We start from the raw sequence: 71,013 nt of genomic DNA, 5'->3' as shown, positions 1-71,013 counted from the left end.
TTTTTCTAAAAAGCCAACAATAGCTTTTAGAATATGTGTTGAGCTTTTTGAGCTCAAAAAGCTACAAAAGGCTTATAAAATCGAGCTTTCTAGCATTTCATATAAACTCAGCTTTTTTGAGCTTCTAGCTTTCGAAAGCTGCACGAGAAATACGCTGTTTATTTGAGATTCTGACTTTTCAAGCTGAGAAGCTACTAGAACCTCAAATAAACAGGGCAGATTTGTTGTCTAGATGTCATTATTGATCTTAGGATGCCTGCAAGATGACGTGCTCAAAGACACCGACAAGGTGGTGGCGCCAAGCTCCGTGTTGCTCGTAGTCTCCTTGTCACATCCAATAAGATTACCTCCTTTGCCGCCCCCTCGCTGACGACCTCCGCGCTAGGGTGTCTGCAAGATGGTGTGGTAAAAGCCATTGACAAGGTGGTGGTGGCCGCGCCAACAATATACCAAGGTGTAGCTAATAGCAACGCACATGCATATTCCTAGTAAAGAATAAAAAACATATTTTACAAAATTACATCTTAGGACAACAAATTTACTCGTATCATTAATCTGAAATATCCAATAAATTCAATGCACATAATGTAGTATGCGACAAATTCAAAATGGCTGGCTTAAGGCAACCTAAAAAATGTCATTTATTTACTAGTAGAGTGACTATATGGACGACCAACTGCAGATTTTCGAAGGTGAGATGGTGAAGAGTTCACACGATCCTGCTTGATACTAATCACTGTTCTCAAACTCGTGTGCAAGGACCATACATCAATTCATAGAGGTTGATAGGGAACCTCTCTTTCAAATGAGCAAAAAGGAGATGTCCTTTTTTTTTCCGAATCGGCAAGAGAGCTGAATGCATTGCCTGCAGATCTGCAGGGACGACGCTGTAAATAATAAACCCGGGGCCCTGGTGTTGAGTTTCGTTGGCAGGTGGGTGGTACTCCATCCAGCTTGAATCCTCCTCCCTCCGTGTGGTGGTTGCAGTCGTCCTGCCTACGTGCTCGGTGCTCTGCTAAATAGTATGGTAGTGGATTAGAATCCGTGCAGTAGATCGTGGATAGTGGGTGTTACAGCGGACGTTAAGCTCAAATAGTGGAATTTAAAAAATAGCCACAATTTTAAAGCATATATGAATATTAACGCCAAATTTACTTTACAAAATATTAAATTTTAAGGTAGCCATTACATAAAAATATTAAATTTTAAGGTAGTCATTAAAATAAGAATCACAAATAAATAGATATAATTAATATTTATGGATATATATTAACATTAAATTCTCATATCAATAAATAAAAAAATCATTTTTCATCCCACAATTCTTTGTCATTGCCTAAATAGTTCTTTTAAATATTATTATTATTTGATTCATATTGATACGCCGCTTGAATCATAAATATAACGAATAGCGGTCTAATATATTAACAATAAAAACCGCAATAGTAGATAATAATGGACAATAACGATCGTTAAATCCTTATCTCAAGTGCGGTAGCAGTAGGGTGCCGTCGCTCCCCGCCCGCACGCACGCGGACTGGGTGTCTCCACGCCTCTCGCGCTCGCGCTCGCGGTCAGCCGTCACGCGGTCCGGCCGGCGGTCAGCCGTCTGAAACCTTCTTTCCCTTGACCCTCCCCACTCCGGCCGTGTCCGGCGTGGCGGTCGCCATCAAGGAAAACGAGGGCGGACGGAAGGGGACGAAACCGAGTGAGTGATGGTGCGGACCACCGCCCTCCGTCCACCGAAAAAAAAAAAACACACGAGGGCCTCGCGACTCCACCCACTACCTCTCCTCCAGACCACTTCGGCACAGCTATATGAGCTCCGCCCCCACCCGCGGATCCCCACGCCTCGCATCCCCTCCGGCTCTCCCCATCACAAATCCCGCCCTCTCCCTCAACCCGGACTTGTCTTCTTCCTCCTACCGATTTCTTCGTGTTGCGAAATTTCGCCAGCTTTCGTGTTGGCGCGGCCCGACGCCAGGGGACTCCATCCTCTTATCCCCCACACGCATCCCCCGCCACACGTTCCGCGCCTCCACCACCTCGAATCATCTCCACTCGTCTCCTCTGGATTTTTCCGCCCGGATTTTTCCCTTCTTGGTTGCGCACTGGGTGGTACTCCGAGAGTCCCCAACGAGGGAGTGGTGAGACGAGAGAGATTCTGGTGTGCCTCAAGTGCCCCAAATCCTATACCTAAAACTCTTTTCCAGTATCATCGATTTTTTTTGCGGGGTGAATTCGTTGGGAGTATCGGCCAATTCCGAGCCCTCGCGGCGGATTGCTCGGGGAACGGCCGCGTTCTCGAGGGTTCCGCGGCGAAAGATTGGATCTTTAATTTAATTTCCCGAGGATTTTCGCGGCGGCGGATTCCACAGGCTGCCGGGCGGAGATGTCGGCGCTCGTCGATCTGCTGATGGGGATCTTCCGCCAGCAGACCCTCGGCGGCGCCGCCCTGGAGCTTGCCGCGCTGGCGGCTCCGCTCTGGGTCGCCGCGCTCGTCGGCCTGCTCGTCGGATGGGCGTGGCGCCCGAGGTGGGCGGGGGTCGTCGTCGGCGACAACGCCGCCCAGCAGGCGGCGCAGCTTCCCGCTCTGCCTCCCCCGCCGGCGCGCGCCACCGCAGGGGCCTCTCGCCTCGAGGCAGCCGCGGTTGTACCAAGGTGAGGCGTCCGCTCATTCGTTGGATGCGCTCGTGCTTTCAATTGTGCCCTGAATTCTCTGTAATAAAGGATGTGCTGTGCTGATGCCTGCAGAAACGCGGTGGCTCATGTGGCGCCGGAGGAAGAGCAACTGGCAGTGAACACCGGTGACTTGATGCACCTCTGGCGGCTCGTCGAGGAGAAGGATGGTGGCCCGTCGTGGATTCACATGATGGACCACACTCTGCCGACCATGAGATACCAGGCTTGGCGGAGAGACCCACCGGTATGTAGCAGTCTTTCTTCAAACATTTTAGCTAGAGCTCATGTGAGGCTTGAATAAGTTTAGAATTGAAGAATTTTGGATGTAGAAAGATTGAATTTTACTTAGAAAAGTTATATGGCAAATTTTTCTTATGATCAGCTCTACTTGAAATAGATATGGATGGGTTCTGCTTCTACTACTGTATTAGGTGTATGTGAGATGCTAGAACTTACAATTGATATGGTTTGCTTCATTGTTCCAGAATGGTCCACCGCAGTACCGCAGTAGCACTATCTTTGAGGATGCCTCGCCAGAGGTTGTGAGGGATTTCTTCTGGGACGACGAGTTCCGGATTAAGAACAGCTGGGATGACATGCTTCTTCAGCACGAGACACTGGAGGAGTGCAAAAAGACTGGAACCATGGTTGTCCGCTGGGTCAGGAAGGTGAGTTATTTACATAATATCTCCAGTGCTAATTATTAAGATTAAAACTGTGGCAAGTTGCTTAAAGAGAATGGTTCTCCTGTGCAGTTCCCATTCTTCTGCAGTGACAGGGAATACATCATCGGTCGCAGGATATGGGCATCTGGAAAGACGTTTTACTGTGTGACCAAGGTATGGTACAAAATAGCTTAATCTGCTAAATATACTTGTATAAATAAATTTATGTTGCCTATGATTGTGTTTACGCCCATATCCAACATTCAGCAATCCTTGTACTCAGTAATAACTTTGAGCTGGAACTACATGAAGAGTGACCATTTAGTGTAGCGATTCTTTCTATAGTTGAGTATAATGTGTTACGACATCACTTATATGCTGTCGGAAGCTTATGTACCTGAGCCATCAGGTCATTTGCAGTAGGGCGAACCAAACCGCTTTGAGCCTTGGTATCTAGGTTATCCTTTGTTCCCAAACCATTCCACACCAGTGGTTGAGATGCTTGTCCCACTAGGAAAATCATTAAATTACACTTTCAGCCTTTATTTTTGAAAGAGGGGGGGGGGGGGGTTTCAGGGCTCTGTTTTTGCCCACAGATCATGGTACTATAGTTGCACATGAAAATGCCATGGTTTTATCTTTTTTGTGAATTTATACCTGAGTGCAAGCTACCCTTTTTCTGTCCTCCACCTACTGATTACTGGAAAAGTACTAGGAATTCTTTTTGGATTTTTTTTTCTACCTAGAATCTCCCGTGGGCATCTTTTGTCATCTCAATTTGCAGATTACAATTGCATGTTAAAATGTTTCTTTAAGCCTGTAACTAGGTTGAACTAGGTGATTAAACCTCTCATGTCATTTTTTCAGGGTGTGCCTCGTCCCTCTGTTCCAAGACAAAACAAACCTCGCCGCGTGGACTTGTACTACTCTAGCTGGTGCATCCGTCCAGGTACAACAGTGTTCCGTAACAGTTATTTGCAACATTTGCAGGATACCAAATAAGTCGAGCGAATTAACTCAACTTTTTTTTTTCTATCAGTTGAATCAAGAAATGGTGATGGTGCGATGACTGCATGTGAGGTGCTCTTGTTCCATCATGAAGATATGGGGATTCCGTGGGAAATCGCAAAGCTCGGCGTCCGGCAGGGGATGTGGGGCTGCGTCAAAAGGATTGAGCCTGGCCTTCGGGCATACCAAATTGCAAGAACTGCCGGAGAGCCTATTTCAAAATGCGCTGCCATGGCACATGTCACCACCAAGTTTAATGCTGATCAGCTCGACACAGAAGACAATACCATGGCCAGTTCATCCAACAACAATACAGAGGTTGAGAAGCCAAAGCACTGGGCAAACAACATACCCAAGGCTCTCATGGTAGGTGGTGCCGTCGCCCTGGCTTGCACCTTTGACCGTGGATTATTAACCAAGGCTGTCATATTCGGCACAGCAAGAAGGTTTGCAGGGCCAGGAAGGCGGTAGTGGATGAAGCTGATCACTGTAGAGCAATAATGTGCTTATCATGTAGCGAAGCTATGTGTGGAAGTGTCCTATGAAATCCTTTTTTTGTAGCAATGCATAGCGGAGGCCAGAGGACAGGACGCAAGTCATGCCTTATATAGTTGTTCAATCTAGATCTCCTCATGCTGCAGTTAGGCTAGTCTGCTGATATTAGGTCAGTTGAGAAAATAGATCATGTGCATTGCGCCAAGGAAAAGAAGATCTAGCGTGACAAAGAAGTATCTGTAAGCAGACTAGGGCATACTTCTGTTGCTGCAGTTTCAGAGGCTTAGAGCCAGCTGGTTAGGTTAGAATTATAGCATTATGAGATAGTGTGAAGAGTTGGGAAAGAAAACAGTTGTATGGTGTACTATGTACAAGGTTCAATGGTTCATTCAGAGGTGCTATAAAATACAGTGCTATCTATTTAGCAGTTGATAACGAGAATTCTCGCTTTTGTCGCTATGGCATCTTTATTGTTTTCCCCTATGGATACTGGATGTTGACCTATTGATATTTGCTGCTGAATTTTCTCCATAGAAATATGTATCCACTGTTCTGTGTCCAAATACACTGTATTTTTCTAACTTATTTCTTCAACTTAGGCAAGTTTAAATTATTGATACATTCATCATGACTTCTCCATGTCACATGACCGGAAGTATAACTGGCGTATACGAAGTGGATTGGTTCATGTGAGAATGGTAGGTGCTTGACGTGTTCTCCCCAAACAACTTTATTGCAAGGGCATTGCTAGTCCATCCTTTCTGAAGCTGACCAAAAAGCTGGCTCGAAATAGGTAATGGCCCGTTGCTTCACAGCTTGTGATGATGCCGCCTGAAATTTTGCGTCTCACAAAATGAACTTGCTTTGGAGACGGCATCTGTTCCCATGCCTTTTCAAGGGGAAAACAAAGGTAAAGATGTGACGCTGATGCTAACTGAATGCAAAAAAAGGTTAATGTTTGGCAGTGCCATGTGTGATGGGTGACCAGTGTCTGAAGGAACGCACTCTTTGGTACGGCAAGGAGACGACCTGTTCAGAGTGTTTGGCAGTGCAGGATTGACGGGCATGGTAGGTTTAGGAACAGGGGAAGCTTGGGTTGACACGGCTGCTGTTCCTACCTACTTATATATGTTGCTTCCGAGAAGGCAAACCAGGAGAGGTTACTGTCAGTATGAACTGGTCAGATAACTGAAAAGTTGCACTTTGCAAGCTAGCATCATATATTTGAATTTGACATATCAGCATTAAACGGTCATAGTATTCTCCATCCATGTTGAAGAACCTGCAGCTATTTCAAAAAGTTCATCAGAGCGGATGTCAACAAGATGCACCGTTGCCTAAAAAACAGAAAGAAAAAAAAAGAACAAGATACGAGATGCAGCGTTTACTCCCTCGAAAGTTCAGAGGGATATGCTTTTGGTTGAGAATTTTCGATATACGCAACACCATTTTTTACGATTGAGGCAATTATATTTGTAGATATTGTTTTGTCCTCACTAATCTACTATTTCAATCCTTGGCACATGAATGCATTCAGCAGACTGCTCAGCAATGGAATTTGGCAGTGTCAAGTTCAGGTATACATGGCCAAACGGGCGGCTCGACCCGGCCTAGCACGGTCCCATCCTGACCCGGCTATAGTGTCGTGCCGGGTCGGGCCGCTCGCCGTGCCGTCTTACAGGTCTAGGCCCGGCCTCTTCATACCTTATGCGGGCTGAGCCAGCACGATAGCCCAACAGGCTAGGTAGGTCGGGCCGGCCCAAGAAGGGGAAGGAGGACAGGTGGAGGCGGCGGCGCGACGCCAGTGACCGGTGATCGGTGGTGAGGGAGGGGTGAGGGAGGGAGCTAGGGAGAGGGAGGGGAAGGAGGCGGAGGTGGGGCGGCTGAAATGTCCTTGTTTGGTTTTGGTAATTGAGTGACAACCTAGGTGGACTAATATGTGTTTAAGTAAAATACACAGGTGATTAGTCCATAGGTAATTATGTGATGAAGGAGCTCATTGAATATAAGACATGACATGGAGTCATGTGACTAGGTGGAGAAGATCAAGGCAAGACTTGGCTTGATGGACCGATTGCAAGTGTGAAGGGCAAGTCAGAAGCTTTGAAGCACTAGACCGCGTGGCGGGATGCTTGAGCAAAGACTTGGCGCCGATGGACTGATGCAACGGTGAAGAGCAGGTGAGGTAAAGATCGATGAACCAATACGTCGCATGATGATATGAAGTGGATCATATCATTTGTGGTGGTGTTGGTGCATGTGTTGCATCAACATTGGAGGAGATGGAATGGAATGTGCAAGGCAAAGGTATAACCAATAGGCATTTCATTTCACCAGTCATAGGTGTATAGAGAACTTTATGACCGGGTTTAGGATAGATGGTCGTACTATCAATAGGGGCAAACTTGTTTGCATATCGGTCATCTAGTGCCACTTGAGCGATCTAACATTGCGATGTTGCTAGGATCGAGTGGCGTGGTAAGAATAAGTGAAAACCATTTGAAAAATGTTAGTGAAAGTGCTAACTCACTCACACATAAGGTGGTACACTTGTGGAGTTGGTACTTTTGTAAAGGGGTTGAAGAACCGGTCAAGAGGTGCTTAGCGGATATAAATTGATCGGATTAATTGGCTAGATAGCCGTACTATCAAGATGGATCAATTTCTTTTGCTTGACAGTTCTATAGTACCACTTTGCTCAAACAATTTCATTGCATGCATATGGACTAACATAGTTTGAGAAAGTGAAAAAGATGAGAAGAAAAAGATGTTCTAGAAGAGTGCTGACTGCATAAAGGCGGACGGTCCGCGCCTTAGAGGCGGACGGTCAGCCTAACTTAGACAGAAGCATGTTTTCGGGCTTAGGGGCTTTTGCTTAAAGGCGGACTGTCCGCAGGTGTTTGAGCAGACCGTCCGCAGTTTATAAGTTCAAACTGACCGCGCTAAAAAGTATACCGCAGACGGTCTGGCCCTATAAGGGTGGACGGTCTGCCACCTCTATAACAGTACAGTCTGACACACATTAAATGCTGAAGCAGCTGTTGGACTTGAACGGCGGACGGCCCGGCCCCTGTGAGGCGGACGGTCCACCAGTCCCCGGTTTTCACGAGTTTTGAACCCAACAGCTAGTTTGTCCCCTCCCTCTATATATAGAGGGGTGGCCGGCCCTTGGGGCTGGTTGAGCACCTTAGGGATGTGTTGCCCTTGGTTGTGCTTGACTTGGAAGCTCTCTAACTCACTTGTTCTTGCAAGAGTGTGAATCGATTGCGAGTGAGTGCGATTCTAGTGCATTGCTTTGTGAGATAACATCGAGTGGCACTAGGTGTTCGTGTTGCAAGCCGGTGGTGCTTGTTACTCCTGGAGGTTGCCACCTTCTAGATGGCTTGGTGGCTTGTGGCTCCGTCGAAGCACGCAAGAAGATTGTGCATGGCTCCGGAGAAGGCATTGTGCTTGCCCCGCGGGGATCGCGAAGAGCAACTTTAGTGAGGCGTGTCATTAAGTGCCCTCATCTTGTGTTGGTTGTGCGGCGCCCAGTGTGGGCTAGGCGGATGATGCCTATTAGCGCGTGAACCTCCAAGTGAGTGAGCCGACACAACGGGGACTAGCTTGGTGGCAACCAAGTGAACCTTGGGAGAAAAATCACCATGTCAACCTTGTCATCATCTTCTCAATGGTTTGCTCTTTACATACACAAGCTATTTACTTAGTTCATATTCTTTGTATTTATGTAGTTGCTCTAGTAACTAGTTTAGTTTTAGTAACTTGCTAGTTATCTTCTTTTCTTATGTAGCTTAGAAGTAGATCCCTTGCATAACTAGTTGGCTAGTGTAGCCTTGCTAGTTACATTGCTTAGTTTGTGTAGCTAAGTTATTTGAGCTCTCTAGTTTGGCTTGTGTAGCCTTGCTATTGAGCATTGCTAGTGAGCTTAGGCTTTGTGCGCTTTGCTTCACTAGTTTGTGTAGGAGCTCCCCAGTGTGCTTAAAGTACTAGTTGCTTAAGTTTGTATGACCTTACAACCTAGACTTGTTTAGGTGAGCTTCCTAGCCTGGCACCTTAGTAGCATAATCAATTAATTGTGTAGGTGCTTGAAATAATAGGTAGAGGGGTGCAGTCTTGGCTAGACCAAGAAGTTTAATTTCGCATTTGTTTGGGTTAGCTGGTGCGATTATTTTTAGAAAGGACTATTCACCCCCCTCTAGTCTGCCATCTCGACCCTACAGCAGTGCCAATGACCGGTGGCGGACTGGCAGTGACCGGTGGACGGTGGTGAGGGAGGGAGCCAGTGAGAGGGAGGGCCGGAGGGGAAGGGGAGAAGGCAGGGTGGAGCACCGGCGAGCTCAGGCCCAGGCCAGCGAGGGTGAGGTTGGAGCGGCCGGCGAGGATGGGGTGTTGCTGGCAGGGCTGGTGAGTGCGAAGGTGCGGCCGGCGAGCGAGGACGACGTGAAGGTGGGGAGGCGCCTATGGCCGGCGATATGGGCCAATGCGAGGGGCCACGGCTGGCGGTGGTGGACTGGTGGTGACCGGTGGTGAGGGAGGGAGCCAGAGCCAGGGAGAGGGAGGGGAAGGACCGAAGGAGGTGGACAGGCAGAGGCAAGTGGTGAACTGGCGATTGTGGTGGAGAGGGAGCGACTGAGGGAGCCAAAGAGGGGATTAGGGTTGGTGGCGCGCCAGCCGCAGGGGATGGGGAGGGGAGGTTATACGGACCTCAGTCATGCCGATCGTTACACGGGCCGTGCCATGGGCCGCCTGACGTGCCGCCTCTTCAGCCCAGGTCTGGGCTGCTACCTTGGGCGTGCCAGCATGGGCCCGTGTAACGGCGGGCCAGGCCGTGCTGGTGTCGAGCCAATACAGGTTGGGCCTCATGCTGCCCGTTTAGCCTAGCCTATTTGGCCATGTATAAGTTCAGGGTCTAGGCTTTTAAAGTGCTTTGGCTTTGAAGAAAAGTCAAAGGTGTAACCCCATACCCTTAACTTCAAAAAAAGTTGCTTTTTCCTCTATACAAATCTCATAGCCACTCCCCCCTGCTTTTACCGGCTTTGAGGGACAACACTTCCATGAAATTACCCACCATGCCATCCGTTATGTGCATACCGGTTCGATTTCTTTTTTCTCCCGTCACCTCCTCCCTCTGGCTCGATCGTCTCTCGCCTTGTTTATTTCCGCGGCGCTCTCTAGGCCGTGGCTAGGGTTTGGCCGGCGGCATCCCTTGCCGACGGTGCCCCTTGCCAGCGGCGTCGGCTGCCCCCTCTATCCTCCCTCCGCCCTCCTCCCCCATGCGCCTGCGCCTCTGTCCGCCCCTGTGCCCGTGTTCGCCTCCCTCAGTTCTCCTCCTAGGCGCACGCGTGTAGGTGCGGCTGGTGGCGACGGTACTGGCCAGCGACGCCCCTGGCTGGCGGCACCCCTGGATGGCGGCTGGACTCCGCACGCTAGCCACTGCATCTTCACTTCGCCCTCCTTCTTCCAGGAGATCTGTTAGTGACCAAATCAATTCTTCCCTTCCTGTTAGTGATTGGATTTGAGTAGTAATCATTCGATTTGTGTTGCAATTGTTCCATTTGTGTAGCAACTAGTGGTTGTTGTGCCCGAGTGTCTATGGAGATTGAGAACATCAGTATGTGATGAAGTCAGATTGGTACATAGATGTTTAGCATGCTTGATTACTAAACAAAAATAAATGACAAATTACCTGTTGCATGATTTATACTAAATTGAATGAAATATTTGTTTGTGCTTGATTCAAGAATGGTTGATAAGGCAGATTGGTGTGATGCCAATGTGAGGCATTTCATCGATATCTGCAAAGGAGAGATAGAAGCTGGGAATAGACCATTGGTGTCAGTGTTTTATACCGGCAGCCTACCAAGGGGGTACCCGAGGTAGTCGATTAGTCGGTTGGGGGATCGCCGGACCTGGAACCTGAAGGTAAAAAGCGAGAGCACAAGACACGGATTTATACAGGTTCGGGCCGCTAGAGTAGCGTAATACCCTACGTCCTGTGTGGGGGTGTTGTATATTGCACCCTGCGCTTGGGTGTTGAGCTTAGGTGAGCTGCCGAGCTAGGTAAACCTGCCCTCCTTTATATACTCCAGGGGGTAGAGTACTAGTCAGTTACAAGGAGGAGAAGTCGGCGGCGAGCCGCTCATAATCGTCAGCGAGCGCTGTGACAAAGTAGTCGTCATTGTGTCGTCGAGCAAAGTTGTCGAGGCGAGTAGTCGAAGTAGCCGTCCTCGACTAATTTTGCAGTCGAGATGAGTAGTCAAAGTAGTCGTGGGCGAGTGCCGTGGCGTAGTCGGAGAAGTCGTCGACGAGCCGCCCGTAGTAGTTGGCGAATGCCACGACGTAGTCGGAGTAGTCGTTGGTGAGCGGCGCGACGTAGCCGGTAGTAGTCACCGACGAGCCACCCAATGAAGTAGTCGGGATCGAGTTGTCGAAGTCATCATCGATGAAGCTGAAGTAGCCATACACAAGTAGATGCGGCTGGACGTCGACGTATTCGTACTCGCGTACATCTCTTGTGTTCACTAGGCAAAGATCTTGGAGTCTTCTGGTAAGCCTTCGTGTGCGCATAGCAGGATGCTTGTCCAATTGCTTCTCACGGTAGAAAACAATTTGCAAAAGTTAATCATGACAATTTGCAAAAAGTAATCATGACTCCGTTTGCATGTTGCAATCATGACTCCTTTTACATGTTGGATCGGATAGCAGCACGATCTTTCCTCGTATCGGACATGCATGTGTAACAATCTTTAATTGGACTCGATTACAGCTTCCGCATTGATCTCAATGCTTGCACTACTTGCTTCTGATTTTTTTACGCCAATCCTTCTTCCAAATTGATGGGCAGTAGCATGGCTGCCCTCAACGCTTGGCGGCTTTGACTCGGATAAGATTGCATCGCGCTATGGTAAATCAATAGCGTTGTCGTCGATTCCGTCTTGAAAACTGAAGTAGCGACACGTTAGTAGATGGTGCGTGGTGCCCTTGTGTTGATCGTTGTACAGGACAGGATCTCAGAAACTTCGACTTGGGCGGCTCGTTGAGCGCCGACTACGTAACATCAAGTAGATTGATTTTGAATATGAGGTCCTTCAAGCTCGCCCTATGATCGCGACGATCTGCCCACGGTGGGCGCCAGATGTCGGTATTTTATACCGGCAGCCTACCAAGAGGGTACCCGAGGTAGTCGATTAATCGGTTGGGGGATCGCCGGATCTGGAACCTGAAGGTAAAAAGCGAGAGCACAAGCCACGGATTTATACAGGTTCGGGCCGCCAGAGTAGCATAATACCCTATGTTTAGTGTAGGGGTGTTGTATATTGCGCCCTGCGCTTGGGTGTTGAGCTTAGGTGAGCTGCCGAGCTAGGTACCCCTGCCCTCCTTTATATACTCCAGGGGGCAGAGTACTAGTCAGTTACAAGGAGGAGTCCGTTACAAGGAGGAGTCCTAGTAGGATTACACGGGATGAGTCCTAGTAGGATTACAGGGGAATCCTAGTAGGAGCCTGACTTCTTCCTTCCTTGCGGGTATTGGGGATGTATCCCTAACAGTTGGGATTTCTCAATAGGAATGGTTGGAAAAATGTTATATCTAAGCATGAAGAAAAAACTGGTCAGAAGCTAACAAAGAAACAATTGAAGAAAGTGAGACAATATGAAAAAGGAATATACATGGTTCATGGAATGGAAGAATAGTGCAACTGGACTTGGATGGAATAAGGCAAAGCGAATTGTTGAGTGCTCTAATGAATGGTGGGATGAACACCTAGATGTAAGCACTTTGTTGTCATTATTCATTAATCATTTTTAATACTTTCATACTATGTTACTTGCTAATTAACCCTTTGTTTCATTTAATTTCAGAGGTGCAATAATCCTGAGAAAGATATCAAATGCAACCATGTGAGGTTCAGAAAACAAGGTGTGAAGCACCTTGACGATCTGCATATATTGTTTGATAAGATACATGTCAGTGGCGCTAGTGCATCCTGCCCTGGAGATGTATCCTTTGATGAGTCAAGTGATGACGATGTGAGTGAGGTAAAAAAAAACTCAAGACATTGATGATGCGAAGCTAGCTGCTTTGAAGAAATCAAAGCTATGGAAAAAAGAAACACAAGGAACAATCTAGTTCTATTGAAGAGAAGGATAAGAAGAGCCCATTCTTTCGACTGTATAAGAACACATGTTTGAAGATAGAAACTGCAGCAGATAAGGTATCCTCAAGTGTTGAAGCTTCATCAGCTCTTCCAACCAATCCAAAGTAGGTAGCATCAGATAAGATAAGACTTATTGGACCAACCATTGCAAAACCTTTGACCAGAGTCTCGGTGCAGGTAGCATCACAAAGAAATACTACTATCAAATTTGGGCAACCTAGATGTTCTTAAACCAACAAAAAGAAAGTTGAATTACACGAACATTTATGAAATTTCCAGTAAATCTGAAGGAACTGATGCAAACATAACCTCAGTATCGGGAAAAAAAAGCAATGGACAAGTAGCCAGAGCGATACTTGTAGTTTTCTCATTTTTTACGCAGGAGAGTTGCGTATCTTTGTATTAAGAAGAAAGTAATGTTAATTTTACATTGCGGCATACGCACACGGTTCAATGAATCACTAGGCAATTATACAAATAAAATGCAACCAGGGGGGCTAATGCACGCTAGAGAGCTATCTGATCGCTAGCGATCCTACTGCAGCCGGCCATCCCAAACCAGCCATGTGCTTGGCGCCAGCGCTGATCCATAGCTGGCCTTCTTCCAAGATGAAGCTCCACAACCGTGCAGCAGAATTGGCCGGTCGCCTATCCGATGTCCAGGGGCGTTGCCTGGGTTAGAGTGCGCAGCGAAATTCAGCTCGACTTACTATACCCACGAGCCGACGTCCCACTAGGTTTAGGTTTACTGGAGCCCACAACAACAAGGTCTTGGACCTAACTCAACCCAAAAGACTAGCTTGATGAGTGAGGTCTGCCCCCACCTATATGTTATGCTCGCACAACATTAATTTTTGATGTGGGACTAAACCTAACAATCTCCCCCATCACACATCGGGCCCAACTCTTCTATCACATACAACCCATGTGATCTCCCGAAGACGTTATTTCAAGCCCCGAATCCAACTCTCCAGTCCTGAGACAAAGCCACATGAAGAACTTGACCTTCAAGGGCACCAAGCTTTCCAGATTGGTCAGGCTGCAGCAAACCATGTGGCTCCCTCGAAAAACATTCTGTGGGCACTGTTGCAGGGTGAGAACACAAGAGAGATGTTTGGCGAGCAGGGCATTGGAGATCATTGCTTTGGATATTTTCATCAAGAATGGATAGAAAAGCAATAATAGACTTTGCTTTTAATTTAATCTCCTGATTCTTGTGTCCTCTTTTTCCCTTATTTGTCAGAAGCAGCGTAGCTGCGCTGCGAGTTTGTAAAACCAGAATGCTGTGTGCTCTTTTGCAGAGGCATGAACATTTCCATTTCTAAAAAAAGACGTTCGAGGAGTCCCGTCTCCAGGAAACCACATCCTCGGTTCCTATCCTGAGCTGGATCCTGTCCACAGCTTGCCAAAGCTCAAGGTACTGTAAAATGGCGGTGACTGTTAGCTGTCCGATAATATCCTGAATCCATTGCTTGTCGTGTACCGCTTCAGCTACTATCCTCCTCTTCCTTGTTCTTGGCCTAATTAGTTTGCAGAGATCAGGAGCAATCACACATGGGGACAGCGGGCCATTCCATCTATCTGTCCAGAACAGCGCCAAATTGCCGTCACCCAAATGGAAGTCAAATGACGCCTGGAACATTTGTTGAACTATCGAGTCATTGCCGAACTCGATATCCAGGTGCTTCCAAGGCCTATTTGCATCGGTGCTTGTAGTTTCCTCATGTCAACAGACTGCTCTGGATTACTACTGATTCCAAACTCAAACACAACTGTCTACACATGCAATTTGGCCCTCGGACCGAAGAAGGAAAGGAAGACAATGATTGCCTGCTGATGAGCTTAGCCCAACAACCAGAAAAGAACATTAGCAGCAGATATTATTTCCAGTTTCCTAGAATAGAGCGCCTAGAAAAGCCTAAACAAGAGAGAGAGAGAGAGAGAGAGAGAGAGAGAGAGAGAGAGAGAGATCATATAAAACGTATGGTTAAAAAAAAGAGATGGTCTTTTGTTTTCAGATTAGGCCGTCCTTAGATACTGTTTAGAGAAAAAGATCTTGTCAAAATAAATATTGATTCTCCTATGTCCTATCCCTTAACTGTGCAAAAGCATTTTTCTTGTAGTGATAATTGACCTTGTGTATAATTCTTAGTGACTAATGAGTTATTTAGAGAGAAGACATCGACAACCGTACCCTTGAGCTTGTCCATTGGTGTCATAGATTCAGGTCCATCCTTGATCCCCTACAACTCAACACCAAAATTTTGGTGTTCAGAATTTGATCGATCTCTTGATCCCCTAACTCAACACCAAAATATACAATGATGGAGGATCAAAACAACCATCCTTGGAACAACAAAGACATAACTCGAGGGTAATGAAAAGGATGACCTGATGATGACAGAAGTTGTCATCTTGGTGATGACTGATGACTAATATTTTGGAGTAAGCATGGGAAAAAATGGGCAGAGAAGTTTTGTTTCGATAAGATTAGAAGTCACATGTATTGGATTGATGATGAGGTGCTTCATTTTTTAGTTTTGATTATGGTTAATACATTTACAAACATCTTGTAAATTTCAAGCATCAAGATGGAACACACGACTTATTAGCAGCCAATAGTTTCGCTGCAGTTCTTCAATCATTGGGCGTGAACAAACAGATCGAAAACACTCGTATGGATGGATGCAATGGACAAAACTAATTAATAACAGGGGAGATTTGCAACAAAAAACACAAGAACTCGATCAAAATTTCCAGCGAATAGATTCCTCGATCCATGAACGAGGGACTAGAGTCTCGAAGCAGTTGAGCCCATCCAACTCCAGGGCGAACCGCGGTTTCAGCTGTTGGTGCTTGGTAGCAATCTTCACGGCAGCACCGCTGGTGAGCTCCATCTTCACCTGCTGCCTTTTGCTGCTGCTGGCATCTGCAGGTACCTGCACAACTGCTACTGCAGAATGACAAAGTAACAGAGAACTGTTTATACTTCAGATCAGGGTGCAGAGTTTAGGAGAACATTTCAGATCGAGGTAGTAGAAGAATAAGAAATTTAGAAAACCATGCTCTTGAAACCGTCGCTGGCCACCGGCAAAGACAATATATCTGTAGAAGCCATGAGGGCTGTGCAAGGCAGGCTAAAACTGAAGTACTGAATCACTGTTGCCTTGTAATTTCACTCTATTACCGCACAATTTTCGACATATAAACAGCATAGCAATGGCCTCTCTCTATATAGCTTCTCATTCTAGATAGTATGGAAAGAGAGGAAGTGTTGTTTCAGTGCCTAGCTTAGGATGAGGATAGGGCTATCTTCAGTATAAGAGCCCTGGTGTCATTGACTCCACGTAGTTCGGCCCTGTGAGATTTTGTAGTCTAGCAAAAAAAGCAAGGTGACAGCACTGTTGGATCTTCTTATCCTCTTGAAGGCCTTGTGCACTTTTTCCTGCTGTCATGGATTATATGTAGATGGTGATGCATGGCAAATGGCAAGCAAGTATTCAGATAAGACCAGTTTAGAATATAGGTACTCTTTGTATTTTTCATGTGACTTCTTTCGGGTACATCATTTACACATAAATTAAATATTGTTAGAGTTTCACCAGTGCAAATGTTGGAACTAACTGGAAGTAGCAGTTTTCAGTTAATGATATATGTATAATTATGCAGCAATTAGTACGACTAATTTTCTTAATATGATTTCATAGAATGCAGTTGATGAGGTGAATGGATGGTTGGAATCCTCCGGAGCTACTCCCTCCATTCCAAATTATAGGTTGTTTTAGCTTTTCTAGATACATAGATATTATTAGACATAGGGTATATCTAAGTATATATAACAAACTCTATGAATCTAAAATAGCTAAAACAAAACCGAGGATGTACTTACCATGTCTTCTGGCCCGTTGTCAGTTGATGCAGGTGAGTGACTACAATTTAGACTCTGGCCCATTGTGTCACTCAGACAGATCCGGGAAATATTCTTATAATTCGAAACGGGCCTGGGCCTAGTCGGGTCACCCGTTGCAAAAGTGTAAGGCAAAACTAAACCCAGCCCATCCCGTCCTGATTACACGTGAAGCCCAGCCCATCCCATCTTTCAAAAAGAAAAACTAAACCCAGCCCATCCTGATTACTCGTGAAGCCCAACAGACCCAACTTGGCTACCTAGCCGAACCGCCGCAGAACAGAAGAGAAGAGCATCATCTGTCTCGAACCCTAGCCGCCTCTCTCCATCCCCCTCTCGTCCGCGCGACGACGACGCAGGTATTGCTCTCTTCCTCCCCTAGGATTCCCGAGTTCCCCATCGAATCCGTCGTTGCTCGGTGGCATCCCAGCTCCAGGACTGATCCGCTTCGCGCCCCTGCTTCCGATTCGGTTTGTTTGTAAGGTTCTGTTCGGGGGATTTGTTCGTCGCCGACTCGCCGGCGGCCAAGATGAGGCCGGTGTTCGTGGGGAACCTGGACTATGACACCCGCCACTCGGAGCTCGACCACCTCTTCTACCGCTACGGCAGGATCGAGCGCATCGATATGAAGTCAGGTCTGCCTGCCATTGCTTTTCCCCCTTCCATCCGTTTGCTAACCACGATCTACTGTCGTCTTCGATTTCGGTTGGATATGAGCTCATTGTGTGCCTCGACACTTGGATTGATGTTTGAGTTTCAATAAATAGAACAAAAAAAAGAGAGAAAAATCCCTTGAAAAGAAATATAATAGATGAGGGAATGAGAATTGATGAGAATTGTCCTTCCGATAATGATGTACTACTACTGTGGCCAGTGAGTCTTGGTCAATTAATTAATCTGTTTATTTACTATTTGAAGTAATTCGTTTCTGTTACAATCTTTTTATGTTTTGATGACATATTATGTCATGATGAAATTCTGTGCTGCCAACAAATACGCTTTTAAACTGGGACTGAAATTGAAGTGAGTAGGAGTTAACCTAGAATATTTTGTGGCTTTACTATACTTGTGTAACATCTACTTCATAGAGCACAGAATTGCACATATGTCTTGCCCCTATGCGATGTAATGCAGTTGCATTGTGTGTATGGTAGGGACAGATGTTTAAATGTTTACTGTGGCGCAGGAACTACCAGGGCAAACATAGCTCCCCCGGGGCTCCTCAACTCCTGAAATTCCTTCATTCACTCACCCGGCCATCATTTCCTTCGCTTGAAACCATCCGTTCATGTGCACTGCTGTACACCGTTACTACTGCTCGAGCATGTTTAGCGGAACTCTGATTCGTGCCATCCAACAGTACCATCATGCCATGCGATGCCACGACTAGAAGTATCACCAACATGACAACGTGCTATGTGTACTGTATTTGATAAGCAAAGAGTTCCGTTTACAGCGAAGCATGTTCAATGTCTCCAGTCATAATTTCTTACTTTGGATATAAGTTGTTCAACTCCATGTTAGCTCTCATCATGAATGGAATCTACTACTCTAGTGCTCTTCATACCATCAGAATTATGCAGGTGCAGTACCTTTCTGATCCTTTTAGGTTTGGATATACTGATGCATTGAGTTTGTTGTAAAGCAGAAGTGAATGTCTTGTCTGTGATTGTTGGGACATTGGTTATTCAATTTCTACCCATCTGACTTGAATCTTTACATTTGTAGGATTTGCTTTTGTTTACTTTGAGGATGAGCGTGATGGTGATGATGCCATACGGGCTCTTGATGGTTATCCCTTTGGCCCTGGGAGACGCCGGCTTTCAGTGGAGTGGTCACGGGTAATCTCTTCTAATGTTCTTGTGAAACTGTCTAACCTGACCCCTGGTGTTCAAGCTTGGATTAGCTAATGTTTGTTCCATATCATGCAGTAGTCAGATCACTTGATGACTTACTTTTTTTTGTTATTTGTAATAGGGTGATCGAGCTGCGAGACGTGATGGCAACAAACCAGAAGCAAACACTAAGGCCACTAAGACGTTGTTTGTCATTAACTTTGACCCAATCACCACAACAGTCGGTGATATCGAAAAGCACTTTGCACCATTTGGGAATATATCAAATGTTCGGATAAGGAGGAACTTTGCTTTTGTCCAGTTTGAAACACTGGAAGAAGCCAGAAAGGCTCTTGAAGCTACTCATGCTACGTAAGCATCCTTCCCTCGAAGTTATTGTTTCTGTGCAGTGATTTTCACTTTTGCCAAGTAATCAGCGGAGCACAATTTGACTTTCACTGACTCTGTATTTGGGGAATGTTTATCTCTGCTATAAATTGTAAAGAAAGGTCTAAATATTCTATTTATTGTGCAAGACTGCAAGTTACTGAAGAATGGTGCTACTTGAAAAATTGGCATTGATTTTTCTATGTAGTTGTGTACAACTATATCATTTAACAGTAGTCATTAAATCATGTTGTTATATCTTTGATGTACCGTTTCTTTTGAAGGAAGCTTTTTCTTTGTGCTCTTTTGCACTGCTCCTATGTAATAGTGATGCTTATGAATCTACTGCTCTTTTTCACAGCACGCTTTTGGATAGAGTGATTTCTGTTGAGTATGCCTTTAGGGATGATGGTGAAAGAAGTGACAGGTATGATAGCCCTAGAAGAGCTGGTGGCTATGGTAGGTGCGGGGATAACCCATATCGCCGTTCTATTAGCCCAGTATACCGCTCACGACCTAGTCCTGACTATGGTCGCCCACCAAGTCCTGTATATGGTTCATATGGCAGGAGCAGAAGTCCTGTTCGTGATCGCTATCGGAGGTAATGTCCTTTGTTTATTTTCACTAGTGTGCATGCTTGCCCTGTTGTCCATGTCATGAATGTCCCAGGACTCCTGAAGCACTCTTCACGTGTTAGTTCTTGTGTTCTATGATGTAGCTAAGTGATAAGTCGGTGGACATAATTTTGATTTAGTATGTTTGTGTAATTCATGTTTTTCGTTACCTACTTCCTTTGTACTACCTTGGTCCTGAAAATGAGGGAGTGCATAGCCATAATCCTAAGAGAGAATTCCCTGTATAGCACTGGAAAAAAAAACTTGGTTCCCTATATGGCACTGAAAATTTTTGTCTTCCCTAATTGGCACTCAAATTTTTCTTTGGTTCCTTTCTTAGCACTTCCGTTAGATCCGTTAGCCAATTTTGTTAAAATACACTGTTGGAGATCTTTGGTGGACCAAAATACCCCTAACCCGAAACCCCACACAATTGCCCGCTCTGCTTAATCCCCGACACGCTCACCCCCGCCCATCTCGATCCCAACCCCTCTCTCGGCCATTCCCTCCTCTCTCTTGTTTCCCCTCGTTCCTTCACCCAACCCTAGATCTTCATGGGGCAGCCGATGGCGGCTACCAGCGCCTAGGGCTCAACTGCCGCGGCTGAGCGGCGCCGGCGGCGCTTCGTCAACCCGCGTGAGCTCCGTCCAACTGCGGCGGTGATCGGAGAAGTGCTGCCCCAAGGTGCAGCCATGCAGATGCTGACACTATCGCGGGAGGCGGCGCGTGGTCGCCAGTGCGGATGATGGGCGAAGCCGGGTGCTTGCGTGGCACCCGAGGCTAGCGCAACCCCGTGGGGGGCACCCTGCCGCCGGCGCGGATCTCGTTGGGGACTGGCGCGGACCGTCGTCGCGGGCATGTGGATGTCAGGGGCATGCTATCGTGGATGGGCAGAGTGCCCCTGTGCCCCTGTGGCTGCCGGCACGTCAGAGGCCCTGTGCTCCTGTGGAATTTCTCCGTTCCTTGACGCACAAGCACGACAGCTGGGGAAATAAAAATTGTAAAGATAACGTATTGTGGAACCGGCCATGACAGCACACCGTGACTAGTAGTACGGCCATGGATCGTTCATGTTCAAACCTAAAAAAAGTATTAAACAAGGAAAATTAAGTGCACCTGTATTAAACAAGTATTACTGGAACTTGAACACGGCTGTTTGGAATGCACTATACTCCCTACTCCTGACTCACTAGATAAGATAAGGGGCAAAAATGCCTTTTCAGGTCATTCTTAACAGCAAAGGTAACAGAAGGGCCAAGAAAGGAACTAAAGAAAAATGCCAATTAGGGAAGACAATATTTTTCTGTGCCATATAAGGAACCAAGTTTTTTTTTCCAGTGTTTTATCGGGAATTCTCTCTAATCCTAAATATTTCACAATGGAGGTAGTAGTAGTTATAAGAATCAGTCATTGTCCTGAAATTTTGAATACTGAATGCAAGTTAAGGTTTCATTGAGGCGCTAACCTGGTATTCATAGAGTCTCCTACTCACAAAATTATATTTCTGCATGCTTTTAGCTCTCCTTTTAGCATTTTGAGGTGGTGTCCTGTTATCTGATGAAAACACATTTGTATCTGCTGCAGATCTCCTGGCTACCGATCGAGATCTCCGCCTGCCAAAAGGAGAGCTTATGACTAATTCAGAACCGTCTCTGCTACCTGGGGCTGGAAGCTTGTATCCGCTCTTTCCCAATGCTATCAACTAGTAGCAAGAATTTTCTGTGCCTGTACTGGAGCGTTTTGCCTCAAGTGTCTTGAACTCCTGTGTTTTAAAGTAGACACCTTTAGCTATGTGCCTATGTAAGAGAAAGTTGTCTTGAACTCCTGGGTTGGCCGAGTCGCTGGTAGGGAGGCTGACCCAGGTTGCTCAGAGCTCGCATGGTTATCTCCTGGGAACTGGTTTCGGGCTGAGTTTCACCATGGCTCGGTGATTGTTTCTGAGATGACTACTGACGTGCCTCGTGATATCCTTATTTCGTCCTGGCCATGCTCGGTTTACTGCCGTCGTAGGGACTGCAATTCGCACCACCAAAAGTTGCAATGATTGCTGGCAACTTCATTCCAAACAAATGGGGTGTTCGGGAGACGGGGGTTAAACTTTAGTCCTGTCACATCGGATGTTCGGATGCTAATTAGGATGAGTTAATTATAAAACTAATAGCAGAACCACTAGGCTAAATCGCGAGATGAATCTATTAAGTCTAATTAATCCATCATGAGCGAATGGTTACTGTAGCATCACATTGTCAAATTATGGACTAATTAGGCTTAATAGATTCATCTCGTGATTTAGTTTAAGGATTGTGCAATTAATTTTGTAATTAACTAATATTTAATACTCCTAATTAGTGTCGGGGGTTAAATTTTAATGCCAAACACCCTGAGTTCAGTGTGTTGATGTGAAATCGGATTTCCATAGGAAGCTGTGCTCTACTGCGGACCTGCTGCTCTGCCTGTCGAGAGAGCGCGCGCCAGGCAGCCGTACTTGGCAACAAGACGGACGTTTTTGTACTAAGAATTTTTCTGTTATAGCATCTTGTAGACGATTATTGCACTTGCACTGTCATGAAGTTTCTGTGTCACATTTCTTCGACAACAGATGTTTGGACCGCTGTCTGTACGAATTATGCTTGAAGCCATCTTATTATGCTGGAAGCTTGTTTCAAGCTACCATGCTTCGATCGATAAAGGTTCGAGAACATATGCATTGCCTCGTCCCTAGGTGAAAGAAAAGAGCTGCGGGCCCATGTGTCTCTAAAGAAACAACAAAAGGGACAACTGGACCAAAGGAAACGAGATTGGCGTCGAATGAATTCAGTTCTTGGTCTTTTTTATTTAATTCTAGAAACATCGTGATCCTCATTATAATGATGGGATGAGAAAATAGTATATTACTCTTGTCTGACGAGCCAAATGACGTCGATTTAATTTTTCAGCTTACTCTTTGTATGAGAAAATAGTATAGTACTCTAACGGAATAAATAGTTTTGTTTTAGGCCCCAAACGGATCCTAGGTTAATTTATCTTGAAATGTGGCATTCCACAACTTTTCAAAGTTTAGATATAAACCTATCTTAAATTCATAGGGTGGGAGATGAAAATTGATTCTATAGATTATGATTATTAGAATAGAATTCAATTCTTATAGCACGCTCTTGGCCTCGCTTCCCTATAGCAGAAGTGCAGCACGTAAGTATTTCTCCCATATCACCAACAATAATATATAAATATATTCTACATACAATTATATTAGCTTAATTAATTTATATCTAAATTATAATTATTAGAATGGAATTCAATTCCAACGATCCAAACGGGACCTTAGCGGAAAAATCATTACTTCACCTTTTCATTTGCTTCTCGGCTGTGTGTGGCGACCTTACTTGGTCTTTTCCTAATGCCTTAACCCTGTCCGAGGCCTCGCACCAGGTTCTGTCTGCACTGTCCTATATATATGTTCCTCATAACTCAGTCTCAGCTCAGAGTAATTTAATTTAGACTTCCAATTGTACAGCCGACTTGGTGTGGATCATCGATCGCATCTCAGCTTCTTCAGTCGTCAGATATATGTAAGTAAGCTGTCCCATGCTATATTTTCTCTAGCCTTCACATTATTCTCATATTTACTGTAGTACTCCCTCCGTCCCAAATTACTATTTATTTTAGCTTTTCAAGGTACATAACTTTTGCTATGTACCTAGATATACATAGCAAAATCTCTATATTTAGAAAAGTCAAAACGAATAGTAATTTGGGACGGAGGTAGTATAAAATTTAGTCAATATCATGCTTGATGCTCGCAAAAAAAAAAGGAGAAAAGAAAACATCTTTGTACAGAAAATTGTGTTCACCATATCTACGCAAAATATATAATGTTACATGTTTGATTTCTGACAAAAGTAACCTTGCCAACATTTTCCTAGACTCAACAATTTTGGTTCAAATATGGTTTATTTACCAAGGGTTGCCAAAATTTTTGCAAGTCCATGTTCCTTCCTCGCTTTCCTATACATTTCTTGCCACTCCGTTCGCTAAAAGAAGTGTTGGAATTTGGAAAGCAAAACCTTGAACAAACTAGCTACCAAAATTTCGATGGGCTGAGTTGTGCACAAACCAAATAGGCCCATAATCTAGTCGCATCGCCAAATACTAAGGATATAAATGTTGCTGGGGCGTTGAACTAGATCAATGGCTTTGTCCTAGTACAAATATTAGTACAATTATGATTCAAACTGATTAGACAAAAACCAAAACCTCATGTTTTGTGCTGAGCTGAGGCAACATAAACAATTAACCCCACAAATGAGTACTAGTCCGAACCAAAAAAAAAAATCAGAGTCCCTGCACGGGTGCGCACACACAAACTCAAACATCCAAGTAGATTGACCAATTTCTCAAATATATTAATGAGGATAATAAAACAAGCAAACTAGTATGGAGACACAAGGATATGTTTCCAAAGTTCAGATTTAGGATATGTTTCCAAAGTTCAGATTTACCACTGTGGACCCTACTTCTCCGTTGAGAAGCTCTTAGGATATATATAAGTGTCTCTCAAATACTTCCTTTGAGCTAGGTTTCAACCACTTTCCTTGATCGCTAGTTAGTTTCTTCCATTGCGAAGGGGAAGAAAAACCTTCACAAATATCCCAAGGCTCACCACAAACTTGGTAGCCCAGGACCATGCCTAGCTGTCTGGGATGTTTGACCTCCAAGTGTAACAAATGCTTCACTTCAAGGGTTTGAGTGCTCTCTAATGTCACAAACCCCAACTCCCTGACACCCAACGTACTAGATCTCACAAGGATCACTCATCCTCGCAAAGAGGGATAGGGGGAGCTCTGGATGATGAGGAAGTATACTAGGAACCTTAGAAATAGCACCCAAACAAAGGAACAGAAGAGGAGTGTATCCAGCTCCACAAAATCTAGCCATTAGAAACAATGCAAACCGGAACCTCCGGTTTCCCAAAATAGGAACCTCCAGTTTCCCCAAATAGGAACCTCCAGTTTTTGAACTAGTTAACCGTTAATGACATGTGGCACCAAAATCGAGGGCTCCGGTTTTGCTTTGTCTAAACCACTTCAAAGTATCTGTGAGGATATTGCGCTTCTTATACACTCACATAGGTTACTTGAGCACCGAGAGTCAATCAAAGAACCATGTGTGGGTAATATGACCCCCGGTACCACAATAGAGGCAGACGATATAGTCTTACTAGGGCTCCTCAGATACAATTGTAATCTAACTAGGACTCCTATGTTGTAACTGACTAGGGTATTTTCCATGTAACCCTACCCCCAAAGTATATAAGGAGGGGTAGGACCGCAGGGGAGGACAACATAGACCTTTATAAATCTATGTGTCTTGTGTCTTGTGTCTTGTGCTACCATCAAGCTCTAGGTTCGGTGACACCACGTGATGCATCCCTCTTGATACTATGACATCCCTACACTTAAGATCAAGAAATAAATACAATTTCATCCACTTGAGCTTCAATTCTTCCAACCAAGACATATTGAGTAAATATCATGACATGATGATTATATGCATCTTTGGCTCTTCATTTTGAGCACTTTAACCTTGAGCTAGTGACGTGGACCATAATTCAACTGATATCAATGAAATCCATTTTTAGCTCAAAAGACACCATGACTTAATAATAAATTCAAGAAAGATTGATGCCTACTAATATGTGGCTCTTCATGATAATGAATCCGCGGTGTCAATCCAATTGGGTTTCTTCACCATAGCTAGGTTCTTCAACGCAACGATCACTTGCCTTTCACCTTACTTAGCATCTCGAACCACACATTTTGATCAACTCCTCCATCATTATGCCATTTGAGTTTCAAATTAGCTTGCATCACAATAAATCCACATTGTAAACAAAACTCATCAGAACGATCTTCCTTTTCATTTTCATCAAAATAATGTGAAGTACCATCTCTTGAATACAATAAGCTTCGTTTGAATTAGAGATCACTAGATACATCAAACGTTCATCACTCTTCCATTATTCACCATTGCTTATAGACCAACGTTTTATCCAATATGCTTGATTTGGTAATTGTTTAACAACAAAGAACATCATCGAAATGCCATTTTCTCTTCTTGTAAGCAATCCCTTAGCATAGTTAACACACTTGGTCAACCTAAACATTTTAGCTTCATTGCTTGTCAACTTCATCATATAGGCATTTTCACAATACATGCAAACATTGATCTTCTCATTTTATTTATCATAAATAAATATCCATTAATGAGTACTGTACCAGCCAATATGCTTAACAAATTTAGTATCCCTTTAATCATAGTGTCATTGAACTCACCAAAACCCACTAGGGGCCTAGATGTATTTTCGACAACATTTTTTTTTGACTGAAATCAGTAGTGGAAACCCAAGCCTATTTTTTTATTTAACTTTTTACTTCAAACCCGTTTATATCGCTTCCATGGGGAGTCGAACCCAGACCTGCTGGATGCTACTTAGGTGCTCTAACCATTTTTAACAACATTGATGGTTGGTAAAAATGATCTATATGCAATTCTTGCTTGTGTTCACCAACGGATTAGTGTATCCATTACAGAAGAGTGCTAGAGGAATTAATTAGTCGATACAAGGAGTAGATATAGCGACAAATGCATGGAAACAATAGAGGTCTTCCGTATACTGCTGGTTCAAAATCCGTGTAAAGAAAAAAAAACATCTTGGGGTGTTCCGCATGTGCATCTATAAAATGAGAGAGAAAGAAACCCATCTCTCTAGTAAAGCAAATAGAGAAAAAAAACTGAAGAGGACTTTTATGGTACACTCAGATTGACATGGGCCATGCAATCCTTCTTGTCTATTTGCTAATATTAGCATATGGTACTCTTGCTCCCACTAGTATCATGGGTATCATTTAGAAGTGTCATAGACTTCCAAAGGGTAACATTGGAAAGAATTAAGCAGATTAGAAAACTATATATTCAGCTTATTAAAATACTTCATTCTTTCTAAAATGTGGGTCATTTAATTTTAGTTGTCATAAGTCAAACTTCTCTAACTTTGAATCACGTTCATTGAAAAAGTACATCAACATCTATAATTATCCAATTAGTTTTGCTCAATTCACATATAATATGTATTGGTAGTGCATTGACCTCATATTGTAGATGTTAATATGTATTTATACAAACTTTGTCAACGACTTAGTAGGTCAATACTAAACAACCTAGTGATGCTGGTAAAAAAAAACTTATTGTAGTAAAAATAATCTGTATATCGTCATGTGTATCCATTTCAGAAGTGTGCTAGAGGAATCAATTAATCGATGCTAGGAGTAGAGGTCGCCAAGAATGCATGGAAACAATGGGGCCTCCAAGCACTGGCGATGCTCAGCTTCACTCTCCAGGTCGCGCTCCTCATCTTGGCGGAGTTCCGCAGGCGCATCGACTCCGGTGTGCTAAGGTTCTTCGTCTGGTCCGCATACATGCTGGCCGATGGGACAGCCATCTACGTTCTGGGCCATTTGTCCGTGACCAGCGCGTCACCCGAGCACGAGCTGATGGCATTCTGGGCGCCATTCCTGCTGCTGCACCTTGGCGGGCAGGATAACATCACCGCCTACGCCATCGAAGACAACCAGCTGTGGCTGCGCCACCTGCAGACTCTCGCCGTGCAGGTGGCTTCAGCCGCTTACATCCTCTACGAATCCTCCATCATCACCAGCCAGTCGTTACTCCGGCTGGCTACCGTCCTCATGTTTGGAGTCGGCGTTCTCAAGTACGGAGAGAGGGTGTGGGCACTCAAGTGCGCCGGTAGTAGCCCATCGGGCAGCAACTACCGGCCTTTCAACAGGAAGACGGCTTCTGCCGTTGGACCTTTGCCAAGTCGACAGGACCGAGATACAGAAGCCTTTCTACTGATAGCTCACCGGCTGTTGGCTGCACCCATGGATTTGTTGAAGGGTCCGTCAACCTTTGTAGATGTACAATGTGGTACTTCAACAATTCCTGTTACAAGGTGGCCGAGATGCAGATCTCCCTGATGCACGATGTCTTCTACACCAAGGCTGAGGTGACCCATAGCTGGTACGGCCTCTGCATCCGTATAATCTCATCGCTGGGCACCGTCACTGTATTGTTGCTGTTTCATCTACAGGGTGATCGTAAGGATGGTTACAATAGAGTAGATGTGGCCGTAACCTATGTCCTACTAGTTGGGGCCATCATCCTGGAGATCACATCGGCATTGCGGGCCATGCTCTCAAGCTGGACATTTGCGCTCCTGTATCAGAGGGCAGAAGAGAGAAATGTATGGCATCTTCTCGCCTTCATAGTTGGTTCCCTCCGTCGGCTCGTCCATGCTGCCGATTGGTGGAGGTACTGGTCGGGCTCCATGGGACAACACAACTTGCTTCAGTTGTGCGCTCGGAGCTGGGCCAGCAAGAGTAGCAAAATAGCAAGATGGATGGGACTCGAGGATCCATGGAACACGATGATTTACTCGTCGTCCATCCCTGTCCCGGCGTGCATCAAGCAGCTGGTGGTTGAGCAAGTACTCAAGAGTGAAGGAACTCTAGAGTCAACCCCAGAACACATCCATAACTCACGGGGTCGGGAAGCGCTGGAGAAAAGAGGATTGTATGAGAACCTGGCTTGGAGCATCGACATCGGCTTGGACGAGAGCATCCTCGTTTGGCACATAGCCACTGACCTGTACCTCTATTGGTACAAGGAGAAAGCAAAGGGCGACCCGGAGCTGCTGGCTCATGCAGGGGTGATGAAGACTGTCGAGGCACTTTCCAATTACATGCTTTTCCTCCTTGTTTCTCGTCCGTACATGCTGCCTCCACCTGCAAGCCGCAACGCGTATGTCCATGTGTGCCATTTTCTATCTTTTCTTGAGCACGGCACACCTGAGGATTTGGCCAACCTTCTGCGGCGCAGTGGGAATGAATTGAATACTAGATCTAACACTGAAGCCAATGACATTACTCTAACAGGAATCTCAGGTGATTCCTCTCGCTACAAGAAAATATTGGACAGAGGATCTCAGCTTGGGGCAAAGCTCGTCGACGACAAGTTACAAGACTCGGGTACCGCTGGCATTCTGGAGCTCATCACTCGAGTTTGGGTGGAGATGCTCTGTTATGTGGGCTACCGATGCAGTGCCTATTCTCATGCCAAGCAACTCAGTAATGGTAGCGAGCTCATCACCGTTGCTGCCCTTCTAATGGAACACATTAGGAGGCAAACCCCCGAGCCCTAGGGCTTGGTCCGGTATAGTCACCGCCTCCGCCATCCTTTGTCGCTGATGTCAGCACCTCACTCATGGAGTGCGTAGGTAGCACCGTTGTTAATAGCATGATTTCCACTTTTATTCATCTATCATCCTTGTTTGGTGGATTGTACACTTGTGTGTGCATTGTATATGAGTTATTTCGCAGTGATAGCTCAGGTTGCACATGACTTTGTCACTTGACCCAAGCTGAATCAATCTCCATCTTAGTTTCTCCAACTACCCCTGTCTTGCATTATATTATATTATTTCGAGCTTGTAACTAAAATGGTAGAAGAAAAAAATTAACATGCCTGCGACTGTTGTGTACACTCCTAAACACATCCCAATGATGAAAAAAATCTTGAAAAGATGAATTATATTGTTTGCTCGAATGGACTTACTTTTGGAAATAACAAAAAACACTAATGCACAATTGCTCCCTCATCTTATGATGAACTCTGAGGATAGCTTCAACCAATAGCTTGTATCAGAATAATCAGAACACAATGTGTGACACAATGATTACGTGGAGAACCGCCTCCAATCAAGAGGAGTAAAAATCACGGAGCAACCATTCCAATCCCAACCTCTTCCACTATATTTTTTAAAATGGATGTGTAACAGCTACCAATTTAGTCATCTAAGTGACTTTGAAGAATTAAAAGCAAATTGAGAAGAAAAGAAAAAGAAATTGGCCGAAAATCAAATTCGGGTCAAATTTGACCGAAATTTGAATTTTTAATTTGAAATTCAGAAAAATTCGGCAAAAATATGGAATACAAGTGTAAGAGTGATTAGAACTTAGGGATCAAGAATTTGGAACAGAAATGCTGCAAATTATCTCAAAGGAATTAAAGAAAGGAAAAAGAAAACTAAAGTTACTGTTCCTCGTCTGAAAATAGAATTTCAGAAAAACAGCCCCAGAGTCCATTTTGGAAATTGATTTATGAAGAATTTTTCAAATAAGTGCATCAGGACAACTATACCATGTTGAAGTATGAACTCTGGGCTACAAGATTTGGGTGTTGTTGGCCAGGAACAGTGAAAGGAAGGAATTCAAATTCAAGCTCAAAGTCAGCACATTATCACAGTTAACTGTCACTCTGAAAATGGTTAAGTCTGAAACCGACAGCATAGGGTCGACTTTGAATTTGAATTCGGAGCAATGTAGATCAAGAAGGGTAGGTGTTCTTGGGCAAAATGGAACCTTGGGATGTTGTAGAATACATTTGGGAAGAAGTTGGACTAGAAGAAAAAGAATTGGGTCACTGAATTGATTCACCAAGTGAGATCGACGTCACTGTCAGTTAACTGACGAACTGAATTTTTGGATTCAGTCAAATTCAGACAGACACCAGAAACAATTCAAAATTTCGCCCGGTTTGATGTTTATCTCGGGTAGAGCCAAAATAAAAGTTGGGGAATTCAAGTTTATCTACAATATTGGTTAAGACACTCGTGCACCGTCGGATTGGGAATCGGCCGCGGTGAAGCTCTGAAGATTTCGGGCATCAGGAGAAAGAAAAGGGGCGATGACAGAGCAGCTGGACGTGTCGCCGCCGCCGTCGTCGGTCGCTCGCCAGCGCAGATAGCTAGGCCACCTCCTCACCACATAAGCCTATGGGTAGGCCACGGTGTCGCCCATGCGCGCGGTGAACGCTTGAATAACTACCGCTCCCGCGCCGCCGTTTTCACCGCCGCTCTTTTTACCGCCGCCAGCGCCTCTCCTGTCAAGCACCGCCGCCGAGCAAAATTCCATCACCACGCCTCGCTTCTCGTCGATTCCTCTCACCCACTCCTCCACAGACACCCCAGCTACACCCTAGCCAAGTTGTTATCCAACATCCATGCCGGAGTAACCGTGCTCGCCGTTGTTTCTGTCCGCCGTCGCCGCGCCGCCCGCTCACGGTGAGCCCTACCTTGCGCTGCTCCCCTTCCTTCTTAAGTAGTCGTAGGCAAGTCCTTAGGGTCCTAGGATGGTGTAGGAGTAGTTGTTCAAGTAGTTTGTGCCGTCGTCGTGAGTAGTTGCGACCGGCCGGAGGTGTCGCCGCCCGTCGCCGTGGAGGGAATGGCTCCGGCCATCTCCCGAGGAGCTGTTGCCGCGCACGGGTGCGTGAAGGTGTAGGGGTGCTGTCCTGACCTAGCATCACCGCCGGTGGGGCGCCGGCCGGCGAGTCGCGCCGCCCCCTGTCGCGCGCGCTTTGGCGGGAGGAGGAAGAAGCTCCTGGTCGCTCGGGCCCGCGTGGCAGAGAGAGAGAAAGGAGAGGGGGGGGGGGGGGGGAGGAAGGAGGCCGGGCGCGCGGCCGTCTGTTGGGCCGCGGCCTTGAAGCCCAGCGACGTGCGCGCGATCGGCCGTAAAGGGAAAAAGGCCGGAGGCCCAGAGCAGCTAGCAGGCCGCGCTCGTGGGGGAAATGAAGAAAAAGGAGAAGAAGCCGTTGGGCCGAAGTCGGACCGGGAAGTGAATAGGAAAAAGAAAACGGCCCACGGGGCCCGTTAAGAGGAGAAAAGGGCCGGCGGGTAAATAGAACAGGAGAAAGGTGGGTCCGCGCCGTGGGGCCCAACGCGCGTGAGAGAGGGTAGGTTGGAGCTGAGTAAGAAAAGTTTTTCCGGGAGTTTTTCAGGAAAATTAGATTTCCTTTAAGAAGTAATTAGTTTAAATCCGTTTTACACCTTTTAAATCACAGAAATTTCTAGGAGTGTCCAAAATTAGTGAAACCAATTTTGTTAAGCTTGTTTTATTTTCCTTTATGCATTAAAATTTTTACACCCTAGAAAAATAATAAAGATTTGGGTATTTATTTAATGCCTTCCTTTTAAGGTAATTAAATAAATGCTTAATATTTATAAAATGTATAAAATATGAAATAACATTTTCTTAATCACAAATTGTTCTTAACTCATAGGAAATTAGATTTTCAAGTTAGAAAATAATTATAACTTTTTCTAAAGATAAAAGAAAAAGCCTTAAGGAGGGTTAATTAGAAAAATAAAAATTGTGGGTTAATCTTTTTGGGTTTATGTGTGTTGGCTTGCAACTTTATCATAATAGGTTGTATAGTCCTTGTTGGCTTGCAACTTTATCATGAAGGAAAGTTGTATAGTCTTTTATTCAAAATTTTGCATTTCTAACCCCTGCATGTGTTATGCTATAGATCCCGAAGCACCAGAAGGAGAATATTTGGAATTTTCAGAAGGACCTTCGGAGTTCGAAGAAGTTTTTGAGTTAGTCCCCTGTGAAGCCAACCCGTCAGAGAATACTAACTTTTTAAGCGAACAAGGCAAGCCCCGGTGCATTTAAACCTATCTATTTTGGAGTCGTTATTTCATGTGTCTAGTTATCAGGTTATTTGCTTTATGTATACACTAAGTCTAGGAGTTGCCTGAAACCTATTCTTGTGTATGATCATACCTTGTTTTAAGGACATCTTTGCCACTTGTTGAAACCTTAGAAGACAACCCAAGTCTAGAAATGCTAGTTGCTTAAATGCTTGGTTTACCAACCTTAAGGAAAACTTTTGAGTCATACATGTTGCTTATGGAAATAGCTTGGAAAGTTGAAAGCGGACAGAAGCTAGAGATGTAGTTCTGTCTGCTAGATTAATTTGGTTAAGGCCCGATTCGTTGTCTTAACCTTTGATCAAGTGATAAGCATCTGATCACTTACTGGGTATGGGACCAGTAAAGCCCAATAGGTTAGTAAACTCTATGATCGGGAATACTTCGTACCCGCGCTTGACGTGCTGGAGATTGGCAGGGATGTAGCCTGAAACTCACATGGAGATCGGGCCAGACGTGGGGTCCCATGTGGGGGTGCATCCCTGGGTCCGGGTAGTCGTATTCCTAATCATTGATTTTTGCTAATCGAGAGGTTGTTAGATACGACCTGGACAGTCGTATAAAGCTGGTGATCAGGGTACTCTCCTGCAGGATGTAAATGGGTCCGGATCACCGCAATTCTCGGTTATGAATGCACTTGATCACTGTTGAGCATCGTAGTATCGATTCATGCAATATATATGTACCTTTGGTTGATATTTGATGTATGACTTAACATCTATGGTTGTTTTTACTTTCTGCTCATCATTTAGAATGGTTAGGTAATGACTTAACCCAAATAAAAGATAAAACTAAGGCATCACTTGTAGTAAGCTTTTCGGCAAAAGTTGCATCAGCCAAGTACACCAAAAAGCTATCATATACATCCCAAGAAAACTATTATATTTGGTTAGTCGGGTAAGACTTGCTGAGTACCCAGTACTCAGGGTTTTCCCCTTGTGGCTATCTTTCAGAAGCCCCGCAGGAGTCTACAGAGGAGGAGACCCCGAAGCCCTAAGGGTATTATCCTGAGTCTCACAATACCCCTAGAAAAGAAGTTTTACCTGCGCATCTTCTCCTGAACTGTTTATGTTTAAATCTTAGAATTCTGTCTAACACTGCACTGTTAAGTTTGTTTTAATCTATGTTCTGTAATAACTCGTACCTTCTATATGTATGTAAAAATGTAATGTTTGTTGATGTTATCCCATCACGGATACTATCCTGATGTATGGCTATGAGACACGTCGTGGATCCTTCGAGGAGTCCTAGGGACACTCGACGGACTACCGGACTTATGCTGTTTTAGGTGCGTTTCGGATAATTGCTGTTCCGACAGCGATTAGGCGCACTTAAGCCAGCTTAAGTTGGGAGGTTCCGCCACAGCTGGTATCAGAGCCGCAGGTTGGGATAATCAACAGATATTACCTTTTAAAAATTGAGACTCTATTTTAAATATAAAAATATAAGTCACAGGTGGCAGTAGTGTTAACTGGTTGTTTGTTTTGCAGATGTTAACTGTTTGCTGCGTGTCGCTAGTATTCGGTAGTCTGTTATTTAGGGAGAGATTACGATGCCACCAATTTTCCTACGAGTGTGTATATAAGTCTGAAAGTACGTAGGAATCGTTGCATCATGTTTGCATTGCATATCTTCAAAACTTTTGGGTTTGGTGAGTGCCGTTAGACCTGACCTCGTTTCTTTTATAGGATGTTTGAAGAAGGCTACACTGATAAGGATGGATGGACCCGCGGCCATTATTTGGATAAGCCGGGATTCGTGCAGTTGCTTTGGAAGACGCTACAAGAATTAGGCTTTCACAATCCCCCAGAATACTATTGGAGGAAAGAAGATACTGGCCACAAACAATATTGCACTGTGTATGTGCATATTCCGGATGATGACACCCGTCCCAATTGGCGTCTGGAGGAGGTGATGGAGTCGGGTTTTGAGTTCAACGACACCATAGAAAGGGCGGCTATGACTGCTCTTACTGAATTATGTGAAAACCACAAGGTGGAGGTAGGATCGAGCTCCGCTCGGTTCTACCCTATCAAGCATCAAGATGATGGGATATGGAGGAGAAGGATTAAAGCTTTGAAGAACACTTCTAGAGTAGAGCATGATGTTTTGGTTGCTGCTGCTTCTGATTATATGACAGCTATGTACAACTTGCATCAAAATTGTATCAGAGAATATTATAACCAGAGGCAGAAGAATGAAGACGCTAAGATGGAGTTGATGGGTGCCCGACATGACAAGGAGATGTACAAAAAGGCGGCAATGGCAAGAGAGCATGACATGGAGAAAACGATGAGAGAGCAATCCAGAAGAATTGAGGATTATGAAGAAAAACTCAAAGTGATGCAAGGGTTCATTGAAGCCAGTAGGAGCATGGCAGATAGAGCGAGGGAGGAAGCTGAATCAAATGTCAATAGGCTGGAAGTGGAAAGATTCCAACAGCTAGACGAGATCCTGTCACTTCGTCAAGCTTTGGAGGAGATGCAGGCCCAGGTACCTGCACAAAATATTGTCAATGTTCCACCACCTCCACCACCAGAAGAGCCTCAGCCACTGAACCCGGAGGAAGCGGATCAATTAGTACCTGTGGTAGAAGTGGAAGAAGATCCGGTTCCACCTGCAGTTCCTGAGATAGATCTGTATGCTCATGAGAATCTGGAGGGATTTGATGTGGACATGGAGGACGACCAGGGTGAAGCCCCTGCGGGAAATCAACAGTTCGCTTGGGCTAATGCCAATGCTGATGGGCTAGATCCTCAGGGCTATGGACCCATGCAGCAATGGGGAGAAGAGGAACCAGAAGGCGGAGAAGAAGAAGAGGATCCTGAAGAAATGGAAGGAAACTCTGGAGTTAGCACCTCCGCATCTCATACTTCCCGCACTTTGAGCGACCCCGGGCCGGAGTCCGGAAGTGAAAATTCAGTCAATCAAGCCCCACCTGTCGCTCCCCCAGGGCAAACATTGATGACCGTAGACCAAGATATCCTGCAGGCGGCAATGGCTCGACTGGGACTAAATGCCGAGGAACTAGGCATTTTCCCCTATGATGGTTGAAGTGAACTTTGTCTGAAAAATGATGTAATATATTTATGTAAGATATGTGTGTTGGACAAGTAGTACGGAGGTTTTTGTAAAAAGTAACTCCAGGGCATGTATTATAAATAAGTATGTGTATAAGTATGGTTTGTGTGTGATCGTACTGCGATGTGTGACATAATAGTGTGCAGGAAACCGTTGATAAATTGTACCCTAGATATTAATATCCTGTTTACTCTTGGCAGCATGACGGATCCCAGAGGACCACGAGCTTCAGGTTCCAGAGGTCAGGAGGAGAATTTACCAAGAGCACCCACGCTGGCAGATGCTATAGCCAGCCTTATGAACTCCGGGGTAGAACAGGCCCGATTACTCCAGATGATCGTACAGAACACTGGTAATGGTGGACATAGGCGGGATCGGGAGCAGGGTGTGTCCTACACCCAATTTCTGGAGACCCGTCCCCCAGTATTCTTGAAGGCCGAGCATCCACTTGAAGCTAACGAATGGCTTCAGACTATGGAACAAAAGTTTCGAGTAATTCCCCAATGTACCACCACTCAAAAGGCCGAATTTGCGGGACTCCAGCTTCAAGGTCCCGCAGGGACTTGGTGGACCAGCCATCTGGCCAGGCAGCCAGTGGGTAGGGAAGTCACGTGGGAGAATTTCAAGGAAGCCTTCCGGACGCAGTTTGTGCCGGAAGGTATCATGAGAATGAAACTGGAACAGTTCTTAGGGCTACAACAAGGAAATCGCAGTATTCTGGAATATACCAGTGAGTTCGACCACCTAGCCCAATATGCACCAGAACATGTCAACACCGAGTCCAGAAAGAGAGATTGCTATCTTCGAGGACTCAACGCAAGAATGCAGGAAAAGTTGTCCACCTGCACTTTCGCCGACTATAGCTCTGCGGTAAGTACGGCTATTACCGCGGAAGAAAAGATGAGAATTTTGGATGAAACCTTGAAGAAAGAAGAAGCATTGAAAAGGAAAAATATTCCTTTTGGGAACTTTGGGAATGCTCCACAGAGAATAAAGGTGGTATATCGAGGTCCTCCTCGACCCATGTATCGACCTTCATTTCAGCAATGGCCTTTCCAGTCTTGGAATGCTAGAGCTCCCAGTGCTGCCCCTCGTCCTGGAATTGCACCACCTCTCGGGTTTCGTAACCCTACTCCTCCAGGAACTCCACAGGTTTGTTTCAACTGTGGAAAGCCAGGACACTTCGCCCGGGACTGTCGTTTTCCCAAGGTTGGGGGAAACGCAAACTTAAGGGCTCAGACCTCGGGCCAAGGCACTGGACAAAAGTTTGCCCGTCGTAAGTTCGTCAACACCAAGACGGGACAAGCTCATTATATGAATGTAGAAGAAATTCCAGAAGGAGAGCCTATCCTGGCAGGTATGTATCTTGTTAATGATTATCCTGCCATGGTTTTATTTGATTCAGGCGCATCACATACTTTCATAAGTAGAAGGTTTGTCATACAACACCAACTAGAGGTCCATACATTAAATCTCAAGTATGCTATTCAAGCTACTGGGGCCACACAGAATACAAATCAAGTAGCTCTCAATGTGATTTTAAACCAAGAAGGAAATAAGGTGGGTGCTTATCCTTTAATTTTGGAAGATCAAGGAATAGATCTTATTTTGGGAGTAAATTGGATGAAGGAACATAAAGTTCAGAATAATATGGTTAATCGGGTCGTTAGCATGAAAGATGACCAAGGCCACTCTTTTGAGCTCCAATTACCCGCTCATCCTTGTTTGGACCAGATGGTCAAAAAGACTAGAGCAGTGACTCTAGAATCTATTCCTGTGGTTAATGAGTTTATAGATGTATTTCTAGAAGATCTGCCTGGGCTACCGCCTGATAGAGCGGTAGAATTCACTATTAAGTTAGAACCAGGCACCGCTCCTATCTCTAGAAGACCGTATCGAATGCCACCTAAGGAGCTAGCAGAATTAAAAATACAACTCCAAGAATTGTTGGATAAGGGTTTTGTTCGACCTAGCACTTCACCATGGGGCTGCCCGGCTCTATTTGTTAAAAAGAAGGATGGCACATTAAGGCTATGTGTGGATTACCGCCCTTTGAATGCGGTAACCATTAAAAACAAGTATCCGCTGCCACGGATTGACTTGTTGTTCGACCAGTTGTCCGGAGCTAAGGTCTTTTCGAAAATCGACCTTCGGTCAGGGTACCATCAGATTAAGATAAAACCCGAAGACATACCAAAAACAGCCTTTTCAACCCGATATGGACTATATGAGTACTTGGTTATGTCTTTCGGACTAACAAATGCCCCAGCGCATTTTATGTACCTCATGAACTCAGTATTCATGCCAGAGTTAGATAAATTTGTGGTCGTCTTTATAGACGATATCCTTGTCTTTTCTAAAAATGAAGAGGAACATGCGCAACACTTGCGCATTGTTCTAAATAGACTCCGGGAACACCAGTTATATGCCAAGTTCAGTAAGTGTGAATTTTGGTTAAAGAAAGTTCCATTCCTTGGGCACATACTGTCCGAAAAAGGAATTGAAGTAGATCCCGGAAAGGTCAAGGATATACTGGATTGGAAATCACCAACCTCTGTGCATGAAGTGAGAAGTTTCTTGAGAATGGCCGGCTATTACCGTAGGTTCATCCCCAACTTCTCAAAAATTTCTAAACCAATCACAGAATTATTAAAGAAGGAAATGAAATTTGAATGGAAGCCTGAGTGTGAGGAATCATTCCAAGTCTTAAAGAAATTGCTGACTACAGCCCCAATGCTAGCTCAACCTGACCTAGAAAAACCCTTTGATGTATACTGTGATGCCTCTGGGACAGGCATAGGGTGTGTTCTGATGCAAGAGGGCAGAGTTATTGCTTATGCTTCTCGTCAATTGAAGCGTCATGAAGAGTATTACCCTACCCATGATTTAGAACTTGCCGCCGTAGTGCATGCATTAAAGATATGGCGACACTATCTTTTAGGTAGTGAATGTCGTATCTTTACTGACCACAAAAGCTTGAAATACATCTTTACTCAAATGGACTTGAACATGAGGCAAAGACGGTGGCTAGAACTGATTAAAGATTATAAGGTAGAAATCCATTATCATCCTGGTAAGGCTAATGTGGTGGTCGACGCCTTGAGCAGAAAGGCCCAATGCCACTGCACTACCGTCCAGTTTAACCTTAAGACCTTGTGTGAAGAAATCGAAGACTTGAGTTTAGAAATGGTGAAACAAGGCACCCTTCAGAATATTATGATCCAAGATACCCTAAAGGAAAAGATTATAATAGCCCAAAAAGAAGATCCATTGATTAAGATACTATATCAGCAAAAAGCCGAAGGGAAGATCCCCGAATTTAATCAAAAAGAGGATGGAGGACTGTACTTCAAGGACAGGATAGTAGTTCCTAAAGATGAAGACTTAAGAAGATTAATCTTAGAAGAAGCACATCTGTCCAAGTTTGCCATTCATCCCGGAAGCAATAAAATGTACCAAGATTTAAAGCAAAGATTTTGGTGGGCCAAGATGAAACCTGAAATTGCAAGATATGTAGCTGAATGTGATACTTGCCGAAGAGTTAAATCCATACTACAAAAATCGGCAGGTTTACTACAACCTTCAGAAATCCCTGTCTGGAAGTGGGAGGATATTTCCATGGACTTTATAGTTGGACTGCCTACCACTTCAAAGGGATATGATTCCATCTGGGTTATTGTCGACCTCCTTACTAAGTCAGCTCACTTTATTCCAGTCAAGACTACTTATCCGGTGTCGACATATGCTAAGCTCTATATAACCCGGATCGTATCCTTGCACGGAGTACCAAAGACCATTATCTCCGATCGAGGTTCCCAGTTTGTTTCCAGATTCTGGGAACGATTACAAAAGGACATGGGTACTACCCTAATTAGAAGTTCTGCCTATCATCCTCAAACTGGAGGGCAGACAGAAAGGGTCAATCAAATTTTGGAAGACATGTTAAGAGCATGTGTCCTTACCTTCTCTAAGCTATGGGATGAATGTTTGCCTCTAGCTGAGTTCTCCTATAATAATAGCTATCAAGCTAGTATTAAGATGGCACCTTTCGAAGCCTTGTATGGTCGAAGATGCCGAACTCCTTTAAATTGGTCAGGAGTAGGAGAAAGGACACATTTGGGATCAGATTTGGTTATGGAAACCGAGGAGAAGGTCCAGAAGATTCGCAAACATTTAGAAGTAGCCCAGTCCCGACAAAAGAGTTATTCGGACAAAAAGAGACGGTCCTTGGAATTTCATACCGGAGATTTTGTATACTTGAAGGTATCTCCCATGAAAGGAGCACAACGATTTGGAGTAAAGGGGAAGTTAGCCCCAAGATATATTGGTCCCTATGCAATTCTGGAACGAAAAGGACCAGTGGCATATAAGCTGTTGTTGCCAGACCAACTTGCTTCTATACATGACGTATTTCATGTATCCCAGCTTAAAAAGTGCTTAAGAGTTCCAGAAGAAATTTTAGAAGATCCAGAAATTGAGCTCGAGCCCGATCTAACCTATGAAGAAAGACCCATTAAAATTCTGGATCAAAAGACACGAGATACCTGAACTCGAAATATCACGTTTTACAAGGTACAATGGAAAACTCATACTCCGGATGAAGCTACTTGGGAACAGGCTGAAGACCTAGAGTCTAAATATCCAGAATTATTTGAAACCGTCAGGAACAGATGAACAAAAGCCCCCACCCCACTATCCTTGTACAGAAAAAGAAAGAATAATTGACCTGACGCAGTTTCCTTTCCATTCTCAAAACCGAGGATTTAACCCCGGAATCTCGGGACGAGATTCTGTTAAGGGGGAGAGGCTGTAACAGCTACCAATTTAGTCATCTAAGTGACTTTGAAGAATTAAAAGCAAAATGAGAAGAAAAGAAAAAGAAATTGGCCGAAAATCAAATTCGGGTCAAATTTGACCGAAATTTGAATTTTTAATTTGAAATTCAGAAAAATTCGGCAAAAATATGGAATACAAGTGTAAGAGTGATTAGAACTTAGGGATCAAGAATTTGGAACAGAAATGCTGCAAATTATCTCAAAGGAATTAAAGAAAGGAAAAAGAAAACTAAAGTTACTGTTCCTCGTCTGAAAATAGAATTTCAGAAAAACAGCCCCAGAGTCCATTTTGGAAATTGATTTATGAAGAATTTTTCAAATAAGTGCATCAGGACAACTATACCATGTTGAAGTATGAACTCTGGGCTACAAGATTTGGGTGTTGTTGGCCAGGAACAGTGAAAGGAAGGAATTCAAATTCAAGCTCAAAGTCAGCACATTATCACAGTTAACTGTCACTTTGAAAATGGTTAAGTCTGAAACCGACAGCATAGGGTCGACTTTGAATTTGAATTCGGAGCAATGTAGATCAAGAAGGGTAGGTGTTCTTGGGCAAAATGGAACCTTGGGATGTTGTAGAATACATTTGGGAAGAAGTTGGACTAGAAGAAAAAGAATTGGGTCACTGAATTGATTCACCAAGTGAGATCGACGTCACTGTCAGTTAACTGACGAACTGAATTTTTGGATTCAGTCAAATTCAGACAGACACCAGAAACAATTCAAAATTTTGCCCGGCTTGATGTTTATCTCGGGTAGAGCCAAAATAAAAGTTGGGGAATTCAAGTTTATCTACAATATTGGTTAAGACACTCGTGCACCGTCGGATTGGGAATCGGCCGCGGTGAAGCTCTGAAGATTTCGGGCATCAGGAGAAAGAAAAGGGGCGATGACAGAGCAGCTGGACGTGTCGCCGCTGCCGTCGTCGGTCGCTCGCCAGCGCAGATAGCTAGGCCACCTCCTCACCACATAAGCCTATGGGTAGGCCACGGTGTCGCCCATGCGCGCGGTGAACGCTTGAATAACTACCGCTCCCGCGCCGCCGTTTTCACCACCGCTCTTTTTACCGCCGCCAGCGCCTCTCCTGTCAAGCACCGCCGCCGAGCAAAATTTCACCGCCACGCCTCGCTTCCCGTCGATTCCTCTCACCCACTCCTCCACAGACACCCCACCTACACCCCAGCCAAGTTGTTATCCAACATCCATGCCGGAGTAACCGTGCTCGCCGTTGTTTCTGTCCGCCGTCGCCGCACCGCCCGCTCACGGTGAGCCCTACCTTGCGCTGCTCCCCTTTCTTCTTAAGTAGTCGTAGGCAAGTCCTTAGGGTCCTAGGATGGTGTAGGAGTAGTTGTTCGAGTAGTTTGTGCCGTCGTCGTGAGTAGTCGCGACCGGCCGGAGGTGTCGCCGCCCGTCGCCGTGGAGGGAATGGCTCCGGCCATCTCCCGAGGAGCTGTTGCCGCGCACGGGTGCGTGAAGGTGTAGGGGTGCTGTCCTGACCTAGCATCACCGCCGGTGGGGCGCCGGCCGGCGAGTCGCGCCGCCCCCTGTCGCGCGCGTTTTGGCGGGAGGAGGAAGAAGCTCCTGGTCGCTCGGGCCCGCGTGGCAGAGAGAGAGAAAGGAGAGGGGGGGGGGAAGGAGGCCGGGCGCGCGGCCGTCTGTTGGGCTGCGGCCTTGAAGCCCAGCGACGTGCGCGCGATCGGCCGTAAAGGGAAAAAGGCCGGAGGCCCAGAGCAGCTAGCAGGCCGCGCTCGCGGGGGAAATGAAGAAAAAGGAGAAGAAGCCGTTGGGCCGAAGTCGGACCGGGAAGTGAATAGGAAAAAGAAAACGGCCCACGGGGCCCGTTAAGAGGAGAAAAGGGCCGGCGGGTAAATAGAACAGGAGAAAGGTGGGTCCGCGCCGTGGGGCCCAACGCGCGTGAGAGAGGGTAGGTTGGAGCTGAGTAAGAAAAGTTTTTCCGGGAGTTTTTCGGGAAAATTAGATTTCCTTTAAGAAGTAATTAGTTTAAATCCGTTTTACACCTTTTAAATCACAGAAATTTCTAGGAGTGTCCAAAATTAGTGAAACCAATTTTGTTAAGCTTGTTTTATTTTCCTTTATGCATTAAAATTTTTACACCCTAGAAAAATAATAAAGATTTGGGTATTTATTTAATGCCTTCCTTTTAAGGTAATTAAATAAATGCTTAATATTTATAAAATGTATAAAATATGAAATAACATTTTCTTAATCACAAATTGTTCTTAACTCATAGGAAATTAGATTTTCAAGTTAGAAAATAATTATAACTTTTTCTAAAGATAAAAGAAAAAGCCTTAAGGAGGGTTAATTAGAAAAATAAAAATTGTGGGTTAATCTTTTTGGGTTTATGTGTGTTGGCTTGCAACTTTATCATAATAGGTTGTATAGTCCTTGTTGGCTTGCAACTTTATCATGAAGGAAAGTTGTATAGTCTTTTATTCAAAATTTTGCATTTCTAACCCCTGCATGTGTTATGCTATAGATCCCGAAGCACCAGAAGGAGAATATTTGGAATTTTCAGAAGGACCTTCGGAGTTCGAAGAAGTTTTTGAGTTAGTCCCCTGTGAAGCCAACCCGTCAGAGAATACTAACTTTTTAAGCGAACAAGGCAAGCCCCGGTGCATTTAAACCTATCTATTTTGGAGTCGTTATTTCATGTGTCTAGTTATCAGGTTATTTGCTTTATGTATACACTAAGTCTAGGAGTTTCCTGAAACCTATTCTTGTGTATGATCATGCCTTGTTTTAAGGACATCTTTGCCACTTGTTGAAACCTTAGAAGACAACCCAAGTCTAGAAATGCTAGTTGCTTAAATGCTTGGTTTACCAACCTTAAGGAAAACTTTTGAGTCATACATGTTGCTTATGGAAATAGCTTGGAAAGTTGAAAGCGGACAGAAGCTAGAGATGTAGTTCTGTCTGCTAGATTAATTTGGTTAAGGCCCGATTTGTTGTCTTAACCTTTGATCAAGTGATAAGCATCTGATCACTTACTGGGTATGGGACCAGTAAAGCCCAGTAGGTTAGTAAACTCTATGATCGGGAATACTTCGTACCCGCGCTTGACGTGCTGGAGATTGGCAGGGATGTAGCCTGAAACTCACATGGAGATCGGGCCAGACGTGGGGTCCCATGTGGGGGTGCATCCCTGGGTCCGGGTAGTCGTATTCCTAATCATTGATTTTTGCTAATCGAGAGGTTGTTAGATACGACCTGGACAGTCGTATAAAGCTGGTGATCAGGGTACTCTCCTGCAGGATGTAAATGGGTCCGGATCACCGCAATTCTCGGTTATGAATGCACTTGATCACTGTTGAGCATCGTAGTATCGATTCATGCAATATATATGTACCTTTGGTTGATATTTGATGTATGACTTAACATCTATGGTTGTTTTTACTTTCTGCTCATCATTTAGAATGGTCAGGTAATGACTTAACCCAAATAAAAGATAAAACTAAGGCATCACTTGTAGTAAGCTTTTCGGCAAAAGTTGCATCAGCCAAGTGCACCAAAAAGCTATCATATACATCCCAAGAAAACTATTATATTTGGTTAGTCGGGTAAGACTTGCTGAGTACCCAGTACTCAGGGTTTTCCCCTTGTGGCTATCTTTCAGAAGCCCCGCAGGAGTCTACAGAGGAGGAGACCCCGAAGCCCTAAGGGTATTGTCCTGAGTCTCACAATACCCCTAGAAAAGAAGTTTTACCTGCGCATCTTCTCCTGAACTGTTTATGTTTAAATCTTAGAATTCTGTCTAACACTGCACTGTTAAGTTTGTTTCAATCTATGTTCTGTAATAACTCGTACCTTCTATATGTATGTAAAAATGTAATGTTTGTTGATGTTATCCCATCGCGGATACTATCCTGATGTATGGCTATGAGACACGTCGTGGATCCTTCGAGGAGTCCTAGGGACACTCGACGGACTACCGGACTTATGTTGTTTTAGGTGCGTTTCGGATAATTGCTGTTCCGACAGCGATTAGGCGCACTTAAGCCAGCTTAAGTTGGGCGGTTCCGCCACAGGATGTATTGGGGAAACCACCTTCGGAGTCCCATTCGGAGGCAGAATGCCTTTGGAACTAACCCTGACACAGTCGATACCTTTTTGTATGGGCTCTGGATGCAGGGTGCAAAGAAGGGTAGGACGAAGGGCTCTCCGTCTCACGAAGGGTCCTTCGGGAACAATGGTGGGAAGACGATCCGAGGGGTCCTAGAGGAAGCCAGGGGGCCGCCTCCCTGATGCCCAGCTCACTCCTCTGGCGTAAGATCAAAGGAGTGGAACGAAGGGGCTTCGGCCTCCGAGGGGGCCATTCGTGCTGAGGGCCACGCTGTCCACCGCGTAAGTTGTGAAGGCTGTACGAAGAGATAGCTGGAGGGGTCCGTACGAGGGCTGTATTTCCCGTTGTACCCGGAATATTCCTGGAATCTAGCCATTGGGTAACGGTAAAATGTAATTGTACTTTGTGGTAATTGATCTTCCTGTAAATAGAGGCGCCACTGTAACTGGAAACTGAGGAAGCAGTTCTCATTTATTGTCTTTACTGTTCATTTAATTTCGGTCTCGTACTAAGTTGGTTAGGTTAGACACTCGCGTAATGGCCTTCTTCGAGGGGGGAGTCCTTACCCCTTCGGAAGGTGTATATCTGGTTGTTGTGACGGAGTCCTTTCCGGGACCGTCGTACACCAACAAGATGCAAGGAGCCTTCCTAGAAAATCTTAAGGTAGTAAGGTACATCTTATGAGCACCAACACCAAAAAGGCAATTACAACCTCGGTACAAAAACAATAGGAAGAACAGTAAAGCAAAATACAACAAGAGGTATCACTTTCACCTTGACTTATGGAAGGCCTCCGATTCATCAACTGGCGTGCCATCCACAACATCCTAGCTCATGGTTTTGACCCCTCAGCAAGAACTCGCCTTTTGTACCTCGAGCCGACGAACTTCTCTGCCTGGTCATCTAATATGTTGACGACACCTTACGTTTCGTGACGATGATCTTAGCAGTTTTCTTCCTTGATTGCATCACTCAATTAGAAGCTATGAGCATCCCACTGGAAAGTTTGGTAGTATCATGGTGCTTCTAATCTTGTTGCCTCCAATCTTGATCAACTCCAAATCGTCACCTTCTATGCAGAAAGGCCCACCAATCATCCCTCTTTGCTTGACATGGTTGCTTCCAACACCTGTTACTTGAACAAACAATTTTCCAAGAAACATTTGTAACGCCCGTAAAATTCACCAACCAAAATCACTCGATAAAAATTGCTTTCAAAATCTTTCACCGCTTGAGCTCTCTAAAATCCAGTCTTTCCGGCAAGTTCGCCATTCCGGTACCAAAGCCGACTGCCGTCCATCCGTGTTCCCCTTTTATCTCTCCACGAGTCACGTTGCGTGCTGGATGGAAGACCACCACGCGTGCCCACGACCGTTCCCTTAATCGCCGCCGTCTCTTCCTTTTTCTTGTCTTTTTCCTTCCCTTTTCCCCTTCCTTTTTCTCCCTATTTCTTCTCTTCCTTATTTCCTTTCTGTTCTTTTCTCCCTTCCTTTTTCTTTTTTTCTTTTCCTTTCTTCTCTCCTGGCTGAGCGCCAATCTTCTTTTTTTTCTTTCTTTCTATTTCCTCGCCGTGCGGCTAGCGCCTATCTTCTTCTTTTCCTTTTTTTCTCTCTCATCTTTTCTAGCCACACGCATGCCCACTAGCAGTGCTGCCGCTCCCTGGCTCCTTTTTCTCTTGCGCCTGGCCCCTTGGGCCCACACCTGCCGCACCACTTCCTTTTTCTCCTGCGCGCAGCGCCTTGTGCCTGACTCCCTGGCTCGTATGCCTGGCCCCTCCAGGCCCACACCTGCACAACGCCCCACGCGCACTAGGGCCCTCCGCCTGCACCTGGGCCCCACGCTTGGCCGCACAGCTGCCCCCGCGCTAGCCCCTGCTGCTCCCTCGCCTGCACCAGCGACCACGCGCCCCGCACTCCAGCGCCACATGCCAATGCCTCGCCCAAGTCCTGGCGCCCTGGCCTCGCAACGCCAGCGCGCATCCCCGGCCATGCACACGCACGCGACGCCGCTCGTGGCTCGTCGTCGCGGTCACCGCGCGCCGCAACGCCGCCGTGTCGCGCCAACAGCTCACCGCCAGTGCCCGACCACACTGTCCATGTGCATCGCTGTTCGAGCACGCCACCGTGTCCCTGTTCACCTCGCCGCGCGAGCCCAGTCCCGCCACGCTGCACATGCGTAGCTCCACCTCGCCACGCCACCGTCCTATGCGCCTCCTGTGCCCGAGCATCCCGGCTGCCATTAACTCTGCCTGTTCCTATGCGCCGCCCGTTGGCCACCACCTCCCACTCGCCTCCAGCCTATAAAAGGGCCTCCACTCCACTCTGCACTCCACCACCGAGCTTCCTGACCAACTCCCCCTCACTCCGGTGCTTCCAGTGCTGCTTCCGCTGTCTCCCGCCCGTCGCCGCGGAGCTGCCTCAGCCCGAGGTAAGGAGAGGAATGGAACCCCCTCGGCCTCCTCTTCATTTTCCACCTCTTCCCGGTTGTCGCCATGCCCCAACGCCGCCTCTCCCCAACCATGGCGCCCCCTCATGTTTATTTCCTGTGCCTGTTTCTGTCTCGAGGAAGAAGAAAGGGTAGCTCTGCCTTTTTGCCCCTCCATTTATTCCTTTTCGCATCCAGAACCTCCCACCTCTCTCAAAGTTCTCTCGCAAATTAGCCCTCCTACCTCCTAGAAATCATTACAAACAAGTCCATGGTTCTCGCAGTTTAGTCCTAAGCCTTGTTTTAACCCCTAAATACACCGTTATCTCATCATTTCATGCGCCTAACTTCCTCTAATTAATCCCAAATTTGACCACACCATCCTCTAAAATATTTCTGCCAAGGCACCTCCAAACTCCATGCATATACTTATTTCCTCTATTTACCACTCGCGTTCTCTGTTCGAGCTCAACGGGTAAAGCTTTAATTTTCTTTTATTTATTGTGTGCCTGATTGTGTGTGCCGTAGATCGCAGAGTGCCCGAGGTGGAGCCCGAGGAGGAGCTTGACGACCAGTACCGTGAGCCCAAGCCCGAAGACCATCACCGCGAGCAAGAAGTCCCGGAAGGCTTTGAGGACGGCATGTCCAATCTCACCCTTAGATGCATATTTATCCTAATTTTTCAAACACAATTTATTAGCCTGTTTTATAAAACTGCATATTGTTTTACTGCTGAAACATGGTTGGATAGCCACGCCTTGATTGTTATGATTATTCCTTGATTGTCCTATAATTATCTCTAAATATGATTTGCTCTGTTTGGATGATAATTACTGCTAGAATGCTTAGGATCTTGTTACTCAATTCAATCATGACTACAATATGTTTTGTTAAAGAATAAATGTGTGAGTGTTTTTAAAAAGGGAAAATGGGTTTTCGGAAATAAAGGAAAGAAATGCTTAGATCAGATGGATGGGTGTTTCTTGTGTGAAATGCCAATAAGTTGGGCTTGTACCTTTGTGGTTGAGCAAGGTTGGGAGATATCCATCTTATCACAAATTAAGAACCGAGTTGATGTGTTATCTTGCCTAACCCAACCATCGTGCAACCAATCGACCGTTGTATGCAGGAACGGCTTAGCATAAATCCCACTAGCTAGTCTGTTAGTCATCAGGAGAGCTGGTGAGCAATGGGAGACCATGGAGAAGGAGTAAGATCTTTGTGACTTAGGTCCCGGTTAAGACCTCGTTGGTAGGTCATTAACCCCTTGGTTGCTTCCGTGTTGGCTAGTCAGTCTTAGCTAAGGTGGGTAATGGCTTTGATAGGATCTGCATCAACACTAAGGTGATCATGCTGCGGTACCCTACTTGTAGGAAAAGTGTACAACCTCTGCAGAGTAAAAACCTATCCGGGTAGCTGTGTCCATAGCATTGGACGAGTTACGACTTGGTCACATAACTAGTGGTTGGAGATGGATGATTTTCATGGAGTGAGTTGGATTTTGGAAGTGTCCGGCAGTGGTGCCGTGAGCTACTGCGGACGGGGAGTCCGGTAGCATTAAAACTTGGATCCTTTGTGTAGGATCAACCCCATTTACTGATTCGGTTACTAAAGAAATGCTTTGTGAAAACCCTTTTGGAAAATGAACCCTTGCATGTGTTAAAAATCTAGCTTTATTGTAAATAAACCTTAGCCTTATCCTTGATATATCCTGTGCATATTCTTGATTGTATCCCCCTCCGTGGATGGGGTTAGACTTATTGAGTACTTTTGTACTCACCCTTATTTTATTGCTTTAGAGGAAGACCCAGACTTCATCGCTGAGGATTTCGAGTAGGAGGTCGCTTCCGCACCCAACACTGCATGTGGTGTCGGCCTTTGCAGAATGCTTCCGCGTCGTGTAGTCCCGAGTGCTGTCTCTTGACAGTAGCTTGGCTCGCTGCTGTTGTTTATTTACTTATCATTTTGGCGTGGCTTTCGCGCCCACTCCCTCGGGAGTTGTACGGTTTATGAACCATCTGTTAAATAAATGTGTTATCAGCCTCCTGGAACTGATATTTTGTATCACATTTAGTCTCTACTTAAATGGGGATGCTTCAACATTAGTCTTAAAAATAATTTACACAGCAGCATACCTTGTTTATCATCATTTGTATTGTCTTCATTAGTGTGGACACCATAGCAGATGCTGGGCCACTAATAGAGTTAGCATCTACTGCTAAAGAGCTGAGCCTTATGTTGTTATCATCATATTGGAGTGAATCTGAACTTGATGAAGTCCATCATCTGGCGTCTAGTATTTACCTGCTTTCAAGGACGTAAACAAGAGAAATAAGATATGTGCAATAGAAAAATTAGGGTTAGTCCAAAAAATTAGATAGATCACCCTAGGGTTTGAGTTGCTGATCCCCGACAATGGTGGTAGAAAAGCTTGTTGATGGTAGTTAGCACACCAATTTGTGAACCGCAAGCGCATGGATCATTGTAGGTTTTCTCTTAGAGTATTCATCCAAGGTTTATCAATCCATGGATCAGTAGCGAATTGACGAGGTGTTTCCATTTAATCTAATGGAGCAACCCTAATATGAAGCATCGATTGCATATAAAGGTAAACTTGTTGTAAAGATCAACGTCATGAATAAGTGTATATCATATCCACAGCAATATATGATATAACACCACTAAGGGTAGCAAGAGCCTATCATATTGTCGTTGTAGTTCTAGCCAACGAACAAGCACATCATGCATCTCATCCAAATCAATCTTTAAACTACTACCTCTGGTCAACCTCCCAAAAACCCCCACCCTACACAAAAGCAGACCCCATCACGATCCCCCCTATCAGCACAGGCAGTTTAAGGACACAAACACAAGTGAACATGTCTAGCTTTCATGAAGGATCGACATACTAGATCTAATCACCATGATCACATAAAGCATGCTATGTAGTCTAAACTATAGCATTAGACTAAGAAACAAGCATATTCATGATAGATAGAAAGCATAAATGAGGCATTGAATTGCTAACAGATTGGATGATATGAAGAATATTGTTCACATAATAGATGTATTAGATCATCACCTCCGAGTACATACTATCAACAATCTACTACTGGCTCTCCTGAACTCCACCATGGCACAACCGCACAGGGAGGCCATGGTGGCTAGGGTTTGGCCTAAGCCATCTCCTAAACAACTCTGAAAACTTGTGGTGACTGTTAGCTCCCTCTGATGAGTGCCCTAGGTTTTGTCAAGTTCTGGTGGATGGATTATGCATGTCGGTAGAAAACGAGGATATTTATAGTCCAGAGGTGCCGTGGGGCAAAGAGCACCCCGAACCGACCCAGAAAAGGACCAGACCAATTGGCCTAGGTCCCTCTAGGCTGATCAGCTCAGCCCCTACAGGCCTCCAATGCTCGAGCACTTCATACAAAATTTGTAGATCTTTTCGAGACATGCAATTTTCTCTATAAATTCGCTCCAATCGGAGTTCGGATGAGGAAGATATGGCCCGTGCATGTTCAGCTCCTCCTGCGGTCCTGTGGTTCAATGTTCGTATTTGGGCCTTCCAATGTCCAACATCCGGGCCCAAATCCAACTTATAGAAAAACCCTTCATTCATATCGTATTTCCTATGATTTTGCAATATGGTCCAAAACACAACACATATGTGAATATGGGGTTATTTTAGGTGCCAAGTGGCGGGTTAGTATAAGAATATGCATAAAAACACTATTCAAATATCACTAAAAGTGTGTCAATAACGAGCGTCAACAGCTTCATGTGATAGTGCTCAAACCTCCTCACGGCGGCTCGGAGACTCACACTCACCAACGTCATCCTGGTCGCCAAGCTGGCGCACACCATAGCGGGGTTCCTCTCGGCAAAGACAACACTTGACCTCATCGACCGCCCCCGCAAAGGCATGTTCTAAAGGGCCAAGTTGCTTGTGAGGTTGCTTGCTAGGCCAAGGACGAGGGCAGGCTTGGCTTGAAAGACCATTGCAGCAACGTACGCTGCCAAATATTACACACAGATCATCACATGACATTGAGGTCGTATCATTCACATCATACCCTGCAAAAAATAGTTAAGCGTAAAACATCTTCCACCGAAATACTATGAGGATATCACTATAGCAGATAGCAACGACAGTCCCTAAAAATCTCACCGAATTACATAGATCGCATCTATGAAATTGTTGTGAAAATCTCATCGGATTGATCAAATCAACCCAAATCTGAGCCATTCACAATGCCTCATTTTTCACTAGATCAATCCTATTGATCAATGCGATAGATATACATGAGAAGACCGCAACACATGATCTCAATCTACTAACTATGCACACGACTAGCCTCGATTGTGATTCCAGCCGGTGGGGATAAGTCATGCGCACAACAGAGAAGGAGCACAAACTAATCTTTTTGGTCACATATTGCAATCTACTCAAACCAATTCCATCCCCTCATGACCAAATGATCTAATCATACCGTGCAACATAAGAACCATCACATGAACCTAAACGTAATAAATAATATCTACTACTATCACATATCAACTATATGTGCAAGATCCAGACAAAAACTACGCAACCTGGCTCTAATGCCACTGTAGGGATACGCGGGTAGGCTACCTCTAGCAATAATAATTACATCTACTGCTTCACCCAGGAAACTTGCAAGTAGAGGAGTTATGGATCGTTACCACTAGACGCGCAGCGCAGCGGAAGAAGAGTTAGATGCGCGTCGGTGTAGAGGAAGTAGTCGATCGTCTCCTCTTTGTCCTCCCTCAACAGCAGCCTCGCGGCGATGTTACCCTAATCCCTTGTGGATCAATTATTCTGTAGGCTTTTAGTCCGAATTGTTATGATTGCCTATTGAGCATATTATCAACAAGAATACCCTCTACTGGTGAGATGGAGTCGTGATAAGTGTGGAATGGAGGACCATACTCTATGTAATTACCTAGCTTGGTGGTATACTTACGAGTCTCCGCCAGCTTGTTCATGCAGCGGATTGGAGGAGAAGGTACTGGTCGGGCTCCATCGGGCAGCACAACTTGCTTCAGTTGGCCGCTCGCAGCAGGGCCAGCTCAATTAGCAAAATAGCAAGGTGGATGGGTTTCGAGGACTCGTGGAACACGCTTGCTTTCTCGTGGTCCATCCCTGTCTCAGCATTCGTTGAGGACCTGTCGGTGAACCAAGTGTTGAAGGGAGAATGTGCCTCTGTCCGGAGCAGTGCTACAGGGGGACTGGACGGGCGCGCCGATGGAGAGGTTGGAGGGGACGAAGAAGATGCCAGGGAGGAGGGCTCTCAAGGGGTCGTGCCGAGCTGAAGAGATGGGGATTGTCAAATGGCGGCTTGACCTAGAGTGTAGAGGAGCGCATCCTTGTCTGGCACATCGCCACTAACGTGTACCTCGGCTGGTGGTACAAGAAACACACCAAGCAACCCGAGGCCGAGGTGGTCAAGGCGGTCAGGTGGTACAAGAAGCACACCAAGCAACCCAAGGTCGAGGCAGACGACGAGGCGGCCAAGGCGGTCGAGGCGCTCTCCAACTACATGATGTTCCTCCTCGCCACACGCCCCTACATGCTGTCTCCCACTGCCAGCCGGAATTCGTACCTGGAGGTGTGCTATGGTCTCACCACCAGAGGTCCGCGGTACAGCTCAGCTGAAGAACTGGCCAGTGTTCTATGGAGCTATGGGGATCGTCTATTGACGAATACTGGATCAATTTACAGCTCACATGGAGAGTACGGTTTTCATCTTGATTTCACAACACAGGATCATCTCAGATTGATTTTACAGACTGGGTGTAAGCTTGGCGCAAAGTTCATCAGCAAGGAGGTGGAGTTACAAGAAGCAGCAGGCACGCTGGAGGTGTTCGCTCAAGTGTGGCCGTGTGGGTGGAGACGTTGTGCTACGCGGCCAAGCGATGCAGCGAGGATTCTCATGCCAAGCAGCTCAGCAACGGTGGCGATCGATCTCATCACCGTCGCTGCCCTTCTGGTGAAATATCTCACAAGAAGTCATTTCCCACGGTACCCATTTTAATCCTCGGCGCGCTGGCACCGGGGAGGCCCCTTTGGTAGCCCCGCCTCAGATGAAGAAGCTCATCAACCCAATCTTTTGGAATGGCGTTAGGGGTGGTAAAGGGCTAAATGGCCTACGACCGTGCAAGTTAACCTGCACCACATGCTTCTACCTTTTATTAAATAATGTTACGTGCTGTACTCTATAATCTTAATATTGCATTTTTAGTCTTTTTCATAAACTATGTATATATGTTCTAATTGTGCCTAGAGCTTAGAAAATCTCCATAGATATATTGATCATCCGTGTAACTTCCAGTGCATCACTGTTGTCAAATCCATTTGCGTACTTGAGATGGTAATATGAATTCTCCTTTGAAGATTACTCCCCCTTACCAAAATATAAAGACGTTTTAGTTTTGGCATAAATAAAACTTGTCTAACTTTGACTAATTTTATAGAGCCTACAATATCAAATAAATGCACGAAGATATGTATCTCATACCAAGCAGTGGTTGACATCTTCAAATATGACATTTAGGACAAGCTAGTTAGTTCTTTTTTAACTACTTAGATTGTCCTAAATGTTATATATTTAAGAACCGAGGGAGTATTTAACAATGTGTTTCACGGCAGTTTTCATAAATTAAGGACTGTACATGTTCACCGGACGACCAAAGGTCTCGCTGAATTGATGATAAGTAAAATTATTTTGTAAATGAAAGCAATTTTACCTTAGCATAAAGCAATTTTACATTGTGCAGTGTTTTGTGCACCACCTTTATCGGTGACCTTTTTCTATAACACCAGTGCTTTGTGCACCACTTTTAAGTTCTCAGCTCTCTGTATATGCATGTGGCAACTACTATTTGTTAGTGCAGAGCACACACATTATTTTTCTTTCACATCTTTCTTTTGGGTTCTCTTTCTAATCACCTCGATGGATCAAGAGTGGTATTATACACCTCTTCAGGTACAATACTGCAATTTCATTTTTCGGCACAACATATTTTTCACACTATTTTACTTATCATCAATTCGCAATACATTGTGTGCATCAATGATAAGTACAACTGTCTCAGCATTTACAAAAATACTAACCCAAGTCAATTTTGAGTGTCAACAAATCGTTTCAATGGGACGTGAGCAATCATGTTCCAATTTGTATCTCCAGGCTTTTGACAGCTCTTCATGAATGACGGATCGCAATCAGTGATTTCAAATGACCGCAGAGATGTGGGCAGAGTTGGAAGTGATCGGATACTTCGGCAGTTATCCAAATGCAAATGCTCGAGAGATGTCAGGTTTGCCAAATTCTCCGGCAAGCGATTCCAATTGCAGCTACTAAATTCGAGGGATGTTAGTGAATGAAACTGATCCAGGATTGTTTCTTCCCCCAGTTCCTCTGATTCGTCAATTCTAAGAATCCATAGGGTAGAACAACCTTCTCCTGACAGCAGCTGTGGCACAAGGGGTATGCTATCAGTGGCAATCCCATGGAGGATGCGCACTTTGTCAGCTTCTTCAAGGGTCACCAGATTGGGGCATTTCGTAATCCCAAGGTGCTGCAGTCTACTGAGACGATTTAGACCTTGCAAATGCTTAAACTGGAGGCATTCATCGATGGAGAGATCAGAAAGCATAGCTAGAGACTCCATCACCTCAGAAGGGATTCCTGTGAAAAAGGGAAGACCCCTTAAGTTCAAGCTAAATAAGGATGTAGAGGCTCTCAAGGAGTTCTGAAGGACAGTGTCTGTGATGCCACAATATGAGATAACAACCCTATCCACTGATGCAGGAACCATAAACCTGGTGTAGTCTTCCTCTGTTATATGGCCCCGGAGAAGGCGAGGAAGCAAAGTACCACATCTGCCGAAAATGTCAGACAAAATTGTGGCGAACCTATCAGGTTGTTCATCAGCAAACTTGTCTATTTCCGTGGCAATATTTAAGGATGGCTCAATTTGAGATGCTCGCTGAATAAAGAGTGATCTTATCGTGTCCACATCTTCCAAACATGTAAGAACCAGGGCCTTACACCGTTGAATGTCCAAGCTCTTAAGACTATCTGGAAGTTTCGGTAACTTTTTTAGCATAGGGAGACCAATGAGTTTAAGATGGCCAAGATGAATGAAAAGCTCGCCTATTTCAGGAAGTGCTTCCAGATTGTCACAACGACATAGTTCGAGATATTGCAGGCTGCTAACTAGACCGTTCTGATTTTCTGAAAGCCAAGTTGGGCACTTCAATCCACTGTAGCCCCATATTCGCAGCTCTGTGAGCTGTGAGGGTGGGCAGAGGCCCTCAAGTATCTCCACTTGAAGGTCTGGAGACAAACTATGCTGTCCCAGACTAGACCCTGACCATTCAAGTGACAATGCTGTGAGATACTTCTTGTCAGTTAGCTTGGCTTCTAGGGCTTCCTCTTTGCTTTCTACACAGTCAAGGCCACAGATTCTCAGCCTCCCGCTAAGGTGATTTATGCCCCTGAGCTGCTGCAGCTCATATCCTTTCTCCTTTCTCACTTTGAAGTCACTAAGTTCTCGAAGTGATTTCAGCTCCCCGAGGCCAGAAAAGCCTGAAACATAAGAGTTGTCAAACGAAAAGCCAGAGTATCTAATGCTCCGCAAGCTAAGTAGGTGGCTCATGTTTTTCACATTAGAGAATTCTAAAACACCTGAACCACGGAGCTCTAGGATCTGCAGGTGATAAAGCGAGCCCAAATGTTTCGGCAAAAGCACCTTGGTTGATAGGGAATTATGAATTCTGAGAAAGCGTAGTTGTTTTAACTCACAAATACAGGTCGGAATAGCTGCCATATATCCTTCAACTACTACTTGCACCACACGCAACTTCTTTAAATTTTTCAGCATGCCCTCAAGTTCTTCTATTGTTATCCCCTGTCCACCAATATTAGTAATGAATATCAGTGTGCGCAGTTTTCCCAATTTGCAAATCTGCTCTGTAACCTTAACTTGATCTTTAGAGCAGACATAGAGATGGCGAATGTCAGGGTGGAATTCTTTCATCTCACCACCTTCAACTCGAAAGCAATCATTTCCAGCAACCATCACTACCAATTCGTGCAGCAAATCGTGCATATTAAACCACTCATCCTTACTGCCATAAACATATTTTCTTGTTTCCAGAAACGAGCATGACACCAGTTCATCGAAGTATTTCAGAGCTACTTCTTCCATTTGCTGAACGGAGTTGGTGTTCTTTATGAAGCCTTCTGCTATCCATAAGTCAACTAACTCGTCACGTTTAAACATGTATCCTTGGGGAAACATACTACAGTATGCAAAGCATCGCCTAACCTGCTCGTCAAGGTGCTGGTAGCTCCACCATAGAGCTCCCATGGTATCAGGCAACACATCCTGATCTCCAACTCTTCTCCAAAACGTAGATTCCAAATTTTGGCGGAGTCGTGCTCCTACTACTCTTGCTGCTAATGGTGACCCCTTCAGTTTCTTCATAATCTGTTTTCCAATCATTTGAAATGTATCTAATTCTTTGGCATCAAGGGTTGCACCATTGAGCGCATAATGCATAAAAAGTTTGAAGAAATCCATCTCATTCAAGTCAGGTATTTTTATAAGGCTCTGAGCACCTATATGTACAGCTGCCTTTTTGAATCGAGTTGTAACAAGGACCATGCTCCCTTTCTTCCCAACCCTCAGAGGAGAAAGTAGCTGATCTAATTTCAACTGAACACACACATCGTTCACAAGCCAGATATCATCCAGCACTAAAAAGAACGTTTTGCCTCTTAATTCATCCTCAAGCTTGTTTTGTAGGGTGTCAAGATTATTGAACGGTTGGAATGTTTCCCCCAAAGCAGCCTCGAGCATTTTCTGGTGAATATTATCCACGCTGAAACTTTGAGAAACATGAATCCACATGATAGGATAGAAGTAGTTACCATTCCGCTCGTAATTACAGACATATTGTGCTAGGGTTGTTTTCCCAGACCCCGCGATACCGTAGATGCCAATCACAGAATAACACATGCTGTCACTAGAACTTGGTTCAAAATCATGTGCCGTGTCATGGAGCAACCTATGTATCTCATCTCGTTCCCCATCTCTTCCAAATATGATGTGTGTAGCAGGCCTTGATGTAGTGACAAGTCCATTCACATTGTTGGCGGGATTTGATGTGTCATTGCCATGGCTACCATTGCTACTGATGCTTGCCAGAGGTGTCAAAAACTGAGATCCTTGTTCAATTAGTGTTTCCAACTTCTTTAGAACTTTCTTCAACTTGACTTTTCCTGAGATGGCATTTTTCGCACGATCCAGCACTGACTTAGCTCCCGATTGACTATTGACCTGCATAACAATAGCTGTAGTACTGAAAAACATGAATATGGTTTACTAAATAAAATTACTAGAATTTCCCATGCAATCACAAATGACGTTTTTTATTGCGCGGATGAACCCATGCCCCCATGAGTGCACCATCTATCATGCGCCTAATCTAGGTACAAATCACCTTCTATTGCTTCAGGATTTAGAGTCGTATATATCTTTACGCCTCCACAACCGTACTACAAGGTGGTTCAACATGGATGGCTAATTTATAGTCTATTAAGTGTATTAAATAGTAGGCTAAATTAAGGTTCAGTGGAAGCCTTCTTCATATCCTAATAGCACCTCTACAGCCCGCTATTTCTGCTGCAATGATCGAAGCGGGAGCTCTGTGGAGCCGCTATATAGCACTGCTATAGCCTGCCATTTAATTTAAACACCGAGTCTATTCAAAGTATAGTTGTTTTTAATATATAGACTGTTAAGACTATTTCCAATAAAACATGTATTTCTCATGCAGCTGTAGTTTTGCATCAATATATACAATCAATTACTTGTTGGACCATTCATCAGAAATACTAATCAGCTCAATTTAGATAGGTTACTATTGTGGGCAATTAATGGTAGAACTGACCCACACAGATACATGGTTATCTAAACACATTTCCAGGCATGGGTCAACCAAAAATCATAAAATATTCAGCCAACGTTTACCACTGCAGTTAGGTCAACGTTTACTGGTGAAGTTACCTGTGAGGGTTAGCTTCTACCACAGATCCTAGCTTAGAAGGATGCAGGGCCGCAACGGGACCAATAGTGGCGTGGACATGGGCTGAAGAGGCAACCGGCAATGCGATGGGTACATCAATAGTCACCGAATTACAGTGGAGCACCGGTTAGGAAGGTGGTCATGGTGACATCAATCAAGTTCACACTGTGGCAGATTACATGGATATAGTGGAAGAAACACCTATGAGATGGAGAGAGGCAAGCACGTTGGTAGGGCGAACTGCCCATATTTCCTCCATTAGCATTGTCTCTTGAGTTGAACCAGTCGGCAGTGGATGTAAATAGAAATACTAGGGTAGCATGTTGAAGGATATAATAGAATTGCCTATATTTATTATTAACAAGCTTTTGGGTTAAAAAGCTTTTGAGTTAAACAAATTAGATAACTCGCTTAAGCAGCGCTGAAGAAGATGGCTAGCTAAGATGATTTATACGAAGAAGAAAGAAGGAACTCTATCCGATTTTCAACCGAGGGCTGAAAACGGTTCTTGTATACGGCTATTTTCAGGTGATTGACCTATAGAGGGTCGTCCTTCAAATAAAAAAAGTAGCCAATTTAGATTTTCTTGAACATTAGACCCTTAGTTAAGTGCATCGATATGCCTACGAATACTTTGCCTTTCTTCTAATAATAAAGGTTTCACAGAAAAGAAAACGAGATCGTGTTCGGAAACTAACCTGGTTCTGGAGGCGGTGATAATCGGCGGCGTCCAGGATGTCTTCGGCGTCGTAGAAGGCGTCCCTGAGCCTGTTGGCCCACAGCTTGACGTGGGCCCTCTGGTCTGGCGGGATCCTCTCCGCCTGCTCCCGCATCAGCGCCAGCCGAGGCAGCAGACGGGCCTCCAGGTCGCGCAGCTTCTCGGATTCGTCGAAGCCGAGGAGGGCGAAGCCATCGTTGAGGAGCCGCGTGGTGACCGGCGACGCGATCCATCCCAGGGCGGACATCGCCCACCCAACCGCTGCAATCTCTGCCATGGCCTTGATCGATCGAGCTTAGCTTCTGGACCGTGAGAGATGCAAATGGAAAGGGGGATCACGACGAAGGGAGAGGACAGCCTGGCTGCTTCTTTCCTCTCGCTAGTCAAGCCATGTCCTTGATAATTTTTTAATGGGTTGGTGAACTCATACTTTGGGCTTATTAAGCTTGTTTATTAATTCGTTTAGCATACTCCCACCCTAAGCGAGGACAATAATATAATGCTGATGACCAGCCCTTCATGGAGTTGGTGAGCAAGAAAAAGAACAATGTACATGCATCCTACGGAAATGTTGACCCAGACTTGTTAACTATGGAAAAGAATAATGTTGACCCAGCCCTTCATGATCAGGTTGGAGGGAGGGCGGTAGACATTGACTAAGTGCAGTTTCTCCGTGACGAAAGTGTAACAGGAAGAAGGTGGCCACCAAGCAGGATGATCCTAACTTGTGAAGTTTCTGAGAAAATAGCAGAGGTGAGGGATTAGTTGCTGCACAAGGCTTAATGCAAAGTTGAAGCAAGAGCATGGAAGAAGTTTGAAGCTTAGGCACTGTTTGCTTGGGCTGTGGCTTTTGAAAAAGCTTATGTGAGATGTGGGCTGTAGAAAAGCAGCTGTGGGAAAAGCAGAAGGCCGTTTGGTTAGAGCAGCTGTGAAATTGTAGGCTGTGTAAGAAATACCTGTAATGCCTCTAAAGGCCTGAGAGTCTGTTTATTTGCAAATTGCTCGTAACAAAATAATGTGTTTATAAATTCGCATGTAAATGACTATTTTAAAAAGGGAAAAGACAAGCACATCAATATAAAGTTGAAGAATATTGCTCATCAGCGTGTAATAAAACTAAATTTATTGTTTAAAAAGTTTGAGTATCCTCCTCAAGTTGCATCGGTGTCCCTTAACAGGACCATTTACTACGGTGTTATGAAGAATTAACACTTGGGACTTGGTGAAGTGCATGGGTGCAAGTCAGCAAACTTGTAATGTAAGCCATTATTTTGGCACATCAGGTCTTAGCATAAGCAACTGAATTCCACTGGTGATTATATAGAAGATACTTGACTATTGAAATCTCGTGTTGGCAAAACATGCTCGTATGAGAAACAAGTGGCCAATTCAACCGCTATGCTGTTCACATGGTAATTTCAGAACCCAATCACAAACTACATCCATTACACCAGTGACTAACTAATGTGGTGAAGGTTTCTGAAAACAAACTACTGTGGTGAAGCATGTCCACTTGCGTTGATTGAACTAGTTCTTTGAACCTCAAATTTGATTAGGGAAGCTCTAGTTAGAGGTCTGACAAGAATTGAAATGTCTCACTCTAGCTCTGCGGAGCGGCTCCACATCCCTGGAAGCATACACACCCATCCCGTTCGGCCCTTCCAGGAACTCAATCCCGTACGCCCGCATCATCCGCGCGTATCCTATCCGGTAGAAATCAGGATCCGCGGGCTCCATCTGCGTAATGCCAATGCGCACATGAGCAATCCGAAATGGAGGAACAAGGAGCATCACAAAGACATGAGAAACTCATTTCCATCGGCCAGCAGTATCAGAGCTTCTGCAGCAGTTTAAAACACCAGGGAACAAGAAATTCCAGGGGTTGGGAAGCGATACGAGGACCTCGGGTGGGAAGGGTCGTCCTCTTGCGGCGGCTCGAGCAGCCTGAGTGGAGGCGTGTTGTCCTGCTCCTCGGCGACCTCCTCCGGAGGGGGGGGGGGGGGGGGGAGGCGCCAGCGGAGCCGCCTGGATGGCCCAGCCAGCCGGCGTGGAGTGGCTGCGCGAGGCGCCTGGCATCCACGGGAGCGAGGAGGGGCCGGTAGTGGCAAACCGGAGGAGGGAGAGGGGAGGGGAGGAGGTGGAGAGCGGAGGCCGTGGGGGTCACCATGGCAGCCGCAGGAGAGGTGGGAGGGTTGGAAGGGTCACCTTCATAACCAGTGATAGGTGGGTAATTTCTTTGCGGGAGGGTTGGAAGGGTCACCTCCATAACAGTGGTAGGTGGGTAATTTCTTTTCCCAAAAGCAGGTGAAAGCAGGGAGGAACCTGCTTTTAGATTTATACTAGGGTGAAAGCTGCTTTTGGGTAAAGCACATATGACTTTTTACCCCTTTGGTTGACTTTCGGCTTTTGCAAAAACAAAAGCAGGTTTGGAAGTCCAACCAAAGGGGGTCTTAGTCTTTCGAGCTTTCTATCTTAGGCTCTTTCTGTTTTATTTGTTCCTCGTTCTGATGTGTGGAGTCTAAGTAGTCTCGTATCTTCTAGCTTTTTGGTCGGATTGTTCCTTTATGGTCATTGACGTTCACATGTGAATGTTAAGATTGGATAATTTTCTTAATTAAAAAAAAGACTTGTTAACTATCTATTATTGTAACACCCAAAATTTTAGAGAATTCAAATTCATTAAAATTTGCTCAAATTAGGGTGTCATTTAAATTCTAGGCATTTAATTTCATTTTCTTTAATTTAATTAATTCATCATATGAGTTGATTGTGCATTTATGCTGGTGCATTTATTTTGATTGCTTGGGTTTGAACCAAAAATTTGAATTCCAAATTTAAATTACATTTCCAAAACCTTTTTCCTTTTCTTTTTCTTTTTTCTTTTCTTCTTCTTCTCCTGGGCCGCAATCTTCCTTTCCTCCCCTTTCTTTTCTTCTTGCGGCCCAGCATCACCCGCGCCATCTTTCTCTTGTGGCCCAGTTGCGCAGCAGCTCCTTCGGCCCGCTCCGCCTTCCTTTCCGCCGGCCCGCGAAGCCTCCGCTTCCCCGCTCGCCGGCCATCCTCTTCCCTCCCGCGCGGCCCACTGCCTCGCCCTTTCCTCCGCAGCCCGCGAAGCGCACGCCGGCCCACGAAAGCCGCTCCGGCCTGCCTACCGCCGCGGCCACCGATGGGTGGGGCCCGCCCGTCATCTCCCTCCTGGACTCCGTCCCGCAACCACCGCGCCGCCGGCTCCGTAACCGCCTCGCCCCCCTCCGAATCCGCCGGGCTTTTGAACCCGAGGTCGCCTCTATCTCCAAGCGCCGCCCCTATATAAACCGCCGCCCCTCCCAGTCTCCAACACCCGCGCCCGCAGCACCCGAAACCCTAGCCGCCGCGAGCTCCAGCGCTGCCGCCTCTTCCCCACCGTCGAGCGCCGCCTCCGGTGAGCCTCGATCGTCAAGGACCGCCAAAACGAGCTCGCCAAGTCCCCCTCTTTCTTCTGGTGAAATCCCCGCGCCAAACCGAGCCCCGGAGCGCCTTTTCGGTCAGCTCCGGCGACCTCGCCGCCGCTCGCCGTCGCTCGCCGCCGCCGGCTGCTCTTTTCGCGCCGCCGTCGCAAGTCGTTGTCGACCGTGGCCGTCAGATCTCGATCCGACGGCCAATAGCGAGTCAAACAGACCGCATAACGGTCAACCGCGCCGCGCTGTGCCGCTTTTGCTCTTAAGCCCCCGCCTTTTCTGCAAATCAACCCGCGGTCCAGATCGCGTTGAAAATAATTCCAGATCTGCCCTCGCACTTTTCGGTTTAACCCTTGAACTTTTCAAAAATCAACCCGCCGTCCGGATTTGAGTTTTTGCACATTAGACCTTCGGTTTATACGCGTAATTACGTATAAGCCCTCGGTTTTCGCGGTTTGGCCCTAAAAATTTTGTTTTTCTCACAGAAAAATCCCTGGATCTTGTTTTAAACGTATCTTTTGTATCTTAACTCCGTTTTTCGCGTTCTTTATATCCACGTGTTTGTTTTAAAGCGTAGATCAACTTTTCAAGCTTGTTTTCTCTGTTTAATTGTGATTGCTGTACTGTTTCTTACTTTTTTCCCATGTTTGCTTGTATGTGCCCGTGTGACGCGTGTAGACGTCCCGCAGTTCGAGGGAGTTGAAGACCAAGCCTTCGAGGAGTACGAACAGCAGGAGCAAGACCAAGAAGGCAAGTCGTGTCCTTGATCACTACCTTTTCATCCTATACACCTTTACTTTCTCGTACTCAACATTTATGCTATGCACATGTTAAGATTAAATTGATGGGTCCCAATTAAGGTTCGCGTAGATTGATTTACCTTTGCCTTGACCAACCGGTTTACTTTATGTTGGGTAGTTCATGCTTAGTGCTTACTTGGTATGGTGGTTTAACTAAACACAATGTTTAATCTTGCTTTACTTCCGTTATACCTTTCATTAATACAAGATCATGTATGATTAATCGGAACATGGAGCGACCACCCAGGAAAATAGTGCTACCAGAAGACTAAATGGCTCTGGTCTTGGCTGAATAATTAGAAACTCTAGATTGGGGTTACCACATTGCTAGCGGATCTCTGTAAAGGCCTCGTAGCGTCCCTATGCAATCACACCTCGGAAGCGTGGTATGGTGCCTTGCAAACACCGCATGGTTGGGTCCAAAGTTCTATTGAATTTTTACGCAACTTGTGGGTAAAGATGTGCCACCTCTGCAGAGTGTAAAACTGATCGATCAGCCGTGCTCACGGTTAAGAGCGGCATGGACCCTCACATGATAATATTATCGGAAGATGGATTTAATTTGTTGTCATTTCATGCATATGTTGTTTACTTTATTTATGATCATGTTTAATTTCGGGTGGTATGAACTTATACTTAGTTAATTGCTAATAAAACTTGACCAACTTAAATAAAAGCGAATGCTAATTATGCCTTAGCCATACCTTGATTTGCCTTACACAACACTATTCCCCACGACTTGTTGAGTACCAACCATAAGTGTACTCACCCTTGCAAAACCGCTGTTCAGACCAAGCTAATTGGGAGGAGGAGTATCTACACGACTTTGAGGAGTTCTAGGCGTACGTTTCTTCAGTCAGCTGCCTGTGGTGTCGTCGTCGTCTTTGGAGTTCCGCTGCGTAATAAATTAGGCTTATGTTTTATTGAGACTTTCGGTCATGTAATAATGTTTAATACTCTTTCTATTCGCTTTAGCACTATCTTTGTTATTCACTATTGTCGTACATGTGTGTAACTTGATCCTAGCGCACATGTATTTAATGCACTCGATTTTGTCCTTAAAATCGGGTGTGACAATTATTGCTGGCATTGGAAGCTTATATTACTCCGTTATGGTCTGCCTCTGCAGTACTCATAACATTTGATTCTAGCTGAGAGCAACCTATAGGTCGAGTTGTGCAGCTGACCTGGGCCCTCAAAACGAAGGGGCCCCTCCCAATACAAGTGTAAGGTAGTAGTAGTATAGCAGCAGGCAGTGTATGTGTATTTATTTGGGCGAGGCCCAAAGAACGAGCGCTGCTAAGCAGTCCAGAAGCCACGTGAGTCCCCATGCTGAACCAACAAAGCGCATTCGCCGATTCGCTTGCCCTCTGGCCGAGCTGCGCACGCGTGACTCTCAGTTGGCAACTCCTCTGCTCCTTGCGGCGTGAGGCCCTAATCTGATCTCACGCACAGCGACACCTCCGTTTTCTCCGACACTGATGAACTTGCCGAGTTTATGATATTATTTTTAACGGAAACGCTGTAACACAGACGTCCGGACGGTAAAAAATATCGGACGAACGACGGATCCGAAACTCCTTTTCAATACAATTAATTGCAAGTTCACGTCCATTCATTCTTATCTTCTTCCTCAGCTTCATATCTTCTTCTCCCTCATCCTCTGGCCGTTCCCCATCGCGCCGCTGATTTCTTCCTCCTCCGGTTGTCCAGCGTGGGCCAGCAGCGAGAGCTTTGAGGTAGGGAATGCCTCCTCTCCGTGTGAATCTCGGGAGCCGGCCTTGTCTCTGGTGCCGGCCAGATCCTCGCCGCCGTGCTCGGGCGGCGAGCCCTTCGCTTTTGTCTCCGATGGGAAGCACACGGCGGGGCCTCACCTTTGCCTCCGCCTCCCCTGCCGCCGAGGGGGTGGCTCACCAGCCTCGTCTCCAGCGCCGGCCGGATCCTCGTCGCCGTGCTCGGGCCTGAGCCATTCGCTTCCGTCTCTAGCTCCATCGCCTCCAACGACGTGTTGGACGGGGGCTCGCCGTCGGCGTCGTGCTCCCCAGCCTCGTGCCGGCTCCTAGACCCTCGCAGCGAGGGGCACAATGGCGGCCGTGGCACCGGTACGCGCTCGGCTATGATCCGTGTCTGGGTGTCTGGTTCTGGAAGCTGGATTTTTCAATGTTGCAACATATGATTTTTGATGTTTCAGATATTGATTTGTCATGTTGCTCTGTTTTCTTAATGTAACCATATAAGAATTGAGATGCTACAAAAGAATGTTTGAGATGTTGCAAAGGACAAATTTTGATGTTGCAACGGGTGATTCAGCCGAGGGGTTAATTTTTTATTTTTTGTTTTGATGATGTACTTGTTGTTTTGAAGATGTTGCAGTTTTGATTTATGAATGTTGCGGTATAATATTTTGGTTGTTATATATCATGGGCTGAATTTTCATTTGGGAATGTTGCATGAAACATGCATTTGATGTTACAGTGGGATTTTTTTTTCCAGAAACGATGTTACCATTGAACGATTTTTCATATATTTTTTCAATGTTGCAACCTCATACTTTTGATGTTGCAGATGTTATTTTTGAATGTTGCGACGAAGCGTCCGACGGTAAAGTTCCCGTCGGACGTCTGACGCTAGCAATACTGTTTAAGAAAAGGAAGAAGTGCATCATGTCACGCGTTATCCAATCTGAAAGGGATAACTGAAATTCCTTTCGGACTTGTCTGCATGGCTTTTCTTGTAGAGGTAGCACACACGCGTATACATGGGTGCATGCTTGCATCACATGTTAATGTGTCCCGGCTTGACAAATGAATCTGCAGCCTCATACGCTGCAACTTTGGAGACAAATCATCGGCGACAATCCAAAACTCACGGCAGCTTACACGGTCGGCGTCTCCAACCAGAATACAGAACTCTGTTCCATCTCGAACACCACGCCTATGGACCTGAAACAGCCGTGAGACCTCAACCAGGATGCGGCGATAGATGCTGACGAATTAGCCTTGGTAACCAAGACATCAACACACCGAGACAGGCTCGCGCGGAGTAGATCGAATCGCCATAGCAGATTAGAGTTCCGATCTTGGATCACATGTTGATGAAGATAAAAATCAGGTGCTGCGTGGATGGGTGGGTGAGCGCGAGGAAGTCCTTCATACTCTCGGGGAAGACTACATCGGGGTGGGATGCCATCAAGGTCGCTAAGAGGATCTTGCAACCATCCCTACCTAGCATGCCAACTATCGGATTTAGTAGCACGACAGTCCACTAGGGGGTTACCCAAGTAGTTGATTTGTAGATGAGGACGATTGTGAAACCAAGAACTCAAAGGTGATTGCGAGAACACAAGGAACACAAGGGTTTTAGATAGGTTCGAGCCTCCGGAAAGTAATACCCTATGTCCTATATGCGTGAATATTATTGCTGGTATGAGATTTGATTGTTCGGATACCCTCGGGTGGTGCCCTTGGTCACCTTATATAGGCTAACAGCCAAGAGTTACAGGTCGGTTTGAATCTAATCTACTCGGTAGTTACATGAAAAGTAATCTAAGTCGGACTACAATACGCGTTCCGCGATATCCGAGTAGATTTGGGCTATCTTGTTGCCTTGACATGTCCTTGGCCTGCACGCCCTGGTCGAGCGGGCCCACTTGTCAGGTCCAGCTAGTATCCTGGTCGGTGGGGACCCATGGGGTACCCATATCCCTCAAATACATATTCAACTTATGAGACAATATCACATCATAAATATGAGAATAAAACCCTGCTCACAATCTTAAGCAAACAAGTTAGTCCTTTAATCATTTTATCATTCAATTCACCAAAACCCACTTAGGGGCCTAGATGCATTTTCAATTACAGGGTATTAGTCCCAGTAGGATTACAGGGGAATCCTAGTAGGAGTCTGTCTTTTTCCTTTCTTGCGGGTACTAGGGATTTATCCTCGACAGGCTTTGTCTAGTTTGGAGCAAATAAAAGCTCTCCCGATTCATACGGTGGTTTTCAAGGAGATGAGGGGCGAATCAGTCGGTGCGTTTGAAGGAACTGTCTCAAGAAGTGTCACCGAGACATACGGTGATAAGTCAGGAGGGGCACCGAATCAGTCGGTGACCCAGGCCCAGGCATCAGTGAGCGTTGGCTGCCCAATGGCTAGATGAGGTTGCGTGCACCAATTCATACGGTGACCACCCCTACGCACCATCGAATCAGTCAATTCTACACAGAAAGTTGCAATGGTTGGCAATGGCTAGTTTCTTTGGTTGGGGCTACTTATACCCCAATGCCCGGCCATTTGAGGTGATTAGAATTTGGAGAAGTTGAAGGCTTGTATTCCACATACACACAAGTGCTCTAACCACCAAAGTGCTAAAGAGAACACTAAGGCAATTGGCATAAGGCTTAAGTCCTTATTCGTGCTAGTTTAGGCCCATTAGTGCATTGCTTTAGTGATTAGTCTAGAGTTAGGTGTGGTTTGCAGACCTCCTTTGTATTGTGCTTGCGCACACCAAGAGTTGTAAATCCAGGACATATAAGTCTTGCAAGACCCTTCAACCGCATTTGTGGAGTGGCCGCCGGTGCTTGTGAGAGGGAGGAGAGGCCCTCGGCGTTTTGCCGAAGTTCTGCCAAGTGAAGAGCGGTAAGGAGCATCTGGGAGAGGCTAGGCGGAGACCCACTTACGTGTGGGGAAGGCCCATTGGCTATCCTACGGAGTTACTTGACCGGGGAGTTTATGCCCTTGCGCGGGCATTCCCTTTGAGAGGGGCTCCAACAATGAGAACTAGTGGAAAGCTTTGCTTTCCGATATTTCGGTAAAAATCATCGTGTCGCCATGCCGGGAGTTTGCCTTCTCTACCTCATTTACCTTCCGCATTTCTTACTGCACTTTACATTCCGCATTTACCTTTCCTAGAATTGTCATGTGTAGTTTATAGGATTGGAACCTAGAGTGCAAAACTCTTTTGCGGTAGAGATAGCAACACATAAAAAAGCTCGTCTAGATAGAAATTGGAATAGGTTTTTATATGTGCTTGGAGCCTTAGTTTTTTAGAACACTCAATTCACCCCCTCTTAGGGTGTCACGGTCCAACAATTTTGTCATATATTCCTAGTAGATTAATAATACTCCTACTAAATTAGGGAATTCGGACAGTTAATTATTAAAGCTTGGCTTTTATTGACTACCTTATGAATTTTTAAATATTGGTGACAAAAGTTTTTATATTTCAGGCAAACTCTGAATTTGAAAATAATTATACCTTGATAAATAAGGAGAATATAATAGCAACCATTTCCATGGTGAGAGGTGATACATGAAACTAATTAATTTCTTATGATATTTGTCAAATTTCAACTAATTTCCCATCACAGAGTGAACCCTGTGTGTTTAAGGAAATTACCAACGTACCCAAGTCTCCTTATATAAACATGGGTACGTTTGTCATATTGCAATTCACAAGACTAGCCAGCAATGCCTCTTCACATTCCACATCAATTCATCATCGTGACGAAGAAGAAGGAGAAGAATGGAGGCGCCAACACCAGTGTTCACGGATTCATTCATCGTGCAGACTGACAACTACGGCGACTTCATCCGCATAGTCCGGCAGAACGTGATCAAGTATTGCAGCGACCGTCGTCCCAAGGTCGTGCAGCCCGTGCTGCCGCCAGAGCAGAGGGTCCCCAGGCTCTGGTTCCACGTCGTCCTCCGCACCAGGACGAGCTCCCTCACGCTCGCCGTGCGCGTCGACAGCCTCTACCTCGTCGGCTTCAAGACCCCGGGTCCGGCAGGGGTGTGGTGGGAGTTCAACAACGAGCACAACACCCACCTCATCCCAAACTCCAACTGGCTCGGCTTCGGCGGCCGGTACCAGGACCTGGTCGGCCAAAAGGGGCTGGAGACCGTCGCGCTGGGCCGCGCCAGGATGACCGCCGCCGTCGACGTCCTGGCGAAACATGACACCACCACGGCGCTGGAGGAGCATCAGCAGAGGCTGGGCGCTCATCAGGCCGACCCTTACGCGCTGCCCAAGAGCATGCTTGTGAAGCTGGTGATCATGGTGTGCGAGGGGGTGCGGTTCCACACCGTGTACGGCACCGTGGACAGGGAGTTCAACACCGCGGTGGCGAAGATAACGGAGATGGACGGGAAGCAGGTGAATAAGTGGGATAGGATCTCCAAGGCTGTCCTGACGTGGGCCGTCGACCCCGAGGCCAAGTTCCCGGAGCTGGAGAAGATAGGCGTCAAGGATAAAAACGACGCGGCCAGGATCGTTGCTCTCGTCAAGGATGAAACCAGCTAGAGCTAGTAGATCTAAGCGAGCGCCGATGGATTACGTGACTTTGCTGCTGCATCTGTGCTGTTATTGTATTAATTTACATACATGTTATTAGATGCATGCGTGTATGTGCTTGTGTAATGTATATAGTGTGTGTTTGGTTGTTCTTGCTATGCGAGGCAGGCTTAGAATCTAAGCTAAGCCAGCTCAAGGCTAGCTGGATAGGCCAGTTCATGAGGCTAGTATCTCACTACCGGAAACAGTAAATTCGTCGAGTGTAAAAACTTTGCCGAGTGCTTTCTTTCGGGCACTCGGCAAACAACATCTTTGCCGAGTGTATACAAGGGGGCACTCGGCAAACATATTACACTCGGCAAATAGGTTGTTTGCCGAGTGCCAGAAATACGACACTTGGCAAACCACTCCCAGACACTCAGCAAAGTTTCGACACTCGGTAAATAAGCGGCGCGTGCATCGCACGTGCACCGTCCGTCACCGAACTGGGCCGGCCGTTAGTCCTTTGCCGAGTGTTGGACGCCGACACTCGGCAAAAAGGACGTTCGCCGAGGGCCACCTCCCACGCTCGGCAAAGCCAAAAGGTCGCCGAGTGCCCTGCAAGACACTCGGAAAACCTATTACTTCACCGAGTGCAGCACCCTAGACACTCGACAAACACAAGACTTCGCCGAGTGTTTCTCTTGGCACTCTGCGAACAAAAAAAAAATTTCCGTCCCCTGACCTCCACACTTTTTCTACAACCCACCCACGTAGGAGATTTTGTAATCCATAATAAAAGTTGGTATATTTTGTAGTCTGTTTGCTATTTTTAATGAAATGATTGCATTAATAGGAATTTTTTTATTCATGTCAGATTTTAACTGCAAGTAATTGAAATAATGGATTATAATCAGTGAAAAAATTATATTCATATTATGGAGTCCGGATTGAGGTCTCAACCAGGAAATGAAAAGAAATTTTAAACATTGTTTTTAAAAAACACGACCACGAACGTGTGGTTGAATGGTTGTTAAATTCTAAAAAAAGCAAACGAAATATGAAAATCACAAGATTTGTCAAGATGTCATGATATTATGTGTGGAGGCTGTGGTAAAAATTGAGAAGGTTTCACCCAATTTCTGACATATGATGCTTAGAAGCCGACTCATCTCCTGGAAGGATTCATAGAAGTTAGAGAGAACACAATAAGATTGGAGTCCAAGTGACACTTGAGTTAAGGTTTGGCTTCAAATCTTTTTGTATAGGCACCATAAAACACAGATTGGTTCATGTCAAAATTTGGAAATTTTTCGGATGTGTTTGCTATTTTTTATTGATTAAATGCAATTATAGATTTTTAGTAGATATAAATGCAATTTGCGCTATAACTGCATGAAATAATAGAACAATATCAGTAGAAAAATAATTTAACCATTGTTGAGTGATGTTGACACGATTTTGCCCAAGTATATTAGAAAAAGTTCTGTAAAACACGTTATTGAAGAAGGTGCATGAAATGTCAGTGTATTTTGCCGAGTGTATAGAAAAAACACTCGGCAAAGGTACCTTTTGCCGAGTGTTTTCCTTAGACACTCGGCAAAGAAGGTACACGGGCCCACTGGCAGTATTTTCCTCTTTCTTTAAAAAAAAGGAAAACGTGGGATTGCTGAGTGCCTTGGATCTGGCACTCGGCAAAGAGAGAAGGTTTGTCGAGTGCCAGATCGCAAGCACTCGGCAAACTACCTGCCAGGCCGAAATTCGTGCGCCAACTGTTTAAAAAAAATTAAATCTTTACTTTGGCGAGTGCCAGATCGCGGGCACTCGGCAAAGAACGAGACTTAGCTTTTTCCTCCTGAACCGCCGTGCGCGGCCCTCTGTGGCGGAACCGCCCA

General features: G+C 45.5%; 4 protein-coding genes and 2 pseudogenes across 4 annotated transcripts; 5 read left to right on the top strand and 1 right to left on the bottom strand.

The window, feature by feature from the left end:
* Window positions 1-1,837: 1,837 nt before the first annotated feature.
* Window positions 1,838-5,285, top strand: LOC117864243 (uncharacterized). The gene is made up of 6 exons (XM_034748276.2): window positions 1,838-2,661; window positions 2,755-2,926; window positions 3,168-3,350; window positions 3,438-3,521; window positions 4,215-4,296; window positions 4,387-5,285. Exons 1-6 carry the CDS (start codon window positions 2,393-2,395, stop codon window positions 4,824-4,826), a joined length of 1,230 nt encoding a protein of 409 aa, XP_034604167.1. The 5' UTR covers window positions 1,838-2,392; the 3' UTR covers window positions 4,827-5,285.
* An 11,844-nt stretch (window positions 5,286-17,129) lies between these two features.
* Window positions 17,130-21,721, top strand: LOC117865026 (serine/arginine-rich splicing factor RS31). The gene is made up of 6 exons (XM_034749105.2): window positions 17,130-17,271; window positions 17,396-17,547; window positions 18,641-18,753; window positions 18,890-19,119; window positions 19,496-19,735; window positions 21,333-21,721. Exons 2-6 carry the CDS (start codon window positions 17,442-17,444, stop codon window positions 21,385-21,387), a joined length of 744 nt encoding a protein of 247 aa, XP_034604996.1. The 5' UTR covers window positions 17,130-17,271; window positions 17,396-17,441; the 3' UTR covers window positions 21,388-21,721.
* Window positions 21,722-23,074: 1,353 nt separating this feature from the next.
* Window positions 23,075-29,182, top strand: LOC117865027 (uncharacterized; annotated as a pseudogene).
* A 5,381-nt stretch (window positions 29,183-34,563) lies between these two features.
* LOC140223322 (uncharacterized) lies at window positions 34,564-52,835 on the top strand (annotated as a pseudogene).
* A 985-nt stretch (window positions 52,836-53,820) lies between these two features.
* Window positions 53,821-59,006, bottom strand: LOC117863056 (putative disease resistance RPP13-like protein 1). Its single transcript, XM_034746634.1, has 2 exons — window positions 58,594-59,006; window positions 53,821-57,147 (listed from the first exon to the last, which is right to left on the bottom strand). Exons 1-2 carry the CDS (start codon window positions 58,888-58,890, stop codon window positions 53,920-53,922), a joined length of 3,525 nt encoding a protein of 1,174 aa, XP_034602525.1. The 5' UTR covers window positions 58,891-59,006; the 3' UTR covers window positions 53,821-53,919.
* Window positions 59,007-68,371: 9,365 nt separating this feature from the next.
* LOC117863685 (ribosome-inactivating protein) lies at window positions 68,372-69,186 on the top strand. Its single transcript, XM_034747494.2, has one exon. The coding sequence runs from the start codon at window positions 68,372-68,374 to the stop codon at window positions 69,146-69,148; it is 777 nt and encodes a 258-aa protein (XP_034603385.1). The 3' UTR covers window positions 69,149-69,186.
* Window positions 69,187-71,013: the final 1,827 nt, after the last annotated feature.

This window comes from Setaria viridis, chromosome 7, assembly GCF_005286985.2.
Source record: "Setaria viridis chromosome 7, Setaria_viridis_v4.0, whole genome shotgun sequence".
Taxonomy (NCBI): domain Eukaryota; kingdom Viridiplantae; phylum Streptophyta; class Magnoliopsida; order Poales; family Poaceae; genus Setaria; species Setaria viridis.
This window is presented reverse-complemented; position numbering and strand designations above follow the sequence as displayed.

Coding starts and splice junctions, on each gene's coding strand:
- LOC117865026 (XM_034749105.2), top strand. CDS start 17,442: ATGAGGCCGGTGTTCGTGGGGAACCTGGACTATGACACCCGCCACTCG. Junction 17,548..18,640: donor GCGCATCGATATGAAGTCAG/GTCTGCCTGCCA, acceptor TTACATTTGTAG/GATTTGCTTTTGTTTACTTT. Junction 19,736..21,332: donor GTTCGTGATCGCTATCGGAG/GTAATGTCCTTT, acceptor TATCTGCTGCAG/ATCTCCTGGCTACCGATCGA.
- LOC117863056 (XM_034746634.1), bottom strand. CDS start 58,890: ATGGCAGAGATTGCAGCGGTTGGGTGGGCGATGTCCGCCCTGGGATGG. Junction 57,148..58,593: donor ATCACCGCCTCCAGAACCAG/GTTAGTTTCCGA, acceptor ATTGTTATGCAG/GTCAATAGTCAATCGGGAGC.
- LOC117863685 (XM_034747494.2), top strand. CDS start 68,372: ATGGAGGCGCCAACACCAGTGTTCACGGATTCATTCATCGTGCAGACT.
- LOC117864243 (XM_034748276.2), top strand. CDS start 2,393: ATGTCGGCGCTCGTCGATCTGCTGATGGGGATCTTCCGCCAGCAGACC. Junction 2,662..2,754: donor GCAGCCGCGGTTGTACCAAG/GTGAGGCGTCCG, acceptor TGATGCCTGCAG/AAACGCGGTGGCTCATGTGG. Junction 3,522..4,214: donor CGTTTTACTGTGTGACCAAG/GTATGGTACAAA, acceptor TCATTTTTTCAG/GGTGTGCCTCGTCCCTCTGT.